The sequence below is a fragment of the Pangasianodon hypophthalmus genome, chromosome 2 (assembly GCF_027358585.1).
Source record: "Pangasianodon hypophthalmus isolate fPanHyp1 chromosome 2, fPanHyp1.pri, whole genome shotgun sequence".
Taxonomy (NCBI): domain Eukaryota; kingdom Metazoa; phylum Chordata; class Actinopteri; order Siluriformes; family Pangasiidae; genus Pangasianodon; species Pangasianodon hypophthalmus.
Genome location: NC_069711.1, coordinates 33,210,181 through 33,270,337, shown reverse-complemented (window position 1 = coordinate 33,270,337; position 60,157 = coordinate 33,210,181). Strand labels below are relative to the sequence as shown.

Sequence of the window (60,157 nt, the reverse complement as noted above, 5' to 3'; positions counted from 1 at the left end):
GTTTTTTTGGTGTTTTTTAAACATCCTCTTCTGTCAGCAAGGCAAATCATAAGCCCTCTATGAAACCATGTATGACGTGAGTGTCTCAGCCTCAGACGCTCCGCACACAAGCCACAGAGCTTCGGATATCTTTTTTACACTTTTCTGGCCCCAAGCTTCTGATATCTTGAAGATTCTGAATCTCTACTCTTCCATATATAATAAATTCTGTGCACTGATTTTCAATGGGAAAACACATTTTTGAACATAGTGACACTTAGCTTTTTGAATCAAGGTATAGTCACTGAAAAAAAGTTTTTTGTGTTCAAAATTATATTAAAGAGTTTTATCACAAGATAATATCACAAGTTTACTGTAGTTGGTTAGTCAAATAGCCTCTTCCTGTGAAGTAGGCAGTTCTTGGCAGCATTTATTTGACAAATTGTACCAGACTCCCTAAAGAATGCAAGACTATATTTAAAGGAAAAATGGCAAAGCTGAGCAGCTTTGTTTCAGCTGGAGGTGGAGTTAAATTATGGGCCAGAAAATGTGCACGAACTGGAGCTTTCTGAATCCAAGTAGACGAGTCTCTCTGGTGCGATTGGTAGGAAGTTTTTGATCAATATCATTTGCGTTTTTTCTCTTTTAGAGCCTGGGGCACAGCAGATACCCCAGTTTCTTCTCTGAGCTGCAAAAAAAGCTGCAGAATACAAGAACTTTTCCAAATATGACAAAAAAACAGATTTAACATGGAAATTACTGAGTCCACCTTTAAAACAAAAAAATAAAGAAGCACACTGTGTTAACTACGCTGGTGTTATTATACCCAGACTTCCTCCTGACGTGATCTCCTCCACATGACCTGCTGCACATCTTCACCTTATTGCTGACTGAAGCGTTCTCTGGATGCACGGATTATCCCTGGTCCTATTAATAGTTTAAGCACATGGACAAAAATAATCTTGCGTGACTGACACTGACACTTTGACTTAGGCTTGGAGAAATCTTCATCACCATCTTAACAAAATACGTAATCAGAGCTACAAGGCCATTTCCAAAAGCCACTTGCAAGCTGCATTCATATAACTGCACACCTACTGATGTTATGCATAATATATTGGAATATGGGATATTTATATAATAAATAAATAAATAGTTACAAGTTAAATGAACTAGAATGAATGAGACCATGTCCATGAATTGATTTTATTTTATTGCTACAGGGTATATGGGTGGAAAGTTCAGAAATAAGAAACAAAAAAACCCTCTGGCTTCAATAAATTTGAATAATATGCCTAATATTTTAGTTTGTAAAATTAGTCTGCACTGATAAAAGGGTCTCTGGCTGTAAAATTTTTAGAAACCCTGCCGTATATAGTGTACAGTATATATAGTATAGGATACTTAGGGTTAGGCTTAGGAGAACATTAACATAACACGAATGTCTCACTATGTGAAGCCTCGAAATATACAACAAAGATCATCAGTTCATCAGCGGTAATATGATTTCATCTTGTGTGAAATAGAACTGTCACAACACCTTGAACAAAATATTACATACTTCATGTAAATGTCCTTCTCCTAAATAGAGATCATTTCAAATGCCAGTACTAAACTCAACAGCTTATAAATTACAAAACGACATCTTATTTCAAATGATAAAAAAAAACAATAAAATAATTACTTAAAGTCTTATAATTAATAGTGGGTTAATATAGTCTATATATGTTATTATTATGTAAAATATTTTTAAAAATCATTTAAAAAAATTAATTAAAAGTGAATTTTGTTATTATGCATAAATGCTTATTAAAATTACAATTTTGTTATTATGCATGTTTTCGTATCCAAAGAAAAATTAGAAATGTATTGTTAATCTTGTCTAACAAGTGTACAGTATATTAGGAAACACAAATTTAAACTATACTATACTATATATACAGTATTTGTGTACTATACAAATCATATCAACAGATAATTGCTAGCATTTTAGATATATATATTAATTTGGTACATAAAAAGTACATAGTTTTGCTAGAAAATTCACAACATACTAAGAAGATTTTCAAATTGCACTGGTTTTAGACGTAGGCTTCGGAGATCTTATGACATGACTTAATTTTCACCTCGATGTCTCATTTTGTCTGACAGTATGAGGTGCTCGAGGTGCGAAATTAACAAACAAAATCAGGCTAAATTCACCAAGAAATACAAAATATTTAATATTGTTAAAACTAAAATTCCCCTAAACGTTTGTGTGGGACTCCTGGGATATAGAGCACATGATTTGTTTCTGTACGCTGGCTTTTGTTGCTACTGTTCTGCTTTCTTTCTTCACAAACACTTCAAAGCTATCTGAACAGTAAGCGGCACGTCCTAATGAGACACCTCCTTACATAATGAGACGTTTCTACAAAAGTGAGAGCAAGCGGCCGAAGGAATTTAAGTTATTCAACTCAGAAGCCACGTAAAAAGGCGGAATGAAATCAGGCAGCGATCCGGCGTGACTCCGCAGCCCTGTCTCTAATGAGAGACCTCCCGTCACTAACAAGCCCCCGCTAGCTAATGTTGCTAATGAGCATCTGATATGTATTCATATCATTACTTAAAGAGCCGGAGAAGCCAGGCTTTCACATAAGCTGCTTCCTGATACGGTTTCCTGTTTCCTGTCTCTTTATGTGCATTGAGTGGCTAAACCAGACCCAGATCTTTAGATTAGCCGTAGATTAGCAAGGAATCACCTACATCATGGAAAAATCACTATTTACATGAAATAAATGCTAAAGAGTGAAATAATAATTAATGAAATTAATCACAGTATTGGATGTAGTTCATATTGATATCTTAGTCATTTAAGTACCTGTTTTTTTTTGTTTTTTTTTAATAATAAAAATTTATGTATGTTGCTTCCAAGCATTTTTTTTTCTGGTTGAAAATGAAAATTGGGAGTCTAGCAGACAAATTTTGCCTGAAAACCTGTTAAAAATGAGCCAAAAATGAGCTAACGTTACTGATCCATTCAACCATCCATCCACATTACTTGAATTGCTAGCTAACATCTAGCTAACGTCAGCTAGCATAAAGTTTTCATCAACTGCACTCAATAAATTTTGGTTGGTTAAAATATTGCAAAGTGATTTTAAATCCTGTAGATTTTTTTCATCAGCCTCCTTTACGGTCACATTCTTGCTTTTTTTTTTTGTTTAAATGACCTAGTCATTCATATCAGCCATACATCAGGCACTAAAAACAAGTCGTCCTATAAACAGCATCAACTAATGCGTCCTGTCGATGGAAAGTTCAGGAAAGTTCTACGGCTCCGATAAACGACAGCCATTTTATTGTGCATGTTTGAATAATAAGCCTAATATTTGAATAGTTTGTCTAGTTTAAGTAAAAATGAATTGCTTGATTTCTGTATCCTCGGAGGATAGCGAGGAGACACTTCAAGAAAATTCCCACCAGAAACACTTGATATGAAGTTTTTGTTAATGAAACCAGGAGACGCCTTACATTTTATTTAATTTCGTAGTGTCTTGGCGGAGCTAAAAGTGCTCTTCCAACAGTCAAACAAGCGTTACAGACATCTAAAATCCTCTGATGGTGTACCGTATTCATGCTAGATGTGGACCGGACCTGTGTGTTCTTATCTGGGTCATAAAGCTGAAATCCAGCATTGATCCAGCGACATCCCTGACAATTTTGAAGGCATGTCCAAACTTTAACCCAAGTACGTTCAGCCAAATGGACCAGTTAACAGCCACAAGTGCAGGTTTTCTAGGAAAGGTCTCCTAAGATAAGGTCTGATGAGGTCACTGAGGGTCATCACTGAGGGTCATCACCTCATCACCACCACATCGTTTAAAGTTTGAATCTAATTTTAAAAGAGATGGAAATAAAAAACATTTTAGCGATTAATTATTTTACTTGTGTCCCACTTGTTAGCCATTATTAGACAAAATGTATTCGTTTGCTGGAACAGTCTCGAGAGTTCCCTGACAGTTTAAATCTCTGAACAGCACATTCTGTGCTGACCCACTGTAATAAACTGTGGCGTGTAACTGTTCTCCAAGTTACGTACATCCACACACGGATTAGCATTCTTTCTAGCATTAAGCAGACTAGCTTAGCTGTACATGATCTGATGAATCAGACCGACTCTCATCCACCCATCTGTTCAGCCGCACACACTGTTTATCCGACGGCTAATCTGGGATCTCAGGTTTGGGACACAGGGAAAGAAGGAAGGACAGGAATAGCATCGACTAGCCGACCTGCTAACTCCGCTAGCTTACTGATGAGGAAGGGTCATGGTAGTGAGTAGCTGAACTGCAGGGATTGTGGACGTGCCTGCGAGGGTCCAAGCGGCCACTGGACCATGTGCACGACCATCATGGTGCTCACCACAGTGGCCGTTATTCTGCGTCGACGCTTTTCCAACAGAGTCAAACCGTGAGTGGGCTACATTTCCATCCTTCTTTAGTTCTTACTTTTCTCTTTCTTTCACATGGGTTTAACAATGCCCATATATATATATATATATATATACATATAGCAAAAAAAAGATCAATTTAGTTGCAACTGACACTTTTCATCTTTCAGCTTTCCAATTTTTCATCTTATAAGAGACATTTTTTAGTTTGATGCTAGTTTTATTTTAAAAACTGACTACCATGCTATTTGGGGTGGAATTTTCTTTCTCAGTTTTCAAAACCATTAGCTTCACGGTTCCCAAATATGGCAAAAAAAGGCAAAAATAAATAAAGGTTATAAAGAATTGGCAGATTTGGGAGACTTAAAAATGAACCACGTAAAAAAAAAATCATGTGGAAAAATAAAAACACCGGGATCGTTAAGAAAATTAACATCAAAATAAATGAATTGTGAAAATATACATGTTGAACAATTAGATGTGAAAATAAATGAAGCGTGAAAAACAATCATGTGGAAAAATGAAAAAGTCTACGTGTGTGAAACATAATCCCAGATGATTATCATGTGTGATGTTTCTGTAAGAGAATATTATATTATATATATATTATATAATCTATGCTAATCTATGCTTTTTATGTAGAAAGGTGCTTTATCTCTGTCTACCGTCTGTGTTAAACGCCAGAGGTAAAGAGGCTCGTCATTGCCGGTCTCAGCGCCGAGACTCTGCTCAATGTTAAGGCGGTTCACGGCAGGCAGAGACTGAAGGATACGGTGAATATTCATGCTCACAGCGAGAGAGCTCGAGTTATCAACACAAATCAAGGTTACGCTTCAGATGCCTGCGTCTCTACATCCGTTAAAAAAAATTCTCCTCCTGCGAAGAGGGAGTAGAAAACACGCCGCTGGCATTTGCGATGGTATTTTGAGAATCTGCAAACAGTCGGCTGATGGATTAGCATCAAGGCTCGGGAAGCGATGCCAACGTGATAACATGCCAGTAAAGCACCTGTCTGTACCTGGAGCAGGCTCATGTGTGTTTTTCAGTTTTGCTCAAACACGTGAGCTGGTGGCAGGTCACGAGTCGGCATGAACTCATAAGGTCCAGGTTTGATCCTGGAATGCTGTTTAATTAAATGCTTATTAAAATTTCCTGTAGCTAAAAATGAAAAGAATCCACACAAAACCAGAACTCAGAATCATAATTTCATTCCTAGATGCAGTGTAATATTCGTAAAGTAACTTCATACAATACATTTTGAAAGTGTTAACCATATTAAAACCTTTCCTCACGTCCTAAAATGGACTCATATTATCACGTACTGTTTGCGGATCCATGTGCTGGTTGGTTATTAAGTGACAATCCAATACACAATCAAAAATCAAGGTCGTGAAAGGGCAAAACACAATCGAGCATGAAACACAAAAAATACAAAGAGTAATAAAAAAATAAAGCAAGGTCAAAACATCACTAGATACAAGACTTAGAACTTATGCAATGCTCAACTGTTGGCAAGACTTCGTAATGAATATTGAGTTTATTGAGCTCTCTTTATATACTGTGTAAAGAGGAAGTGATGCAAAGTAGTTTGGTACACAGGGGAGAAAGATCTCTGCTGGCATGGAAGTGTAATGTCCCAGGCTAATGTGATGTCATTTTGGTAAGCTAACAATTTAGTTAGCTTTTACAGGCGCAATGGAAGGCAACGTTTTCTTCAGATGTGTTGGTAAATAACTAATTTAGTACTATTGCCGTTTATTCAGTATTTAGCTAATTAACAGCTTGCTAATCGCGGTTAGCAATTTGCAGTTTTATTTAATGGAAACTTGAAAACAACAGCTATCACGACATCTTGAACAGGTTCTAGTGATTAGGATGTTTTTTTAAAGCTCCATTCTGTAATGTTCAAAAGGGCTTACAGATGTGTAATAATCACATAATTTCAAAGATACTTTAGAAAAATGGTCATTTGCAATATTGCCATGCTGGTGTATTGACGTAGTGCTCTATTTCCATTTTTCTGGTCCAGAAATTAGCCATATGTCACCAGAAGACTAATAATCATATAATTTAGAAAATCTATAATTCACAATATTGCCACAAAACAGATCATGCTAGTTTTGTAATGGTGTTTTTTTGTTGCTAGTTTGTTCCTTGCTAGTTTTATTGACATAATGTTCTGTTTACTTTTTTCTGGCCCAGAAATTAGCAAGACATTTCCAGATGCATAATAATCACATAATTTTAAAACTACTTGAAAAATTGTGATTCCCAATATTGCCAGGCAACAGATCCCAGATTTGTCATGTTAATTAACCACATTCCATTTTTCCGTTAAAAGCAAACTCTCTCATAAGAGAGTTTTTAACCAAGATCATGAATTTGGTTGGGAGGAAGGAAATGATTTAATTAAAATGTTTTCATTGCAAAGAAGTCTTGCATTTCACCTCACAGGCAACGGAAAGCTGTAGCACAAACATTAAAAATCGCCCGTTTAAAATGCCTGAAATTCCAGTAAGAATACAAACCAGTCATGAATTCCAGGATTTAGCAGTTAGAAATGGGTCCTAAAGTGACTAATAATAACGTAGAAGACGGTAACAACAAGGGGGTGTGGTCAGGGCGGAGCTAGAGCTGGAATAAAGCAAACACTGCTTTTCCAGCCCTTTGAGGTCTCAGTCTTTTAAAGTAATGTGATTATTTCAAACTAAAGTTTTCTGTCCAGTACCAAATTTACTCCGTCGTTTCCTGCAGTTTGTTATTTTTGACAATAAACTCAATGTAAATGTAAGAATCTGAGCTTCTCGCTATTCATTTAACCGAATAAGAGTGCGGTAAAGATGGCACACAGGCCCGCAGTACATCCTCCTCTTATCTCATTATGGTGTCAATATGCAGCTCTGGTCACTTCTGTACGTCAACACTTTCCCTGGAGCATTATTATTCTGCTGAAAAGAACGAAAAACTTCATTACAGCGAAGTACGGAGATGATGATAATGCTATTAAAGCCCCATTAGTTAGCAAAAAAAAGAAAAAATGCACTGATGATATGTTGCAATCGAAGTTTATTTTCAAGCAGTCTTATGAAGACGTATCCAGAGGGTCATTTCAGGGACGTAAAATGAAGAGAGAGGAAAACAGTGTGGCCCTGAGGTCCTGTTTTGGACGGTAAACGAGTGCTGAGGGCTAACTCATGTCAGTGCGGAACAAAAACGCATGGTGTAAGCGTTCATAATTCATGTTTATAGCAAGCTTTTGGGAAGCTTTCCAATTCTCAATTTTAAAAAAAAATGGTTATGGTGCTTTCCTGGGAGGTTGTTTCAGTTTGCAAGATTAATTCCACATGCCATCGTTGTGAAATATTTTTGTTGATATTAGCATGGATTAGCAATATTTTCACTCCACATTCAGGGAAGTTCTGTCCAGACCTAAAGCCAGGAGAGAGAAGAGCAGAAGAATCTGCAGGACATGTTCTCGATGAGACAGAAACACACACTCTCACACACACACACACACACACTTGACGTTCTGTGTTCTGTTCTGGTGCGAGTTTAACAAGACAGTCGTCTTCTCCAAGACACATTTCTGCGAATGACACCACAGCCTGTGCAGAGCCACAGAAACCTCCTCCGACCACACTGCTTATTAAATCCTCTCAAATTTAATCCTCTATTTCCACGATTTAATAACTGATCTCTACTTAATCAATTAGCGGAGACAAGTTTGTATTTCAGAAGGTTTTTATACCCAATTTTCGGTAAAATCGTTATCGTTTCTATAGTAACAGCTCATTCACAGGGTCTTGTACAGAAGACACTTCATATAAACAGAATAAAAACATGTGTAATCATTGATATGGTGAAGTTTTCTGTAAGGAGATGTTTATTTAACATTTTTGGAAGGAGTCTTCAGTGTCAGCACTTTGTAACTATCAGTGCTTAAGAACTGTAACTTTCAGTTTTCAGTATGAAATATGAAAAGTGTGTTGTGGAGACTGAACATTTGACATTTTTTGTGTCCCAAAAGTCTCCATATATATGGGGAAAATAACACCCTTTAACAAAATGTTTCCAATTTCCAAAATATTTCATACTTAGTTTACATTATATATTTTTTTCAGAGAGTCTTTAAGAATGCCTTTGACAAAAGAAGAACGTATTGAAATCATTCTCATGGCTGGATCAGGAAGCTGTCGCAAGGTTGCAGTGGTCTTTAACAGGAAACATGGCGAGCACATCACATGTGACACTGTAACCAAACTTATTACCAAATTCAAAAAGACTGGAAGCGTTGCAGACCAACCGAGAAGTGGATGTTCACGAACGTTCACTGACGAAGACACAACCGACGTGGTGCTGGCGAACATGGTCCCCTGTGTATGGAGAATTTGGCGACACCCTGTAGTACGTCTCATATGTTGTACATCTTCAAAACCTGATTATTCATTCAAATAAGGTGTGAACATCTTCCTTTTAAGGACAATAAGGACTATTTTTAGCAATATATATAGTTAATTTTTGGGGGACCTTTAAAGCTATTAATAGTGGAGAAAAGAAAAATGCAAAAAAAAATTAAAAAGGAAGAAAAACAAAAGGATGAGAAAATATAAAAGGAAGGAAATAAATATTACACACATGCACATGAACTCATCCACAAATCAAATACCATTTTGCAGCAAAACAGAAATAAATACATTCAATAAAAAGTAATACACAAACAAAAATAGAATAAAAAGAAAGCATGAAAATCATTCTACTTATCCAGGATTGTTTTTAAAAATCTGTTTGCTTTTTAAAGTGTGTTTTGTCAACCCAAAACAAGAGCTCCTCATAAAGAAGAAAAACGAGTGAACAGAGATCCCGAGCTCAATAAGCTCAATAATTAGATCAGCGCGTGTGTCTAAAGACTGGAAATATGAAAAATTGGAAATATATGAGGATTTCTTCATTTTCTCCAGCCTGTGTGTGCGTGTGTGTGTGTGTGTGTGTGTGTGTGTGTGTGTGTGTTATATAAACCAGGCTGATGAAAGCATCACGATGCTGGAATAATCCTCCCTCGGGCTGATAGAAGCCCCTCACAGACTCGAAACGAACGCTCACTCGGCTGTCAGTGTTGTTTCTCCTCTTCCTGACTAATTCATCCTGACATGCATCATATCATCGTGTCTCCGCTCTCCATCCCTTGTTCACTTCCCTGTCCCCTTCTGCCCCTCACCCAACCTCCCACCCCTCCTCCCCATCCCCAGGCTTCAGGAGGAGCTCTTTGAGAAGGACGTGGCGTACATGCGGAGCGACAGCACAAATGCGCACAAGTGATCGCCGCTTCTTCACGTACGGGGCTGCGTATCAGGTTAACACACTTCCTGTTTTACAGTTTATCAAACATCACACCAATACAACATCCCGTTCACTATATAGTGCACTACTCGAAGAGTTTTGCCATCTGAAAGCATAGTGTTGAACCCCCAGAATTACAATCCCACAATGCACTGCAGTAGGTTAGTATCCAAACTATATTAAGCTCTCAAGGTTATATAGCTAGGTTATATGTTTAGTGACCATTGTGATACGATCTCCGTGTATCACTGACTTATTTTACAACTTATTGTGTCAAGTGAGTGAATGAGTGATACTAGCTAGCAAACTACCAAATAAGCTAGCTGTTTAGCTATTTATCTTGAGCATTTTCATTGTGTAATGCTAGCATGCTGTTTAATAACTTTTTAATGGAGCTGTTGCTAGCTAGCTATTTATACCTAATAAACTCCAGTGACGGCCTCTCGTTGTAAAGCTAGATAGCTTATTCAGCAGTGAGCTAACTAGCTAGCAAGCAAAACCTAGCTACTCTTTGTTTTAACATTTAAATATTCATCTAGTTTATTTTAATTTGCCATAGGAGTAAGATGACCAAATATTATTAGAACTATTATTATAATATTATTATAATATTAAGCGGTAAATCCTGATGAGGAAATCTGAAATAGTTATATAGTTAATGTTATGCTCGTACAGATTATGGCATCGCAGCAGGACATCTCGTGATATTGTGACGTGCAACATAACGTGAGAGGCAGCATGTGTATTATCAGGCTGAAAATAATAATCGTAGCTGTAGTGCATGATTTACGTCAAAAAACTGGTAAACAATTACTTGTTTAAGTTGAAAAAAAACCTGTTTTTCACAGAAACATTAAAAGCAAGACTCAGAACTTAAGAAAACAACATGTATGATAAGACATCACAAAGAAACACAGGACTAACTGGGTAGAAAAAGGCAAACTAATTAAGGGTTAATACAAAACAGGTGAACACAACGTGATAACAAACCAATGACAGGACAGGGGTGGAGACAGAACCAAAACAAAAACAAAAGCACATATAGGACAAAGAACAAGTGCAAACGAGAGGGGAAATTCATTACAGTTTCTTAAAAACTTTTAAGATACACAATATAGATATATATAGATATACAGTGATATTTAGTTTTAAGAAGGTGACACCAGTCATGTTCTATTAGCTTTATTATGAAAAACTAGAATTTCAGAGATTCTTTGTTCAATATTTAACAGGAAAAGGGGGAAATGAATCATTTGGTCATTAGACTTTGACATCAATTCACTAACTTGATAGAAAATTCAGAGAAATCGGATTCGAAGAATCAGGGGAAACTGTATTTCAACATTGTTTTGATGAATTGCCATTGGCTAAAAGCTTTCTCTTAACACTAGTATTTTTCACACTGCTTCAGTTTATATAAATCAGATATGAAAGTATACACAAGATTAGAAATCTCAACCTCCACAATAACAGAAGATTATTCTCAAACTAGAGGTGATGGAGCTTCCATTAGGTCATCTGATGTCTGTTTGGATGATCCACTATGAGACAATTATCATATATCTCACGACTCAGACAGCCACCTTTTAAAAATATTAATATGTGTGGCTTGAAATCGCTTATTTAAAAGGACAAAGGACTGATTTGTGTTCTGAGAAACATCAGGAATTATTCTTATTACATAAAAACTAGCAAGAACACAGCACACGATGTATGAGAAGCATGCTGATTTTTCTGGATTTGCAAAAGAGTAGATAGACAGGCAGCGAGCTGGAGACAGATCCGTCTCTCCTCTCATCGGTCGAGTTGCCATGGTGATGTGTGAGCTCTGGCATGCGGTGTGTGTGTGTGTGTGTGTGTATCAAGAACAGGTGTATCCACAGCAGAGACTCGTGCTACTAGAACCCAGTGGTTTGCACCACTTAACCCTTCTTCACCCTCATGAACTAGTCAGGTCAAAACAATCTCCATTTTTATCAATAGTGTCCTTTTTTGTTCATAAATGAGAAAATAAAATATAGTTGTCAATATGTTCTTTGTGAAGAGAGGTTAAATCTATGACTGGACCACCATAGCATGATGGGATGCATTGAGGGATTATTGTAACCCAGATAAGGAGGGCATAATGAATCCAATTAAAGCAAGCTATGAATTATCTTCCCCCTCCAGGTTTACGGTCAGCAGCAAGTCGAGGGAACAGAAACACAACAACTGGGATGACAAGACAGCGATGGAAAAGCGCAGCACTATTTGACAAGGCAAAAGCATTTTTTTTTCATCTAGTTCTTCTAGTCTCTCAGCAAGTCATGCAGTGTTTAAGTATGTCATCTAATTCCACTTTTTCATAGCTTCTGACAAATGACAGGGTGTTGGTGGAAAGCAGGGTGTTGGTGGAAAGCAGGGTGTTGGGAGAAACAGGGTTTTGGCAGTAGCAGGGTTTTGGCAGAAGCAGAGTGTTGGGAGAAGCAGGGTTTTGGAGGAGGCAGGATGATGGGAGAAGCAAGGTGTTGGGAGAAGCAAGGTGTTGGCAGAAGCAGGGTTTTGGCAGAAGCAGAGTGTTGAGAGAAGCAGTGTTTTGGAGGAGGCAGGGTGATGGGAGAAGTAGAGCGTTGGACACAGTAAGGTGTTGGTGGAAAGTAGGGTGTTAGTGAAACACATGATGTTTGTGGCAGCAAGGTTCCCAGAGAAAGCAATGTTTCTGAGGCAGAAGGATGTTGGTACAAAGCAGGGTCTTGGAGGTAGCAGGGAGTCAGGGGCAGCAGGGTGTTGCTGGAACGCAGGAAGGCAGGAAGATCTTGGGGGAAGCAGGGAGTTGGTGGAAAGCAGTGTGTCGAAGGCAGCAGGGAATTGGGAAAAAGCATGGTGTTAAATGCAGCAGTGTGTTGGAGGCAGTACGGTGTTGAAGGAAAGCAGGTTGTTGAAGGCAGCAGAACGTTGAAGGAAAGCAGATTGTTGCTGGAAAGCAGGATGTCAGAGGAAAGCAAGGTGTTAGAATCACCAGGGTGTTGGAGGTAGCAGAGTGTTGTTGGAAAGCAAGGTGTTGGGAAATGCAGGGTGTCGGTGGAAAGCAGAGTGTCAGTTGCAGCAGTTTGTTGGTGGTAGCAGGCTGTTGGTGGAAATCAGGGTGTTTCAGCAGGATGTTGAAGGAAGGGAAGGCGCTGGTGGCAGCAGAGTGTTGGATGAAGGCAGGGTGTTGGAGGCAGTGAAAAAGTAAAAAAAAAAACATTTGACACTAAACATGTCATGATTGATTACATTTAGGGCAAATGGAAAAAGGTGTAAATGTGTCTGTGTGTCTTTTGATGATTCCTTGATGTTCACACTTCAATATATTTAACATGGAAACTTATTTCTTATCTTTTCATTCCATGCTACAATAAAATCTCAAAAGCAGCTTCAGCAGCTACTTAAATGTTAGCATGACACATCAGAGCCTGAGCCAAATGAAGTTTAGGTGCCTGCATTTGATTGCAACATCATTGATTAAAGGTCTAGTAGTTGCAAAATGTCCCTATGTGCACTATCTAGTGTTCCTAATTTAACACTGCCACTTTCAAACTAATGAAATGCTTTTTAATTAAACCTGAGAGTTTACCCAGGTGTGTTAGAGCTCAGCGCATGGGTGCTTAAAGATCAAGATTGGGCAACACTTGAGAAATTTTAATTTAACCAAGTGCTTCTTTTAAGCCTTTCAGAAATGCTGCCAAGCTTTTGGGGTTTTAATGAGTTCTGTGTTTAAGGTAGCGTAAAAGCCAATATTAAAATGTGACTTTTACAAAATTCATGTCCAGAATTATAGAGAGATTTATGTATTTAGTTAGTTAGTTAGTTATTCATTCATTCATTCATTCGTTCTTTGTTTTTGTTAAGGTTTTTCTTATGTATCCAAATTCATAATTTGCGTTTTATCTCTTCATATTGCTTATGCCACAAACAGCACGTGCACATCCATGTCCTCTCATGTCTACAGTTTATCACATATACACTAGTAACCTTATTTCACTCCTTGTGTTAGACCTGGGTCAGTTTTCTGTATTGAATTACTACACAAAAGGGACTGTGATCACCTCAGCTTCATGTGGTTTCAAGCCTTTAGTCATTACAGTGGCTCATCAATTCCAAACCAACAGTTTTTCAGACTTTAAACCAGGACCTAGCACAGGTTTTGAGATTTTGTGGTGGGAAAATGGCTTCACGAGACTCTTGGACTGTGGCAAAAGTTAGTCTACCACCACACTGGAGGGACGTGAGAGAGTGGAGTATAGAAAAAAGACAGAGCTACGCAGTAAGACATGCCTGTTATCCTGCTTTTCTTCAGTTAATAGTTTCAACGTGTTAATATAACGCTTTATACTTGTATATAAATGTGTGTAGTGATATGAGCCCCAACCTGTAGATAAGTGTCTGCTGAGGAAAGTCTCATGTTTTCTTATCTTGTTTGTGGACGAATTGAATTCTTTTTCCATGTACTGTATTTATAAAGATCTTGAGTGAGATAGATTTTTATTACTTATTAGCTCATAAGTCCAGTCCAGATATTTAAAGCCGTGTATAATTTTGCAATGGTGATTAAAATAATATAATAATAATCAGTGCTTCAGCCATGAATGCAGTTGAATTTTTTCGGATGTGGCTCCTCGGTTTGGTGGTCATAAATATTTTAAGTTGAGGGTTGAACTGAGTTGCAGGGAGGTGAGTGTGCATAAGTTAGATTAGAGAAAACAGCATGTGTAATGACTCTCACAGGGGGGCTGAAGATCCGTTTCCCTCTAAATGATTTATGTGCTTGTGTGTCTGTTTCAGTTACCCGAGTTACCTTTGTCTCCTTTCTCGCTCGCTTTCTCTGTTTTTTTTCCCTCTTTTTAAAATTCTTTCTTTCTCTTTCTATTGCTGCAGATGTGGGTGTTAGACGTAGAGAGCCTCCTCAACTCCATGGCGAGACAGCTGGTGAGTCAAATCGCTAACAGTCCATCAAATATGAGATGTCGAACTAATGAGAGCTGATGTAGGCGTCTGGTTCTGGTTCACGTTTATTCCTCATTGGACTGATTGGATTATCACTTTTTTTTTTTTTTTATAATTTGCTCATTAGATATGATTAGCTTATATGATTTGCTCATTAGGTATGTATAATTTTCTATTACTGGCCAACACAGCAAATCACATACAGGGGAAAATCTCTAATCACTGTAAAAATCATTAGCATTAAATGGCAAGGATTTAAAAATAATTAGACTTTTGCTTGAGCAGTGGTCTAATAACTTTCAACATCAGCATTTCCCTTTCGATAAACCTTCTTATGGACTGTTCCAATCCTTTAAGTGATGTTTTTAAGATGAATTTTTAAGTTTTTAATCATGTTACTCTGTTTGTTAAGTAGCAAGCTAGCTAGTTAACAAGCTATGACTCTGTTCAAAGAAATATACTGTGTGATGTAATTTCATTCATTTTTCAGTTAGCTTACAAGCTGAAATGTCTGTATATAGCTCAAAGACAATATGAACTCCATTTTTTAAAATACAAACTAGCTCAGGCTATTTCTTTTGAACAATACAGCTGTAACTAGCTAGTGAGTTAACAAGCCAATATGAGTATATAATAATAATAATAATAAAAAAAGAAATAGACTGTGCAGTATTTCATCATTACTCTATTCTGATATCTACAGTAATTAGTAATAAGTAACCGGTCAGCTAACTAGCTAGATAGTACGCTGATAAAATGCACCCTGGAGGGCACAGATTACCCACAATGCACTAGTTAGCAAACTGATATTACTCTGTTTATGGTGTAAATAAAACAGCTTGTACAGATTACCACAGAAATCAGTTCAGATGAACAAATCTGTGATGTTTCCTAGGCATGTCTCTGAGGGGGAGTTGACAGGGATGTGTTAAACACAGTTTATAATGCAGGATTGGTTCTGTTTAATCGACTGTAATTGACTCTTCTGCAGCATGATTCACTGGAGAAATACCCCAGACAGGAGCAAGATGACACATTCACATCCTCACAGACCAAACGCAGGCCTTCTCACCTCTCAGCTTCGACACAGTGATCTGCCAAATTCTACAAGGCCAGACGTTTGCTGTAAACTCCGGCTGATCCACCGCAATACCACCAACTTTTACTCCTGATAAAATGGCTAAGAATGTTTTGTTAAAGTGAAGTGTTTAGTCTGTGATTGGTGTAGAGAGATAAATATGGCCACAGTGCAGCATTATATCTTGCATTGTTTTTCCGCTTTGTCTTGAAAATAAAGACTGATGGGTGGAACTGATGGTGGGTTCATATATTTTCGGAAGTCATTAGAAGTTAAAGATGACTGCTATATAATCTCTAAGTACTGGTTATGTCACGGCTAATGAAAGAAAACAACTGAGAGCAAAGTAACCATTTAGTGAAAGCAAGCTAGCAAGTGAAAGAAAACTAGCGAGTTAAAACTAGCAAGTGAAATTCAACTAGCAAATAAAATCTAAATAAAAGTAAAGGCTCACTAGCAAGTGAAAGTTAACAAGTAAATGAGTGCAACCTAGTCAGCAGAAAGCAAACTAACAAGTGAAAGAAACCTAGTGAGTAAAAACTAGCAAGTGAAAGCAAACTAGCACATGAAAGCTAACTAGTGAGTGAATGCTATCTAGCAAATAAAAGCCAATTAGCAAATGAACATTAGGGGTAAGTGATAGCAAACTAGTCAACAGAAAAACTAGCATGTGAAAGCAAACTGGCAGATGTAACTAATCTAACTAGTGAGTGACAAAAACTAGCGAAGGAGGGCAAATTAGCAAGTGACAACAAACTAGCAAATGAAAGCAAAGGAAAACTAACTAGCGAATGAAAGCCCAACAGATTATAAGCATACTAGCAAGTAAAAGTAAACTAGCAAATTTAACTAGCGAGTGAAAGCAAACTAGTGGGTGAATACAAACTAGCAAATGTTAGTAAACTAGCAAATGAATTCTATTTAGCTAATGTAAACTTTGAAGTGTAGTACATATAATTTATTACTTCAGAGAACTATAAAAATTAGCCATTATCTATTCTATTCTTACTGCTAATTCCAGGTTATCTATCCTCAAAAAACAAACACACACACATTTAAGGAAAAGATTAGTTTCCTTCATTACATTGTCTGTATTTGGACTATTTGAAATACTAGGCTGGAATTTTGGCTGATATCATGGTGTTTTAATGATTTCTAGCTGTTTAGAGATCTTTTTTTAAATCCACTTTATAAACAAAAGGAAAGTGAGACAGAAAGAGAGAGAGAGTTTGAGTTTTTGTGGACTTCCTCAGCAACTTCCCTGCTCTGGCTGTTTTCACTGCGCCGCCAATGAGGCGACGCCTGATTAAATCGAGAAATGATCCGACGTCTGCGTCCCTCTGTCCCCTGTTGTTGTTTACCATATTGCCATGTCAAGTGATTGAATTAGCTTGTTTATTCCATCTGGGACATGGACAGAGGAAAGAAAAGGTAGCTACATCACCAGTGATGAGAATCAATTAGCATGAAACATGCTCAGGTTAGACATAGGAACAATCCATGATGTATTAGACGCTGGCCTCCAGAGCACATCGTACTCTCAGATAGTGCTGTTAGGAGTAATATAACGAAAGCGCCCTTTACCTGATAGGCAGGAAACGCGGGATGTGCGCTCCTTCAATCAGGCAGATAAAGAGCTGAAATGTCTGGAGTGGTGGAGAGAGCTCAGATGCAGCGCTTCTCGGATGTCGCAATGAAAGCCTTGTTTTGGTGAGTAAAACAGAGGCCTGGTCATTAGCGACGCTGCCTTCCTCATCTACCCCGAGGCCCTGCAGAGCGCTCGGCTAATTTAATGACACAGAAAAGCAGGGCGGTAATGACACAGAGAAAGAACGAGACAGAAAGCATGTCATGCTAACAAATGTAGATGGATTGAGCCTACATGCATAAACTAAACATCCTCTTCATTAACATGGCTCTTGCAGGTTTATATGAATGCGCTCTTTATTGTTTCTATAGTAACAGCTTACACAGGGACCAGTGTTGCAGACACTCAGAATAAAGGGATTAAAATAACATGTGAGGAGACTTTTATTTAACATTTATGGAAGGAGTCTCCAGTGTCAGTGCTTTGTAAGAGTCAGAGGTAAAGCTGTAACTGCAAGTTTTCCTTCACGGGATAGAAGAGTTTGCGTTTTGAAGTTTCTCAGTAACATGACAAGCTGCGTTGGGTTTTCTCCCCCATCATATTGACTTCAAGAGAAAGGAAAAAGAGGTGAGAAAAGGAACTCATTTGTTTCACTGATGTTCCCCAAGACAAAAGTACATCTTTAGTTTAAAAAAAAAAAAAAAAAGGATTGTGCAACATGTTCTAAGAAAGTGTGACATTACCAGAAATAACGTTCCTACAATGTTCTGACAACTTTTGCTGTAATAATTACAGCATTATTGAAATGTTCCAGCAATGTTGAAAAAACGATAATGAACGTTACATTAAAAACACGTCAGAACACCAAGCAAACCAATCCGAAAATTCTCAGATCTGTAATGTTCAAAAAGTGTAGTAAAATTCAGTATGCATTAGAGTATCAGTGTTGTGCATTAGCTGGTAAAAGGGAATGAATTCAGACATGCCAACTGGCTCTCCACTTTCCTTATAAGGTCAGTGTTTCCTGTTCTCTGTTGCCATGGTGATTAATTAGTCTCACCTGTTGCTTGTTACCCCTCATTAGCTCTCTGTTTCCCAGTGAGTTGGCGAAGTATCGCATTCTTAAAAGTCTTGCGTTCTTCTTCTTCTTCTTATTATTATTATTATTATTATTATTATTATTACTGGAACACATGGCACTGCTGTCTATCATACACTATTCTCCATATTTCCTACTGTCTCTGTCTCTCTGTCCTCGTCTCTCGTTCTTTCTCCACCCCACACCCTGTGATTAGGTTGTGAATAATTCAGCTGTGGCTTTTCATCTGTGAAGACGTGAGCAGGTAATTAAGTGTCCGGTTATGTGTTGAAACCTGAAGTCTGATCTCAGGACCTGACAGAAACCATCCCTAGCTAATCAGACATTCAGCACAATGAGACAATGAGAGGAGAGAAGACGAGAGGAGAGATGATGAGAGATGACGAGAAGATGAGAGGAGAGACAAGGAGAGGAGAGAAGACAAGAGGAGAGACGACGAGAGAAGATGAGAGGAGAGACAATGAAAGGAGAGAAGACTAGAGGAGAGACGAGGAGAGATGACAAGAGGAGGGAAGACAAGAGGAGAGATGGTGAGAGAAGACAAGAGGAGAGACGAGGAGAGTAAAGACACCGAGAGGAGAGAAGATGAGAGGAGAGACAGTGAGAGAAGGTGAGAACAGAGAAGACAAGAGGAGAGAGTGAGAGGAGAGAAGATGTGAGGAGAGATGAGGAGAGATGAGGAGAGGAGAGGAGAGACAATGAGATAAGATGAGAAGAGAGAAGACAAGAGGAGAGTAGACGAGAGGAGAGACGATGAGAGAAGAAGAGAGGAGAGATAATGTGTAGTGAGATGATGAGAGGAGAGACGACAAAAGGAGAAAAGATGAGAAGAGAGAAGATGTGAGAAGAGGACAGGAGAGATAATGAGAGCAGAGGAGATGAGTAGCAAGAAGAGGAACCTGAGAACCCAAAGGTGGACGCTAATCAGCTCCTTTCTTTCTTTCTTTCTTTCATCTATTCTTTGTAAAATGTTCTTTCCTTCTTTCTCGAGCTGAAAGGCCTTCGTGTAAGTATGAAAGGGTTAAAATAATCTCTATTACATTTTAAAATCATCACAAGAGAAACAGATCAGTTACTGATCAGAATCCATTAGATTTCTGTTAAGAGGAAAAGCTGAATGTTGGGATTTCATTGAGATGATGTCGCATTTTTCCTGAACGACTCCAACATGCTGACATGCAGCTGGATTTATTATACAGATGTGAACCCTGATGTTTGTGCTGCGTTCTGATTGCAAGGTTCCTGATGACTCACTTAACGAGGCGCCTAATGAAACAGAATGAACAGATTTCTTTAGATTTCTCTGGGAACCTCTGTGAGATGATAAAGCTGTAATAATGAATTTTCATTGCTTTTTCAGGACAAAGTGTTCTGGCTTCATGCCTCAACCCACAGAAGCATCGGGTTCAAACCCAGACACTGCTTCAGATTTGTTTCAAATCAGCGGCTGCCATCTAGTGGAGGAGTAATGCAACTACACGCGGAGTAAATCTCTACATCTGATGTATCTGATCAATCTGTAAATATTCCCCTCAAACCCACATCCTCAGTGATCTCTCTCTCTCTCACACACACACACACACATACACACACACACGTGTTTAGGACACAGTGGAAGTTCCTGTCATCTATAAACATGGGCTGAACTTCATGGAGCTGAATGATCTGAGTGTAGGAAGCTTTAAACTCATACTTATTTAAAAGTACTTTCATTACTTGTTATCTACATTAGCCTCCTAGCTCGCTTTCTCTAGATGAATGATGACTCGCTCGCAAACGAATCGGCTCATTGAGTCGGTTCTTTAGATTCACATTGAGAGCCGAATTTCTTTCTTTCTTTCATCAATATTTCTTTTTCTTTCTTTCTTTCTTTAGTCTATTCTTTGTTAATCTTTCTTTCATCAATATTTCTTTTTCTTTCTTTCTTACTGTGTTTTTTAACACACACACACACATATATACATATGTGTGTGTATATATATATGTATATAATATATTCTTTTTTTTTTTTTTTTAAAGATAACATGACCACTTTAGATCCATGAAGAGAGTAGAAAGATGAGAGAACAGATTTGCTTAAGGGCATTCATGTTGAATTTATTTCATTAATTCATTAATTGTTTTGTTTAATTTTTGCTCATTTCCTCATTTATATTTCTCTCCAGTCTCGGGCTACATTGATCTGCTTTGTTGGAGAAGTTTATTGGAAGGAGAATATATAGAAGAACAGTTTCAGCCTTTATGGACCAATTTATTTTGAATTATTCAAGAATCCAAGAATCAGGCTCTGCTACTTCTCTCTCTCATACACACACACACACACACACACACAGAGCGAGAGAGTGAGAGAGAGAGAGAGAGATCAGCTTGGATAAGGAGCAGCAGCTCCCACTGCTGTATATCGTAATCAGACGTGAGCGAGGCTCGTGCTCAGACTCCTGACCACTAAGTGAACTCGAGCGACGCTGCCCAGTGTGTAATGTGCAACAGTGAATGTGGAGATGAGAGAAAAACACACACACACACTCCAGTGCAGGCACTGAGACACAATCACTGACTCACAGTGCTGATTTAAAGAGTTGCACGTTGTTTGTTTGTTTGTTTGTTCATTGTCATGATCCTCAAAATCACATTTCTTACTTTTATTTCTGCTCTGTTGAGGAATCTACATCCACAGGGATAATAGCAACCTTTATTACAGAATAGAAGAAAACAGGAGCATTAGGAAATAAAGCACTCTATGTCATGCTGTTATAGGAAAATAATCAACATTTGTGTGGTGTGATGAAGTGAAGTCACTGTTACCGCTGTACACTTGATTATTTTCCTATAACAGCATGTCCTGAAGTGTTTCATTCCTCTTACACCACAGCAATTTGCCAATGATTTTTTTTTTTAATTTATGAAAGAATGACATATCGTACTTTTTAACCGTTTATAGTTACATTTAATGTAGTAGAACATCTGTGAAACAAGTTCTCACAAGTCGCTCCATCACCAGCCTCTCCTTTTTCTCTCTCTCTTGAAGTTAATAAGACAAAAAATAATAAAGTGCAGCTTGTCACCTTACAGAGAAACCAAAAAATCCAAAGTTACAGCTTTACCTCTGACTGTTACAAAGCGTTGACACTGGAGACTCCTTCCATAAATGTTAAACAAACATCTCCTTACAGAAAACTTCACCACATCAACAACTGTTATTAATCCGTTTTGATTTTTGAGGAGCATCCCGCTGACCAAATCCCTGTGAATGAGCTGTTACTATGGAAACGATAATGCATTAATATAAACCTGTGCTTTGTCTTTTATATGTAGTTGTCATGACTGAGCTTTAACACAACATCCTGGGTCACTTTTTGTTTTTTCAGAGAAAATTATATCACATTCAGAAAGGGAACAAACCCCATGAAACCAAACACACTAAATATCTTCTCTTTTTTTGTCTTCTCTAACTCTGAACATTTCCAGAACACGTCACTGTACCTTTAAATTACAGGACAAACATAACACCCAGATGTGAAATGGAATCTGAAACTGATATTTAATATATCTGATATTTTGAAATAAAGACGTCCAGCACTGTCTCTGATTGTACTTCTGTCTGTAACAGGAAGTCTGTGGATATTTCAGGTCGATGAGAGGAGCGCTGTGGAATCTCAGCCACAGGAAATCACCAAAAATTGGAAACATCTCCATCACCGCCTTTGGTCACATCACAGGCATTCCTAAGAGCCTGGAAGTGGCGTTTCATCTGTAAAGAGCTGAAGGAGGAGTTTATATATACAGTCAGGTCCATAAGTATTTGGACAGTGACCATTTTTTTTATTTTGCCGCCACAATGGATTTGAAATGAAGCAATCAGGTTGTGATTGAAGTGTAGACTTTCAGATTTAATTCAAGGGGTTTAACAAAAGTTTTGCATTAACTGTTTAGGAATTACAGCCATTTTTTTTTTTTTTTTTTTTGCAGAGGCTCAAATTTTCACAGGTTCAAAAGTAATTGGACAAACGAACATAATCAGAAATATTAGGATTATTTTTAATACTCAGATCCAAATCCTTTGCAGTCAGTGAGTGTCTGAAGTCTGGAATCCATGGACATCACCAAATGCTGAGTTTCCTCCTCTGAGATGCTTTGCCAGGCCTTTATTGCAGCTGTTTGCTTGTTTGTGGGTCTTTCTGTCTTCAGTTTTGTGAAGGCAGTGAAAAAAAAAAGTGAAACGCATGCTCAATTTGGTTGAGGTCATCTGACATTTAATTTCTTTGCCTTAAGAAGCTCTTGAGTTGCTTTGTGGTACGTTTCAGGTCATTATCCATCTGTACTGTGAAGCACCGTCCTATTAGTTTTGCAGCATTTGACTGAACCTAAGCAGAAAGTATAGCTCTGTACACTTCAGAATTCTTCCTGCTACTTCAATCAGCAGTCTCATCATCAGTAAACACCAGTGACCCAGTTCCATTGGCAGCCATACATGCTCATGCCATAACACTGCCTCCACATGTTTGACAGATGATGTGGTATACTTTGGATCATGAGCCCTTCCTTTCCTTCTCCATTCTCTTCTCTTCCCATCATTCTGGTACAAGTTAATCTTGCAAGGGAACTGGTCAGGCTTTTTTTTTTTTTTTAGAGTTTTTCTAGCAAAGTCTAATCTGGCCTTTCTGTTCTTGAGTGTGACCTGTGGTTTGTATCTTGAGGTAAAATGGCTGTATTTACATTCATGAAGGTGTCTCTTGATTGTAGACTTTGACAATGATACGCGAACCTTCTCCAGAATGTTCCTGACTTGGCTAGAAGGAAAGAATTCTGCCATCGTCCCCTTTAGTTGTTTTCTGTGGTCTTCCAGGTCTTTTGGTGTTCCTGAGCTCGCCAGTGCATTCCTTCTTTTTAAGAATGTACCAAATTGTTGATTTGGCCCTCCTAAAGTTTCTGCTATCTCTCTGATAGGTCTGTTTTTTTTTTTTTCAGCCTAATGATGGCCTCCTTCACTTGCATCAACACCTCTTTAGACCACATAGTGAGAGTTCCCATGAACAGCTACCAAATGCAAATTCAAAACTTGGAATCAACTCCAAACCTTTTATCTCATTATTTTGTCATGAAATAAGGAGGAAACAGGCCACAGCTGGCCATGAAACTCCTTATCAGTCAATTGTCCAATTACTTTTGAGCCTGTGAAATTGGAGGGACTCTGTAAAAATGGTTGTAATTCTTAAATGGTTAATGCAATATTTTTGTCAAACCTCTTGAATTAAAGCTGAAAATCTACACTTCAATCACATTTTGATTGCTTTGTGGTGGTGTACAGAGGCAAAATTATAATAATTGTGTCATTGTTCAAATTCTTACTGACCTGACTGTATATATGATTGAGTTTTATATATATATATATATATATATATATATATATATATATACACATACACACACATCAGTCAGGAAACAGGACAGGGACAAAAACACTCAATTATAATCATTAAATCAATTCTTCAATTGTCTGTAAAGTCTCCACTCTTTAGAACACTTAACGAGAAAGAAAGAAAGAAAGAAAGAAAAAAAAGAACACTTTTCAGAACATTTCAGGGTTCTTTGCTTGTCCCATAAAGGTTCTAGTAGAACCCTGCAGCAGTGTTTTACTATCAGAGAGGGTTCCATGTAGAATCTTTGTAGTATATTAAGAACCCGTAATTATCTTACAGACCCTTAAAATACCCATTTTTTCCAAGACTGTAACATCTGCATCAGGTCTTTCCCGTCCCTGTAACCGGAATAAATAAAAATAACCCCAGCGCTCTCTCTGGTCAGGAAGAGGAACCAGGCTGAGGTCTGTGTTGTGTCTCAGACAGCGTCTTCTTCTACCACACGGCTGAGACGAGGATGGAGGATGAACACGCCACATTTAGAAAGCCGACACTTTTGAGTGATGCATTTAAAGACGTGGAAATCATCCATCCTGAACAGGAAGTGGCTACGATCATCTCGACGTAAGAATCTGTTAAAATAAGGCACTGGCTTTGGGGAAAAAAACAACCACTGCATGTACTCTAGTGTTTCTGGAAATTACTACATCAAAGTATTTTACATGTACATCCATCACCGGCCACTTTAATAGGAACACCGGTACCCCTGCTCGTCATGTATTTATCCAATCAGCCAATCATGTGGCAGCATTTTAAAGTTTATACAGAATGGCGTGAAAAACAAAAACATCCAGTGAGCGTTAGTACTGTGGAAACTACATGGTGATGAGAAAGATCAGAACTCAGACTGGTTCAAGCTGACAGGAAGTCTATGGTAACCAAATAACCACCCTTTACAAACTGTGGTGAGCAGAAAAGCATCTCAGAACCTTGAGATGGATGGAGCTACAACATCAGGTTCCTCTCCAGTCAGCCAAGAACAGGAACCTCAGGATCACAGAAAAAGATCAGATGAGGTTTATTTTCAAATTGGACTGAACTGATGATGCAGTGGTAAGATGAGTTTCAAAAAAATTCCATGATGTGCTGCAGGTTTCCACACAAATGTTACACAAATGTCAACCAAAGTCACAAAAAAATGCAAATAGCTGTTTTTTCATTGGCTGCTGTTGTGCTGAAGTTTCTGAAGTAAAGCAGCAAGAAACACACTCGTTATTTATTCCCCAAAATCTTAGCACTTCTTCCCTTCATCTATTTCATGTCCGCTTTAACACTTCAGACTGTTGCTGTGTGTCACGGTATCGTGTGTCTCTGATGGAGGCTGCTGGACCACCAGATGAACGAATGTACATGTGAAAATACTTAAACACGCATACTTAAATACTTGTGGTCATTTTCCAAAAAAAAAAAAAAAAAAAATCTGCACTAGAGTACATGCAGTGGTTGTTTTTTTCCCCAAAGCCAGTGCCTTATTTTAACAAATTCTTACGTCGAGATGATCGTAGCCACTTCCTGTTCAGGATGGATGATTTCCACGTCTTTAAATGCATCACTCTAACGTGTCGGCTTTCTACATGTGGCGTGTTCATCCTCCATCCTCGTCTCCTCGTCTCAGCCGTGTGGTAGAAGAAGACGCTGTCTGAGACACAACACAGACCTCAGCCTGGTTCCTCTTCCTGACCAGAGAGAGCGCTGGAGTTATCCGTGTTGGTGTCAGACTCATAAACTGATGGGTTCATTTGGGATTCGACTCGGAGCTGAAAACAGGGACAGTGAGCCTGAATCTTATATAACACATAAGAATAATCAGAGAAAGGCAGAAGAGTAAAAAAAAGTTTTAAAAAGAAAGAATTGAGCAAGAAAGAAAGAAAGAAAGAAACTAACAAACTAAGAAGAAGAAATAATGACAGAAAAGCAAAAAAGGAAAGTAAAAATCAAAGAAAGAATGAAAGATTGACAGCTAATTGACAAAAGAAAGAAAGAAAGAAAGAAATAGCAAACAAAGGGAGCAACAAAAAAGTGGGCGCCAAGAAAAGTGAAAAATAAGGGAGCAACAATGAACAAGAAATAATGACAGAAAAGCAAACAAAAGTTTTTTTTAAAGGGGGGGGGGGGCAAAGAAAAGTGAAAAATCATGATATATAAGTGAAAGAAAGAAAAAAAAGAAAGAAATGGCAAAGAAGAAGACAGTGAAGAAATAATGACAGAAAAGCAAAAAAGGAAAGTAAAAATCAAAGAAAGAATGAAAGACTGACAGCTAATTGACTAAAGAAAGAAGCAAACAAAGGGAGCAACAAAAAAGTGGGGTCCAAGAAAAGTGAAAAATAAGGATATAAAAGTGAAAGAAAGAAAGAAAGAAAGAAAGAAAGAAAGAAAAAGAAAACAAATAAAAAAGAAGAAGCAATAGTGACAGAAAACCAAAAAACAAACAAAAAAGCAAAGAAAGAATGAAAGATTGATAGCTGTTTGACTAAAGAAAGAATGAATGAATGAATGAATTAATTAATGACAAATAAACCAACAATGGGAGCACAAAAGGAAAGAAAATAATGACAAAGGCGAAATAAAAGGAACGAAAGATAATGAATGAATGAATGAATGAATGAATGAAGGAAGGAATATTGTAAGATGAATAGAATAGAATAGAGGGATTAATGATTGTAAAAGAAAATACTTTGCTCTGGACTCTGTAGAAAGTGGTCTCTGTAACTCGGCCACTAGGAGGCGCAGTTGTTCTCTCTGCACATTAAAGTGACCTGTAGGTTAAACTCTGCGCGCGCGCGCACACACACACACACACACACACACTCAGTCTAAGCGGAGCTGTGTGCGGGACGGCCGTGTCCTCCAGCATGGACAGCGAGACACTGGAGCCGGACCCTGCGGCGGCTGCGCTCCCGATGCGCGGTGAGTTCTCGGGAGATGCGCGGGTCCGCTACGCGCTGGTTCTGACGGAGAGCGAGCTCACGGTGCAGAACCTCGGCACCGGGAGGCGGAAATCAGGAGCGGTAACCGTGCTGGACCTACAGGACTGTATAGGCTGCCGCGCGTACGGAGCGGAGGATGGAGCGGAGAATGGAGCGGACACGAGCGCGGGCTTCGCGGTGTACTTCTACCCGGTGAAGCGCCGCTGGGCTGGGCTGAGTTCAGCGCCGGGCCGCCGCAGAGTGGAGCGCCGCTTCCGGGTGGCAGTGAGCCCGGACCCGCGGACAAACCTGGAGGAGGCGCAGAGATGGGCCAGAGCTATCCGGCAGGGCTCCTTCCGCCGGTCAGGTGCGCTCCAGATAAACCTCCTGAGGGCCATGTTAGTGCACTCCACAGAGCAGCAAGAATGAGATCTCATCATATACAGTATACTTAGTTTTCTGAGTTTTTAAAATATATGAAGTTATGAGGGTAAAAAAGAAAGAATGAAAGAAAGAAAGATTGACAAAAATGGACTAAAGAAAGAAAGAAAGAATTATAGAAAGAACTGCTGAGTGATTGGGAAAGACTGCATGAAAGAAAGAATGAAAGAAAGACTGACAAAAATGGACTAAAGAAAGAAAGAATTATAGAAAGAACTGTTGACAAAGAATGCATGGAATAAGTAAAGACTGAGACAGACTGCATGAAAGAAAGAAAGATTGACAAAGAATGGGTAAAAGAACAAAAAGAATCAAAGAAAATAAGCAAGAATTATAGACAGAAATATTGACGAAGGATGAATGAAAATAATTTAAAAGAAAAGATTGGCAAAGAACAGATGAAAGAAAGAAAGAAAGAAAGAAATGAACAAACAAACAAACAAGCAAAAAACAAAAAGAAAGATAGATGAAGGAATGGTTGGTGGGACAAAAATAAAGAGAACAAGAAGAAAGAAAGAAGGAAAGAGTGAGTGAATGAATGAATGAATGAATGAAAGAAAAAAGAAAGCTTGACAGAGACTGTATGGAAGACAGAAAGAAAGACAGACAGACAGAATCTGTTTCTCAATCTGTTTGTGGTTAACTCTACGATTCTGCAAATGCTTTTCCTCGAACAGAGATCATTTCAGTTCTTCTACGTGCCACTGTTTTTATATTGATGATGATTTTTTTTTCATTGCACCTGTAGCACAAACTCTATGCTCAGTCCAGACCTCATTCAGTTCACACACTTACAGTCTTATTTATATGTCAGGCTACACAGATGCGCATTGTTCCAGTAATTCAACACTGTAAGAGTAGATTTGTCACTGCAGGGGTGAACTCAACACCGCCGGTTTTTCCTCTGTGCACTGTTTAAGAAACACCGTTTTGTGTCCCGCAGTGAAAGCAGTTGAAACCTCCAGTCTACACGCAGGAGCATTAAAAAATCATGAATCGTGTAACAGAACCTGCGTCACTCTCTGCAATCTAATCTGACAGTAAAATCTGTTAGCTTAGTCACCATGGACTCAAATGCTGCGGTCCACAAACACCTGCGCCAAAAAACGAACACTGTAAAATGGGTAGAAGTAATGAGTAGAAGTAACCTGATGGAGAAACTCACAGGATGGCTATAAATGCGCTACTGGCTACAACGAGACGTAAACAAAACATGCTAATGGACCATTTTTGTTCGTCGTAGGGCTATCATTGGTGGATCTTCTTCGCATCTTCTGTCGTATCTCCAGTCTATCATGGAGAAAGCACATGATCACGCTGAAACAAGTGGCGCAACAGAAAACGTTCGTTCTGTCATTAGGAGATTGTGAGTTTAAATCCTGCCGTCTATGTCGATGGTGCACATTTATGGGCTCATGTATGCGGAAGAGGGCAGATAGCACTGTATATGTATGTGTAAGAGGGCAGATAGCACTGTATATGTATGTGTAAGAAGGCAGATAGCACTGTGTATGTATCTGTGAGCTTGTGTATGAGGAAGAGGGCAGATAGCACTGTCTGTGTATGAGGAAGAGGGCAGATAGCACTGTGTATGTATCTGTCGGCTCGTGTATGCAAAAGAGGGCAGATAGCATTGTGTATGTACCTGTGGGCTCATGTACGCGGAAGAGGGCAGATAGCACTGTGTATGTATGCGGAAGAGGGCAGATAGCACTGTGTATGTATGTGGAAGAGGGCAGATAGAGTGTGTTATGCTGCAGTTTGGAAAAAGATGCAGTTGGCTGGCTTCACGTGTCTTGTAGAAAGCACATGTTAGTAGAATTGGATGATATAATATTAACATCATGATTATGTCACAATACACTTTTCTGAGATATTGTGATATCTTTATTATAACAAGAAGGTTTCAGTTTTCTACTAAACTTTTAACATTTTACAGATTTCAAATAATTTGTTTTTTTAAAGGTTCATTTTTAAATGCCGCACTGCCGTTTTGCTGATAGTTTGTTAAGAAACCTATATATCATGATGCATATCGTATATCATAGAAGGATATTTTTAGCATATCACCCAATCCTGGAGGTGTTAGCCTTCACCATGCTAGCTGTCATATGTCGTACATAACGTGTTCTCCTCGTGTCTTGTGGGGTTCCTCTGGGTTCTCCAGTTTCCTCCCACCTCCCAAAACATGCATGGATTTGCTATGCTGAATTACCCACATGTGAATGTGTGTGTGTGTGTGTGTGTGTGCGCGCACACGTTGTATGGCATCCCATTCAGGGTGTGTTTCCATTTCAAGACCAGTGTTCCTTGAACATACCCCGGATTCACTGCGAGCCTTGCCAGGATAAGTTACTTACGATAAATGATCTAATAAGTTACTTATAATAAGAAGTACACAAAGTTTCCAGAGAAACAGGATGTTTTGGACAGAACTCCTTCATCAGCTGTGTAAGCTGGTAGCAAACTGTGTAGCTTACAGGAGTCTCCTCACAGAAACACATTTTTAAGCTATTTAAAACTAACTGAAATTATTGGATGACTGCTGGCTATCAGCCGAGCTCTACTTTTCATATCATATTGTAATTTTTGTAAAGAATGAGATTGCTGAAGCTTTTATCTCATATATATATATATATATATATATATATATATATATATATATATATATATATATATATATATATATATATGTGTGTGTGTATATATATATATATATATATATATATATATATATATATATATATATATATATATATATACACACCTTGTAGACTTTTGTTTACTGGTCACAGTGAAAGTGAACTCACCAGTACCAAGACATTATACACAATTCTTTCTTTCTTTCTTTCTTTCTTTCTTGAGAATAAACTAACTAACTCTGCCCACAAACCTTTCCATGATGCTTCACAAGTGACACAGTGCTGCTGGGTTTCAGTGCTGAGGTCACTGTGACACGTCGATGTGTGGCTTGTGGTTTGCTGCTCACGACGATTCTCAGTGCTTCAGCGGAAATGCACCAAAATGAACTATGCTAATTTCGGTCATGGATGGTGTTGCTGGAGGAGTGAGTTTCAGAAACACTTCAACACAAAATGTACACTTAGAACTCTGAACCGTAAAACATAAAATTGTACAAGGGATGAACACAGTATGTTAGCTAGCGAGCTCATTACAAGGCCTCAAAAATAGTTGCTAACATAAACGTAATCCAATCTTAATGTATGATGATCTGGCTAGATTCTGATTGGTCAGAATTTTTCGTAACTTTGACAGTAGTGCAATACGTTATCTCATAGCTTTCTATAGTAACAGGGCCTTGTACTTGTACGGATACTCCACATAAACAGATCGAATAAATTGCTGATATCGTGATGTTTTCTGTAAGGAGATGTTTATTTAACATTTATGGAAGGAGTCTCCAGTGTCAGGGTTTTGTACCATTAGCTGTAACATTAAGGTTGTTTTTTGTTTTTTGTTGTTTTTCCCGATCCAACCCTCAAACAAGAATTCCTGAACATGCATACCGAGCAGATGAGCTTAAGCAAGCTTTTAGTAGAAACATGCCACAGTTTAGTAGCGTTTCACTCCACACTGATGTGTAATCTATCCCCAGCTTGTAAGGCGGAACAGGAACATCTGAGCGCAGCAGTGGAAAAAAGAGCGGTGTGGTTTTATCTTCGGGTTAGAGTTTCCTGAATGAAATGCCGCAGTGTTGGAAAAGATAAAAAATACCGCGCAGTTTAGTGAGGATGAAAATATCTTGGCTCGTTTACATCCGTCTCTCTCTCCATGGGCACTTTGATACAGATCCAGCCTCGGCACCAGACTGCTCCAGACTCACACTGACTGCACAGCCTTCATCTGTGTTACAGCGTATCGCAGTGTTCAGCGTGTGCAGTGCTGATATCATGGACATGTCACTCATTCAGAGGACAGCAGAAGGACAAAACATTTCTATTTCAGGGAGGAGGTTTCTTATTTAGGACACATCCATAGGACGGACCTGTCTGAGAAAATATTCTGTAATTCTGCTGCAGACAGAACTGTTGCTTCACTAATGCACGTCTAATAAAAATCATCATCATCATCATCATCACCTTTCATACATTAAAATGCAGCTTTACAAAGAGAACAAGAACTTAGTGACTAAACAGAAAATAGAGAAAATAAAAATGTAATATAAATTCTAAAAATAAATAAATAAATAAAAAGTAGTTATAACAAATTGGGTACAGGGAATTGTAGCTCAGGAAGAAAATTAAATTAAATGTTTAATAGAATTTCATTTTTTATTTTCTGCACCATGTAATGTGAAAGTTTGAAAAACATGGCAGTCAGAGCCATCGGTATAATAATGCATGAGTTTTTATTATTAATAATAATAATAATAATAATAATAATAACATTTCATCCAGCTTTACAAAGAGAAAAAGAAATCCAATAAAAACAGCATTAGGGAATAAGCAGAAAATAGAGAAACTAACGATATAATAGAAATTCTAAAAAATAAACAATTCTAAAAATAAAATAATAGTTTAAAGTAAATAAATCTTAAAAATATAATATAATTGTCTCAGTTGGGTATTATAATTATTATAATAAGTTGGGTAAAGCAGGGAATTGTAGCACAGAAGAAAACAGTTTAAAATCTATAATATACATTTAATAGAAATAAAATGATTAAAAATGATAAATGTTTTTAAAGATTTTTCTCAAGTATCATGATGATCTCATAAACAATAATAACTATAGTAATATAAACATATAATAATGCCATGTGCTATGTATGGCACTACAGTATGATAACAGGAATATGTTTCGTGGACATTGCTCAACACTAAATGTAACTATAAATGGGTAATAAGTACAACTTGCTCTTTAATAAGTTAAAAAAATCGTAATTGTTGCCCAATTGCTGTGGTATAAGAGGAATAAAACACTTTAGGACATGCTGTTATAGGAAAGTAATCAATATCAGCGGATGTAACAGTAACTCCTCTTCATGAGTGTTTTATTTCTTCCGTATATTTCTGTACCACAATCTCACTAACAGCTGCGTTGTTTCTCAATGTCCAGCCTCGAGGTTCTAAACTGTGAAGCACACACTGTTTTTACAATAAACAAGTGAATCGTGTACATGAAAAACACATACAGTTTGTGTGGGGGTCGTTTTTGATGGATCTTCGTTTGTTTTTTTGCTTGTTATCCATAAAATCCACTGAGTCGTTGATGTGAGATCGCTTGAAAAAGAAAAAAAATGTAGAAATGTTATTCACGTAATCCATATTTGGACAAAGAAATGCTAGATTGTGTCTAGCTGTAAGGAATCAAACACTCAGTGTCATGCTACAATGGGAAAATAATCAACAATGGTGTGATGTGATGAAGCGGAGTTACTGTTACCAACCTGAAGTTGATCATTTTCTCATAAGAGCATGTCCTGAAGTGTTTTATTCCTCTTATACCACAGCAGTTTATCAGCGATGACAATCCTTTCATTATAGAAGAACTATAGGTTGTACTTTTTATCTATTACTAGTTACATTTAATGTTGTGGAACGATCACAAAACGAGATATCTCTTACGTTATTAGAGCTGTAAACAGTCACTTCCGTGAAACTCGTCTGTCCTGAAGATGCTGGAAAACCACTGATACTGGAGACTCCTTCCATAAATGTTACATTAATGTCTAATTACAGATAACAACACTTATTTTACACTGTAACCCCTCAGACGTGAACTCCCACTGACAGTGTATGGATTGTAAAGCTCTGTGATGAATTGATAACCACGGTTAACTTCTCTTTCATCTTTCTCATCATCAGTCAAAAGCTGAACTTTTTAAATGGATCACAGTGTCATTTTTATGCGTCGGCATGAGTTCAGACTGAAATCAGTGGCAACGGATGTGTTTGATGATGAATAACAGAAAGTTCCAGAGCGCAGTGTTACCGTAGCCAGTCATTTGATATGTTGTTCTTTTTCCGGGTAACTAATTTGCATAAAATTGAGAAATCCTCCGTTCAGATCCTCCGTCACTCGTTATTACTGATCATCTGTCGCTTTTTCTCTTGCTAGTGAATTACAGCTTCATCTCAACATCGACTCTAGGAAAAGTGTTGAAAAATCTTATATTGTATCTTATTCAAACTATGTGATGCTCGTAGAAATACTTCTTGTGCATCAGTGACTTTGCTGCTAAATACCCTAGCTATTTTACGTGTGCTTATCACGGTAAAACTTGATTCCTTTAAGGTAAAGTGTTTCCAGATGGTGGAGACTCACAGCTTCAAGCAGAGCTGAGAAACTTTTTGAAGTTTGATGGCTCTTTGTATATGTGTGTGTGTATGTGTGTGTGTGTGTGTGTGTGTGGGCAAATTCCTGTGTATATGAGAATGCTAATCCAGTTGAATGAAACAAATGAATCTAGTGACTCACTCACATTAACTGAAGAACATGATATTCCACATACTTAGTAGTTTGTGGAGCTTGGTATTCAGTGTGTGTGTGTGTGTGTGTGTGTGTGTGTGTGTGTGGTGCATTCCTGTGTATATTAGTTCACCTGGAATGAATCTGTGATTTCGGTAAATCGTTTGAAACCCTGCGTGGTGTTTTTGTATAAAATCAGAAGGTCTCACTGTGATGCGAGTGCATTATGGGTTATGGTGTGTGTGTGTGTGTGTGTGTGTGTGTGTGTGTCTGTCGTTGTGCAGACCACAGGCAAATGTGGCTAAAACTCTCAATTTAACAGCCACTTTTGGGCGCGTAATCTGCCAAAAAAATGTCTTGTGTTTTGCCCGTGTTGCCATGAGAACATGAGTCACCTCCTGAATTTCTGATTGGCTGTCTGCTCACAACTAGCCAATCATAGCGCAAGAAGTGGAATTAGTCAAAAATACAGATGGGTATCTATCTACCTATCTGCTTGTGTTTGCAGTTGTACTAATCTGCAAGCATGCTATGATTTTAGTATGCAAATGCATTACTATACAAGTATGCTAGTAATCTAGTGTGCAAGCATGCTAGTGTGCAAGTATGTGAGGCATGATGGTAATCTAGTGTGAAAGTATTTAAGTATGCTAGTAATGTGTGCAAGTATGCTACTGTGTAAGTATGCAAGTATGCTACTAATCTAGTGTGCAAGCATGCTAATGTGCAAGTATGTGAGGCATGATGGAAATCTAGTGTGAAAGTATTTAAGTATGCTAGTAATCTAGTGTGCAAGTATGACAGTAATCTAGCGTGCAAGTGTGCTAGTAATCTAGTGTGCAAGTATGACAGTAATCTAGCATGCAAGTATGCTAGTGTGTAAGTAAGTGAGGCATGATGGTAATCTAGTGTGAAAGTATTTAAGTATGCTAGTAATCTAGTGTGCAAGTATGCTAGTGTGTAAGTATGCAAGTATGCTAGTAATCTAGTGTGCAAGTATGCTAGTGTGTAAGTATGCAAGTATGGTAGTGTGTAAGTATGCAAGTATGCTAGTAATCTAGTGTGCAAGTATGCTAGTGTGTAAGTATGCAAGTATGCTAGTGTGTAAGTATGCAAGTATGCTAGTAATCTAGTGTGCAAGTATGCTAGTGTGTAAGTATGCAAGTATGCTAGTGTGTAAGTATGCAAGTATGCTAGTAATCTAGTGTGCAAGTATGCTAGTGTGTAAGTATGCAAGTCTGCTAGTGTGTAAGTATGCAAGTATGCTAGTAATCTAGTGTGCAAGTATGCTTGTATGCAAGTGTTCTAGTATGTTATTTTTCGAGTATTCTAGTATCCAGGTGATCTTGTAGCAGGTATAATTAAAATAAATAAAACATAAACAATTAAATAAATTGCTACCTTAATTAAGCTAACCAAAACCATATTAAAATATATTATAAACATGAAAGTAAAGTATTTTAAAGTATTTTAAAATGCAAACAAGCAAATGATTATGATATAATTGTTAAAAAACCAAGTCATATTTCAAAATTCCAAATGCATTTTTTTTAATATTTCATATAAAAATTTAAAATATACAGTATACTGTATAAATTTATAAATTTACTGCTGCAACCTCAGCAGTGTTTTATAAGACCTCAGTACATTACAGCCTGACACCACACACACACACCCACACACACACACCCACACACACACACACAGAGTGTAAACGTCTGCTCTGATGAAGGAAGTGTTTTTACATCATTACTCATAGTGAAATTGTTTTAAAGATGTTATCATCATTTTCAGGAATAATGTTAAAAAAGAATATTTTTTAATGTGACTGGATGGCATGTGAGTTTGCATGTTTGTGTGTGTGTGTTTGTGTGTGTGTGTGTGTGTGTGTGTTTGTGTGTGTGTGTTTTATATCCTTAAGCTGTTACATTCTTTCTGATCTTGTATAATGATTTAACTCCAGTTCTGAGTAAGTTGAGCTTCTGAGTTGAAGCTGAGCGCTGAACAGCGAGAGGAACCAGTTTAACAGGTCTCTCTCTCTCACACATTCACACATACACACACACACACACACACACACACACACACATACACACACACACAGTGTATGGTTTCAGTATAAACTGATCATTAAGACCAAGACCTGAACTGATTTTATTTCATCTGTTATTTAAAATTAATACTATTTCTGATCATTTATATTTTTCAAATAAGATTCCACCATTACATTTTAAAGTAAGTGCAAAAATGTGATCAATATCAAGGTGAAGCACAAAATAAAATGAAAAACTAAGCACTGAATCAAGTTGAAAATTGATTCGATTGGTTTAGTTTAGTACAGAGATTCCTTAAACTGCCAACAAAAAAAAACTCTCAAGGAGTAGATTCGGTTTTAAATCATGTACTTTGAACAATAATAATAATAATAATAATAATAATAATAATGAAATGGGATTTAGTATAATCCCATGCTGTGATAAATTATGAAACTGCAATACCAGCACATGCTTAATGTTGTAATATTGTTCCCTTAAGCTGTCTTTGTATAGTTAAGTGTTTTTCGCTTCCTGAATAGGAACCCATAACTATCTATGGTCATAGATTTACATTTAAGTGTATCATCTTTGTGTGAAAAAGGTAACTGTTTTGTGATTATTTTTTTTTTCACATAAATATCATTTTTTTCAAATCTCATCGTCATTTCGTGATCTACATGGAATTTCATGTTTTGTAACAGAAACTGCTTCTGGTAAAATGTCCAGTGTTGCATTAATTCCTAGAACAGTGTTACTCAGAAACACGCACACACACACTCTCACACACACACACACTTCCCAGTATTAATGGTTGTTAATTAATGCTATTTTAGATTAATCTTAACCTTAACTTCAGTAACCAGCAGGAAGTGTTTTAGCTTTTCACATAAAACACTTTGTCAGGACCGGGTGATTATGGGGACATGTGACATGTGTAATCCTATCATTGTGGGGACTTTTTGGTTTTTGGACTTTTTGTTTTTGGGCCTCGTAGAGGGATAAATATGTGCATAAACACACACGTTTAACTCTTCATTTCCTGAATTATGTTAAAGATCTTAGAAAAGTAACACTGGTGTAGAATTAACCGTGATTTTATTCTATTTGTCCTGATTTAAAATGTTAAAATAGACGAGTTAAATTAGATAAATTATAGTTTATCATTGAGTTTTGTCATTTGTATTTGGATTTACGCTTTGAGGTGTAAAGGGTGGACGTAATTCCAAACAGCAGTGAAATAAAATACAAATCAAATGAAATAAATCACTAAATGAACAAAACAATAAAACTTTTTTTGACTATACGTTACAATTTTATCTAGAAATATCGCAAAAAGAATGAATTACTTGTAATTGAAAAGTATTTAATTGATTATTTAACAAGGTGTAAGTGTTAAAATGAGAGAAAATACATGCTAGCATAGATGTTGTCATGACTAACAAATTGAACGTCCTCACTAATGACAATAAATTTACACGATACGTAACCACTAGGTATGCTAATGTTTTATGCTAGCACACAATTTATTAATCAGAGTTAAAGACATTTGTTATGACACCCATGATGCTCTGCGAGAAATGTATTTGCTGTCTAATTATTGCAGTTTCGAAACACCCAACACTTGGATTAAGATCAAATGAAACACCGGTTTTCTGTTTTTTCTGTTTTCCATGGTTGAGTAATCAGTGTGTGAAAGCGAAATACACACCCTACAGGAAGTGAGGAAAAAAGTGTGAACTGTCACTAGTCTGTGTGTCCGGTGCTCTCATTCAGAGAACTGTGTGTGTGTGTGTGTGTGTGTGTGAAACACACTGCGCGGGAAACAGTTACACACACCGCAGCTTCTGGTATCATCTGCAGCCATGACTTTCCAGAACAGAGTGTTTAGCTGAACAGAGTGCATTGTGGGAGTGAAAACAATGGCGGACGTGGAAAGAATGAGGTTCTAGAGAAACACGTTGGGTTTAGTTTTATTTCTGCGCTGGATTTGAGGATATGAATGACTTTTTGCTGACGAGGAAAGACAATAAAAACGATTACTGACTCAAAAAGTGTGTGTTACAGTAGAGGTCACGATATGAACAAAACCATACGTGAAGACATTTTTATGACACAGTATGTATCACGATATTTAAAATTACTAGCAAAATATTTGCTTTTTTTTTTTTTAAAAAAAATGATGAAAAACTGGGTTTCATGATGCTTTTATTTAAGGTCTAGAGAAAATAAATGACTTTTTTTATTCTAATAAATTAAAAGAAAAACTACATTGCATAATCTTAATGATAGTTTTAATGTCAAATTAGCGGCTTCCAGAGTTTCAGAGTTTGTAATTGGTTTTTTTTTTTTTTTTTGCTTTGTTTTTTTAGAAAAATCTATCAGGATACCTGTGATATCTCAGAAAAGTGTATCATTACGTAATTTATTACAGTATTGATATTATATCCTTATTATCTCCCAGCCCAGCCCTAGTTTAAAGGTTCAAAGATCAGGTTTCAGGGGTTTTTTTTAAAATTTTTTTTTTAGTATTTAAAATCATAATTAAATGTTCTATAAACCTATTGTTCTATTGTTGTACGGTGTTGTGCTGTATGGCAACATACCTCAAATTAACGCTGGGCGATATGACGATATAATATTGATATCGGGATAAATTAGGTCACTTTTCTGAGATATCGCTCATATTGTGATATCTTTTTATTAAATAAAAAATACAAACTGAATGGAAGCAGCTGATTTGATGTTAAATTAGTAAATGTTAAAATCTTTTTTCCCTTTTTCATTGTTAATTTTTTAAAATTTATTTTCTATTTTTAAAAATATACATAAATAATTATTACAGTAACTATTAAAGACATGAAATAAATCATTGAACCTTTTTTTTTAAATGGAATATTGTATTGCTGTCAGTTTGTAAGTAAACCGATATATCGAGATACGTATCGTGTATCGTAGAAACGCCTTCTACGTGATAGGAACGTGAAAGACAGTGTTTTAAAATTAAGATGAAGTGATCAAAAACAGTGTATATTTTTCCAGCAAGAGTTTTATTAAAAATTACACAGGGATGATAAAGTAGGTGTGTATTAACTGAGTCATGATCAAACATTAATCATTAAGAGACATAAGGATGATTAATGTTCAGTGTTAGGCGTGTACATGTGTAATTATTCACAGGATTTCTTAATAAAACACAGGAGTTGCCCATTTATGAAATACTGGACAGGTGTGTGCCTGATAAACGGAAAAAATTTCCTATCACGATAATTCCCTAACCTTCTTATCATGTTTCACGGTACTGTATAAAAATATAATACATACACATTTTGATACAGGAATAAAACACTCCCTGGCATGCCGTTATAGGAAAATAATCAGTGACAGGATGGTGTGATGAAGCAGAGTTCCTGTCACCACGCCGAGGTTCATTATTTTCTATAACAGCACATCCTGAAGTGTTTTATTCCTCTTACGCCACTCAATTTGCCAAAAAAAGACATGCTTTTTATCCATTTATGGTCGTGGAACAAGTTCTCACTTACGTTAAAGCAGCTATAAACAGTCGTTCTTTCACCAGCCTCTCTTTTTCTCTCTTTCTTTATAAGACAAAAAAAAAATACAGTTAACAAGAAACAATAAAAAACTTACAGGTTTGTCTCTGACACTGGAGACTCCTTCCATAAATGTTAAATAAACGTTTCCTTACAGAAAACTTTACACAATATCAACAATTTTTTTATCTGTTTTATGTGGAGTGTCCGCCTCATTCAAGTCCCTGTGAATGAGCTGTTACTATAGAAACGATAACGTATTAATATAAACCTGTAAGATAAACCTTCTGACCAATCAGAATCCAGAATTCAACCACTCCTTGGTATCACTGTTAGATTCACATTTTTGACATTATTTGTACTTGTTTTTTTTTTTTGTTTTTTTTTAGAACAATTTGAAAAACACAAAGTGGTTTTATATAAAACATAGCGAGCATTAAATGGTTAAAACAATTAAAACAATTTCCTTACACAGTTCTTAGCATTAGCCCCAGACTTCTGGACTCCACATTGATGGAAGCTTCTCAGATAATCCCTGTTCCCTTACAAATCAACCCGGTTTTGTTTAACGACTTCCCCAGACATCATTACTGAACAATCTTTCACCGGTTCTGTTAAAAATCACACACCGGGAGGCTGAAGTTTTAACGAGGAGGCGTTTGCCATCCACCAAAGACCTCATTCATGGTTTCAGAGGTCTCGCTGTTGCTCCGGGGCAACCAGACCTGATGATTAGCGCTTACTTCACAAGAACTGACGCGTCCGTGGAGCGCGACGTGATCCGGTTCCTCCCAGATCTCTGTGTGTGTGGAATGTCGTGGTTCCGTCGGTGGAGCTGGTTCTCACGCTGGGATTTGATACCTGCTCGCTTCACAGCATCAAACCGCCTCATGTAGTCACTTTGAATGTTGAGTTATGTCGCTAGTTTCCTTAGGTTCCCCCGTAAATATTGGCGCCCTATTATTGCCTTTATCTCACACTGAATATATGAGAGAAATATGACATTCAATTTAATACATAATTAATTCTAAGAAAATAAAGCACACTTATTTTTAAAAAAAAATGGCATGTTATCCACATGGTTAGTTGGCATTACCCTAATAATAATATTATAATAATAATAACAATAATAAACTTTATTCATATAGCACCTGCCAAATATTTAAACTGTAGCTCAACATGTTTTACACTGTGATGTAAAAACAGAAATAAAGAAAAAATAAATAATTTTTTGTAAAAGAAGAAAAATATTAATGTAACGGCATGTAAAAATAGAGTAAATTAATTTATATAATATTAAAATAATGTAAAGTTAATGTAGGGAAAAAGTAAAGTGAAAAAATATAGATTTTTAGCAGTTTTTTGTAATCCGTGTGTTTTAAAATCAGTGATAGATACAATTATTGTTGTGTCTAATTGTAGATTTGGAGACTTGGTGACACAAATGCTTACATCTTCTGTGATCTGTGGTCCTTGGAGAACCTGGTTTTCCTCAAAATACTTCCTTAGATCTTACATAAACTCCTACCATATTTTTTTTGCCAAAAAAACACTTGATTCTTCTTCCTAGGCAGATTCATTACAACTCTTTTTTTTTTTTAAAACTTCTTAATTATTGTCTAAGCAGAGGAAATTTTAAGATAGCTATTTTTATAGCCATTGCCTGTTTTACGGAAGTCATTATGCACTTGTGTCTGATTTCGTTTGTGGATTCTCTAATGTTTCCTGTGTTGTTCAAGGAGATTGCCCTCTGTGTCACGTCATATTTATACCCCAGTGAAACAGAGAGTCATAGATGACAGCTTAAGTGTTCCTCAAGGGAACGTAAAAAAGTAAAATATAAATGGAGATGTACTTCATTTAGGCTGAATATTGTTCTTAAGAATTTCTAGGGGTGCCAATAATTGTGAGACGTGTTTTTTATAAGCAGTTAGTCAGAAACAAATGAACAAAATTATGAGAAATCGAGACTATTTAGTGACGATGTGATGATGATTTTGTGCTGTTGAACACTTTTGACAGGGAAACAGCATGATCATTTTTTTATTTGTTAGCTTAATTATTCCTCAAGTGAACGTAAAAAAGTAAAATATAAATGGGGATGTACTTCACTTAGGCTAGATATTGCTCATAAGAATTTCTAGGGGTGCCAATAATTGTGAGACGTGTTTTTTATAAGCAGTTACTCAGAAACGAATGAACTAAATTATGATGATTTTTGACAGGGAAACAGCGTGATCATTTTTTTACTTGTTAGCTGCATACCTAAGAATGATGGAATAATACTGTGCCGATTATCACAACATATCATCTAACTGATTATGAGCACACGCCTTTTTTCCGCGTTTACTGATCTTATCCGACAAAATCCAAGGTGACGATATCAAGAAGATATTCCAAATATTCCTGCTCATGCCAGCGCATTCTTTTCTGAATGTTTTCTGAGCGTTTCAGTATCAGTTTGCGGGTTTCAGCATGTCGTTGGCGCTCTAGGAATGACACTGTACCTGTCTCTCTCTCTCTGTCGCTCTGTCTGTCTGTCTGTCTGTCTGTCAGGTGGTGTGTGTGCAGAGGTGAGGAGGCCCAGGAGGTTCCTGGTCCTGATAAATCCTCAAAGCGGTAAAGGTCAGGCCCAGGCTCTCTTCAACACCCACGTGCAGCACATGCTACAGGAAGCCGACATCACATACACACTTCAGATTACAGGTGAGAACACACACTGGGGTGCATGTAAATATGTGAAGACATGATCTTCTTTGTATCATGACATTTGTTTACTCGTGGATGCTAACTAGCTGGTTTAATTAGCATTGGTATTAGTATTTTAGTATTAGCATTTAGTTTATAAAGCGTATAGGTAAATATAATTTTTAAATATTTTAGTATTTCATACAACATCACCATTCCCTCGACATGTGAAACAATCAGAAGCTGACTCCTTTTAGATTGAATCTTACTTGATAACCGATAACAACGCCGGAAATGAATGAATTTGTTCGTAAATCATTCGCAGAAGAAATGCAAATGAACTCATTTGGGGAAAAAATTTTCCTATCCTGTCTTTCACTCCTGAGTATTGTGTAAATTTAGGTATATAGTGTGAAGTTCAGCTCCAAATCGTATAATTGTCATTGAGCTACTGCGATTTTATATACGGATTACACTGTCAAGTTTAAATCGCTTATTTATTTCAATTACACACCAATTTAATGGACATTTTGTGAAATTTCATTTTAATCACTTGAAAGAAAGTGATCGAAAAACCACATCCATAAATTAAGACCAATAAATCAATAGTAGTCATTCAATTAGAGCAAAAGTAACAGCACCCTATAAAAGGGGGAGGAGTTAGAGTGTGTTTATGTTAGTTGATGCTGATGCAATAGCTGAGCTGCCTTACTGGAAGATTTAGCACATGCCATGCTTAGGAGGCGCTCTTTCACCGTTTAGTCGCATTTTGTTTTTGTTGAGTTTTCATGGCGCTTTGTGGGCGTGGCTAAATATAAATGAGTCTTGAACATGCTTGGGAATTTACAGGTGATTGATGTTTACAGGTGATTGACATGCGAGTACAAAGAAAATCAGCAAAACTTTAAGCCTGGCAGAAATTTTTAGTTCTGTTTGGCCAAAAATATTTACATACAAGATTGCAGAATGATGCTTTTGTTTGTTTTTTTTTAAACACAGGCTAATTGTAGTTGTATTTCAGCATACTGTATTTGCTAGTCTGTAACAGAGTTAGATTTTTTTCATTGTGCTCAGTTGGTTTTACATTGCAAACATTTTCATGAGTACCAAATTTGTTTACGTCCCTGGCTGTTCCATGATTGGTCAGGAATTTGTTTTCTGTTGTTTTTCCTGAAGGGTGTTTTACCTTTTGCAGGTCATTCAGGTGCATTTTTACTAGAGAACGGAAAAACCCTCAGTAGTACACATAGATTAAAGTTAATTTAGTTATTTTACACTGAAATATTCCATAAATTGCATTCAGTCCATTTGTATCTCAGAGCACAGGGAGTGGTGGTCTTTATTTTTCAGAGTTGTGAAAGCAGCCTTAAAATAAATCAGCGGCAGTTAATGGGAGCAAATTGGAGTTTGGATTTCCTTCTCATACACACTCATACACAAGTACACAGAGAACACGTTGACACTGAAACGAGAATGATTTTGATCAGCTGTTGCTCGGTCCTGTCTGTTTTTGAGACAGAGCCACACTGACAGTTCGAGACTGGCCTCGCTCTCTTACACAACACCGAACAGTGACTCAGTAACACTGACCTGAGCTCTGCAGCCTAGTAAAGCACGTCTTTGTCTAATCCAGGCTTTGTGTGTGTGTGTGTGTGTGTGTGTGTGTGATGAGAGGTTAATCCTAAGTCATTCTGCAGGGTAACTGAGTCCAAACAAGTCTCGTTTTACTCTGAATAGCAAATTACCCCTTTTATTTCTGCTATTTCTCTCCATCCATCTCTCTCTCTCTCTCACACACACACACACACACACACACACTCAGTCAGAGGAGATGGGAGGATGGCCAGGCAGCATGAAGATTTAGAGTTAATGGCAGACAGAGATGGATAAAGAGAAGGAAAACAAGGCAAATCTAGAACCCTTAATGGTTCTGTGGTTGTGCCTCTGGGGGAACCCATAAAGGTACTATGTGGAACCCTAGAATGGTTCCCTATCAGAAAGGTTTCCCAACTAGATTCCTTGGTTGGTTGGTTGGTTGGTTGTTTCTCCAGAGAAACTATATAAATTAAATCGACGTAAATATATAAACTGTACACTAAATTGAAAGCAAACTTAGTATGTAAATCAATCAGATAAATCAATCAATCAAGTGGCAAATAAATAAATAAATAAATACATGACTGAAAAACAAATTATAAGTCAGAGAGAGAGAGAGAGAGAGAGAGAAGAGAGATATGCAAAAACACTGAGCACGAGAATAAGAAAGAATGAGGGAGAATAAAAGACCAGAAAGGGAGAAAGAGAGGGAGAAATGGAAGAAAGAAAAAGAGAAAGAGATGCAGATTAAAAAAAAAACATAATGAGAGGAGAGAAGAAAGAGAGAGAGAGAGAGAGAGAAAGATAAAGTGATGAGAGAAAGAATGAGTGAGTAGGAGAGGAAGAGAGAAACAGAGAGAGAGAGAGATAAAAACACAAAGATAGAAAGAGAGAAAGAAAAGAAAAGAAGAGGAAGATAGAAAAAGATGGTTAGAGAGAGATGCAGAATGTTATGGTTTATTTAGTACGGTTATTTTATTTTAGTAGAAATAATCTTCGCTGCTTTTCCTTTAACTTTGTTGTGTATCTTTGTTGATTAATGAATTATTATTATTATTATTATTATTATTATTATTATTATTATTATTATGTGTGTACACTCTGTTTTCTGTTACACTCAGCATTGTTTTGGCAGCGCTAGTACAATGACAATCACACCATTTAAGCATGATAAATGAGGGCATGAGAGAGGAAAGAGTGAGTGGGAGGAATAATGTGAGAAAAAGATATAAGAAAGAAAGCAATGAGAGAGAAAAAGTTAGAGAATGTTTATCTGAGTGAATAAGAGAGATAAAGAGAAAGAGAGACAATGAGAGAAAAGAAAAAGGTGGAGCGAGACAGACAGAAATACAAAAGACTTAAACAACGCTTATGTACAGTATTTACATTCTGGCTTTGTGTCAGCTCTGTGTAAACGGGTGGATTTAGCTCGCCACACCTTCACTTACAACACCGATAGCGTTGGCTAACAAGCTACTGTAAATACACAGTTATCTAAGCTACATGATACGCTACAAGCTGAGCTACAAGTCATTTTAAAATATGCAGTTTTTTAGCAAAGCTACAAGTTACTATACAAGTCATACTACAAATATGTAGGTTTTTAGCGAAGCTACATCTCACACTAAAATATAAACTTCTTTCGCAACGCTACAAATTACACTCGAAATACAAAGCTTCTTTGCAAAACTGCAAGTTATTTTATCGATAAATTGTTTGTTGTCAAAGCTACAAGTTGCTCTATAAATATGTAGTTTATTAATAAAGCCTGAGTTATTTTATAAATATATTTTGTTAGCAAAGCTACAACCTATTTAATAAATTTATAATTTGTTAACAAAGCTACAAGTTACACTTCAAATATGTAGTTTTTAGCAAAGCTACAAGTTACTCCACAAGTATTGTGTTTGTTTGCAAAGCTACAAGTTACACTGCAAGTGCGTAAATTCTTAGGAAGTTATTTTATAAATGTGCAGTTTGTTAGTAAAGCTACAAGTTGTTCTATAAATATATTTTGTTAGCAAAGCAACAACATGTTTAATAAATATATAGTTTGTTAGCAAAGCTACAAGATACACCACAGACATTTTGTTTGTTAGTAAAGCTACAAGTTACACTATATATATGTAGTTTTGTTAGCAAAGCTTGAAGCCACTATACGAAGCTAGAAGTTTGTATAAAAATATATTTTATTAGCAAAGCTACACTTTACGCTACAGATAAGGATACATCTATGGTTGATATAAAAAAAACATAACAGAAGTAAGTCATACGAAACAATTTATTGGCTGATTTAAGGATTGCCAAACATACAAAACATTACTATTAACATAAATTGGCCCATTTTTGTCTCTCAGCATAAAACACAGCCAAACGGGAATTAGCCCAATGGTTAAATGGTTTCCATTAACCATTTTACAACCAGTTTCATTGTATGTACAACCAACTGACAGGAAAAAGACAACTTAATGGATTAAAAATAAAATAGTTTAACTCCTTACATGCTATTTCTCTTAAAAGTAACTATGCTACCATCTCGCTAATGGGAAATGATCAGATGGCAGCCACTGATCATATAGTTTTTAACACAAACTCAAGGTTATGTAATGGTTTACTAGCCCTCGATAGCGATGCCAGTATTAGCAGTTTGAGTTCTTTAGGCTCATTCATCAGAATCTGAAACTCTCAGCACACTGAAGGCTGATTCAGTGCTCGCTAGCAAACACAGACTCTGAGGTAAAACTGTGACATTTTTCATGGTCAGTGAGAGTGTTATTTTTTCACCTGGCTCCAGATTAGCAACACTTTCCATTCCCTCTGAGAACTGCAGGCTCACTGTGAGACATATCAGCTAACAGTAGGGAAAAAAATCATCATTCTTCAATGTGATCCATTCACATAACTAGCATACAGCTAGCTAGTTAACTAAATAAATAGATCACCAATAATCCACAGCACTACTATATAGCTAGTGGGCCAGCTGTAAATGTTTATCACCACACAAAGCTAGTCAGCTATTGAAGGAGAAAATCATCACCCACATAACTAGCATATATCTAGCTAGATAGTTATCATTGCACTTAAGGTACCACAGCAATATTAGCTAATTAGCTAGCTGTAAATATTTATCGACAAACAAAGCTCATCAGCTAATGGTAGTTAAAATAAACAGCTAGCTATATGCTAGTTAACTGCTACTGAAACCTGAGGAAAGAAAAGTAAAAATAAAAAGACAGTTCCTTACAGATGAGATAAATTTACATTTATTTTAAAAAACATTGTACTAGCTTAAATCACCACAATATTAGCAATATTAGCTATCTAGTCAGCTAGCTGTTACTGTTTATCAAAAAAACCAGTCTAGTCAGCTAGCAAGGGAAAAAATTCATTATTTTGGATGTAATATATTTGTATAACTGGCTAGCTAAATATGATTAAGTGTTTAATGGGAGCACAGTGGTTACTCTTTATAGCAGTGAGTCCTTTAATGCTGTGTTTAGTGTTGAAATATTAATTATTTGCAATTTTACAGCCAGCAAATTAGACAGTTGGGGATATTGATTATTTCAGACCAGACAGAACATTCAATGCCTAAAAAACATTTCTGCTGACTGTCCTTGTACACATTAGCACTGCTTTTCAAAAGATCATTTTCCCAAAAGCATGCTAGCACAAATATCTCCACAGAAGAACACACATTTGGGAATTTTTATTTCCAAACCACATTCTGAACATAGCATAGAGCATGGCATAGCTTAGCATAGACCTGATACCAGCCAACAGGACTTCTGTGAAGATGTCTGGATCTGCTCCTTATTAGTTCTATGTCCAACACCAGGCAGCTTTTAGCTGCAGAGTACTGTTTGCATGTCCCTTGGGTACTTGCTAAATAGCATTAGCTATTAGGATTGTTGTCTTACAAATCGTTGTGGCAAAATCACAGAACCTGGGGAAATGAGGCCTTTAGCCAAGGAGCCACTGTTGGTTCTTTAAGCAAAAGTCTCGACCTCTGCTTGCTTTTATTGGAGTGGTGTTTCTAAACTTTTGGCACCCCTTCTTCTGAATTTTGTTCAGTGGGTGGAGCTTATGGGCTGAAGGAGACTGAGAGACAAAGTGTACTGCTTAGTGATGTCCCACTGTTGTCAAGCTTTAACCTTTTTTGAAAGAACGGTAGTCATTTTGACAAGCTAGACTTTTTCTTTTCTTGTGCAACTGGCTACCACTTTTCATTTTGTTCTGAGGCTAACTTGATGGATGCAGTATTATAGACTACATCAACTTTGATGAGGTCTCATCCATGGTTGGTTTTCTTGCCCTTTAGAAATAAAGAATGTCACAAGAAATTTGTGTTTTTTGCATGCCCCAGGTCCTTAGGAAGCTAGGGTCAGAGTACAGGGTCATCCATTATATGACCCCCCTGGAGGGTTCAGGGCCTTGCTCAAGGGCCTGAACGTGCTGGAGCTTGATCTTCAAACCTTCTGATAAGTAGACCAGAGCCTTAAATACCAAGCCCCTACTTTAGCTTTGCCTTGGATGAAAGCATATCCAAAACAAATAAGCGTAGTAATTGTAGTAATTTCTGTGACATTCGCATTCGGGACTTGCAAACAATCCCTCAACCCTAAGAAGTGCAGGAAGTGAATCCAGGTAATGGGATTCCCTCGAAACCGATACTAAGGTGAACACAATGACTGCATACAGGGAGGAACTTTTTAAAGATACTTCTCCACTGCATGACCCACTTTCAGTAGCCTGGATTCATTTTCCTGTTACCCAGGCGCTTTCTCATCTTCTTCCTGCTTGAGTTTCCCACTGCCTCATGTCTAGGCAGAGGCTCTGTATAAGGAAATGTGATGTGACTAGACTGATAAAGGCCATATCGATTCCCCGCCTGCCTTCACAGGGACATGATGACGGAAAGGGAGGAGAATCTGATGCCTCCCTCAGGGGCCCGGTGTTACATTGCAGCTAGCGGAAGAAAACATAATCTTCCTCATCAGTGAACCTCACTCTCTGAGATATAACAAGCTGAAAAAGATCAAGGCTTGGTATTTGATGTTTTGGAACAAATGAGGGGCATTTGTGAGATAAGAGAAAGCACTACAGAAAGCTGGCCCAGATCTGCGAGATGATAACTGAGATGATGTGCATGCATTGCTAACAAATTATGTAATGCATTGTAGGAAGGCATGTTGGCAAAATGAGGTCAAATTCTATTTCTATTATCTGAAGATGTTTAGCCATTTTAACCTTTTTTTAACATTTTAGCCATTTTAACTCTAGCTACATTTGAAAAGTCACATGGGGACGAAATACTTCTGAAAAATGTCCCTTGTGGAAACTACATCACTAAGCATTAACTATAGTCGCTACATCTCTCCCACACTCCAGCACTAAATGCTAGATTTAAACATGTTAAATGAGTTTGTCCAAAAAGGCTAGTGGGGCTTTAGCAAACATTAGACATCAGATAACACCCCCTTGCGGGTGAGTTTGTTTCTGAGTCCCATTTTTCCCCAAATCTAACAAATCCACATTGTAAAAAATCCTCTTAAAAATCAGATTGGCCTGAACTCCCAAATTAGCAATAGATTAAAAAGGTGTTTTTAATGAATTAAGAAATTCATGACCTTTCAAAATACTAGTCATTTATGTAAACTTTCCACATTCTAAACTTTCCGCATTTCTCTTTTTACACCAGAGCCTTTTCTGTGAATTATGGCTTTACATGTGGAGTTTTTAGATCCCTGAAGCTCAAGCAAAGAACTCAAAACACCTGACGACTAACAACTTTCACGCCACCTTTCTCATTTGTTTGCAGAGCGTCAGAACCACGCCCGCGAGCTGGTACGAGAAGCGGACCTGTCTCAGTGGGATGCCGTGGTCATCATGTCCGGAGACGGGCTGCTGTTTGAGGTCAGATCACTGTCAGCGCATTCCTCAGTCCATAGCGACTCTAGACACTCGCCAAGTAAACCTCAGCAAACAGACACGTCCTGTGCCCAGAGGCTGGTTTAGGAATGTGCAGAAACTGACAGGTTTAGATGGACATCATGTGAGGAAAAAATTCAGGACTGCTTTTCCATAAAAAAAAAACCAACAGCAGGACTGTGAATAACACATAATGTTGAATGACCTTCACAGAATTGGCAATCTTCTTGTTTTCTAACTCTTAACTCGTAATTTAACTCACTTTCCAAAACTTAACTTCAGTTTCCAAAAAGCATAGATTTTTAAATATTGCTATACTTGTAATTTACATTGTAATATATGTCACATCTTAGCATCTCTGGATGCTAGCATGCATTTCGGTGAATCTGTCCTGATATTTTAGGATATGTTGTGAATTTATGGTTGTGATATCATAAGGCATACACATGACACACTCTCTCTAAGTGGTTAAAGTAGACGAAACACTATTATGAGGCATCTTGGGTAATATGGAAGTTGTTGTGACACAATACTGAAATTTCCCAATATGACGGAAGCCATGGAAGGTCACATTACAGTCGCTGTTAAGTGTAATTTCAGTGCAATTTTAGTTCTCTTTTCTTAGTAGTTGTCCAGTGACGTTCATGCTTCCCAGCAGTATGGTCATATCTCATTAAATACTTTTCTTCCCATGTTGAAACCATGTAGAGGTCTATGCTCACTTTTTTGCCCCTTTGTTCATATCTAAGATTTGTGGTGCTTTTTTCTTTTTAAAACACAGATAGTGCTGTTGTAGTTTTAAGTGTATCAGGTGATTGTATAAAAAGCTAAATCAAGTTTTTAAAAAAGAAAAGAAATTTATAGTACAATTAACTTCCATTTTAAAAATGGAACAGCGAATAGATAAAAATACAATGTCCTCAAGGCGCTTGTTTATAATCCAGACGAAATTAAAAAAATGGCTTTTGTTATTGCCCGTCCGTGACAAGACGGATTTTAAAGTGCAACAATTAATTTGTAAGTCAATGAGTAATATGTAAAGTATTGTAAAGTACTGAGCAATGTGTAAGATCTTTCACGTAGTGGGCAACGTTGCCAACACTCTGCACTAAGAGCAATTCCGAAAATCCGACTTCTTCTGAAGTCAGGAATACTATAAAGTGGGCAGTTCATATGGAATCTTTTCAACACTGTTGGAATGCATGTTAGCAGGTTTGGTCTTGTTTAATCTTAACGCATACAGCATGTCTTCTGTATATCCGCAGGTCGTGAACGGGCTCATGGAGAGGGAGGACTGGGAGAAAGCCATTCAGATGCCTCTCGGCGTGCTGCCTGGAGGTTCGGGGAATGCACTAGCTGCCTCGATACACTACTACTCTGGGTAAGACTCACACTCGATTTAAGAGCTATGGGAGGATGTGCTGGCTCAGTGAGAAAAAAATATTACACACTTGGGACTGCCTGATCAATAAGATCTACAAATTGTAATATTTGATTTATGTAATAATCACATAATGCTAATATATTACAAAACTCTGCATCAATGTTGGCAATATATCAATTCCTATATTGGAAACATCTGTAGCTTTGCTGTACTCTTTGTCCAACCCACCAAAAGAAAGAAAGTACCACTCCTACTCCTCCAGTAATGATCTCCAGCAAATGATCCATGCTGGAATTGGGCATAAGTGTTTTTTTATATAAAGAACAAACATAACAAGAGCTCATTATGATTCCTGATATTGCTTCAGATGCATTTAATGCCTTTTAAAGACTTACCTGTCAACCATTCCTGCTCCATGTTTATTTACAAAAAAGAAATTCCATAAGGGAATACATTATAAATCAATCCATAACTCTTTGCCATTGGCATTACTCAAAAATGCCAAAAAGGAATGAATGCAACTATACTAAATGGTCAGATCCATTATTTAGTAGCCATACAAGGTACAGAACATTAAATAATAAAGCCGGCACTGCATGGGAGCTTAAATAAAACAGCTGACGACATTGCGAAGACAGTCTGAGTGGAACCCCAAGGAGACTGATCTAATTGCCCCTGAGGCAGACTGTTGGCTTGATGGACAAATAAGGGGGTAGTTCCTCCACATGGGCGGAGTCTCTTTGTTCTCAGGCTGTTCGCTGAATCTGGGTTGGCCTGGGTTGTGTTTTTAGCAGGTATTGGATGATAAAGAATGGGATCTTGCTTGAACAGGAAAAACCTGGGACTTCATTTAGGAGAAGGAAAAACAGATTAGAAAACAAACGCAGTTTTAATTATTAAAATTAATAAAGCAATATAATACATACTGAAGTCAGGGGTGTCAAATATATGGCCAGTGGGCCGGGACCTGCCCGATAAATTCTAATCTGTCGAAAAAAGATTCGAAAGAAATACTCAAGAAAAGAGCCAATCTCTGTTTTCCACTAGGGGCCATAATAGAGCAATAAACTCAAGGCCATAAACTCAGCTACTGACGGAGTGTGGTAATGAGGTAATCCTTCATTAGCAAGGTAAACAATTTTACACTTTATCCAGAAAAACTAATTTAGAGGTTTCACATCAATGGGGTGAATATTTATTCAATATTTATTCAATCAAATTTTTGCGTTTTTATTTGTAAGTAATTTTGCAAACTATACTGATTTTTCCCCATGCTAAGTGTACACAAAATGAGTTTAACACCCCAGATCGGAAGATTTTCATTAATTATATTAAACCATGCATTAATTTCTTCTTTCTCAGGTCACAGTCGGTGTCCGGTGAGGAGTTGCTAGTGAGTTGTGGTTTCATGTTATGTAAAGGCCTGGTGTCGCATATGGACCTCACCTCAGTCTGCATGGCATCCAGCCCGCGCCTGTTCTCCTTCCTGTCCCTCGCCTGGGGCTTTGTGGCTGATGTGGACATCGAGAGCGAGAAGTACCGCCATGTCGGAGCAGCTCGCTTCACCATGGGTACTCTAGTGCGCCTCGCCTCATTGAGGGTGTACAAAGGAAAGCTAGCGTACCTTCCTGCCGAGGAATCTCAATCCACTCCGAGCCAAGCTCAGTCAACAGTGTCCTTCACTGATGGTTCCAACTCATCCTCCGTTCATTCCCACATGTCAAGGAATTTGAATTGTCAGAATCACCTCTTGCACAATTCATGCAACTCCAACAATGCCCACAAACCCAACTGGACCGGTGAGTCACCAGTGACCACACGAGGCCCCACCGATTCCCTCCTTGTACCCTTGGACCAGCCTGTGCCAGCACACTGGACCGTGGTCAAGGAGGAGGATTTTGTTCTGGTGATGGCGGTGTACCAGTCCCACCTTGCCGAAGACTTGATAGCTGCCCCTGCATCTAGACTCAAGGACGGAATTATACACCTGATCTACGTAAAAGCAGGAATCTCACGTCGAGCCCTCTTGCGCCTCTTCTTGGCCATGGAGAAAGGTGCCCACTTGAGTACCAACTGCCCCTTTGTGGTGTACGTTAAAGTGCGAGCACTACGACTAGAGCCCTTTTCACCCAAAGGGACCATCACAGTCGATGGTGAGGTGGTTGAATACGGGCCAGTGCAAGCGCAGATCTACGGCAGTCTTGCCAGGATTATAGCCGGATAGAATTGCACATAGAAGGCCAGAAATGCACGTAGAAGGCAAAAACTGCTTACAGTGAATCAAAGATTGCAGAGTCAATTAGCAATAAAACAAAATGATTGCTAGCTCTTTATTTATTGTTAGTATCAAAGGAGTGGACAAGTTCTTGCTAGGATAGAGCTTGCTTTATTTAAAGGAATGCTTCACTTGAAAATGCTAGCTTTGCTAATAATGAAAAGCTAGAGTGGGCATTAAAAGAAATCTTATTTTCATAGCATTCAGTCCCCACAAGCTTTGACTTGTTATTAGCATCACGTCTTAGCATTTGCAGGATTGTCTACGAAGCGAGGTACCATAGTTTTTGAAAGCAATGACTTCTACTGTGTGATTGATGTCTGCTGCTGTTTTCAAGGTGCTACTGATTGTAGTGACAAATCATGCAAAAGATTGAAGAGAAATTTATTTATTTTTATACTGCTGTTTTGTACACGCCATAGACATCTCCACATATCTCGCGTTTATGTGAGAAGCAGTATATAACCGGGAGATCATGATTCAGCTGGACGGGTTTGGGTATGATGCTTTCATCTGTTTTTCATTTCAAAATGATTTTTTTTTCTTGGCTCATACAGAAATAGAAATTTAATTCATTTGTTAATAAAATTATTAAAGTATTGACTAAAACTCAAATATCCTAAACTCAAAGGAATCCTAATATGAAAAAAATTATATATCCTGGTTATCTACGACTGTTACTGGGTAACTAGTATCAAAAACAGGGTAGATTAAAGATTGACATTAGCACCTGATATCCTGCTAATGTGCTTTTTAAAAAGTAACTATAAAGTGAAAGTAAAAGAGGGCAACATGAGGAATAAAAAAAAAATCATTAGGATTTTCCAGCTGCTGCAAGTTAATCAATTTAAGTGCAGTTGTTAAAAGATTTATGATGTTAGCTGACGTTATTGTATTTCAATTAACGTGGGTTGGTAACATCAGCTAAATAGCTAATTGGCTCACTTCCAACAGGTCTCCAGTCAAAATTTGTCGACTACCTTCACAGGAATTTTTTGGATTCAAATTTGGATTCATGAATGTGACTTTGTATTAGACTTTGCATAATATGCGCCAAGAAAAAAACAAAAATGAAATAAAATGCTATTTCTTGTTTTCCCATTTTCATTTGAAAACAGATGAGCGCAACGTACACGGATCGACAGGTTGCACCAGATTTAATGGAGCTCTTACAGTTTAATCATTATTAAATACACCTTGCTCTGTTATTCATATTTTTTGTTGGTCTAGCCTCAGGGTTGAGATAAAGTTACCACCATTTACAACAGCTTAAGAAAGCTCTGTTTGCTGTATCAGTGAGCTCTGTTTGGGCAATATCGGTTACTATGGGTGGTGTCTGTAATGGAATATTTGCGCCGCTTCTTTGGATTAAAGCTCATGTGTTCGGATGGTTTTGAACCTGGCAATATGATCCCATTATTGAATGTGTTTATTTATAGAACACTGTAATGATGATATTATATCCAGTGCAGAAATAACGTGAGGATTTATCCCTGTTGTGGTCGGTGTAACAGTCCATTACAGGATCATTTACTGTTTTATGGGGACGAAACAAAAAGCTGTATTTAGGAAGGACTCCATCATCCAATTATCATTTGGTAATTTCGGAAATTAATGAAAAATTTTGGGCTACACATAGAAAGGCTACTATGTAGCCGAGTTTCGAAAAAAAACGTTTTCCAGTGTTAAACAAAATCAAAGGCAATGATCACGATTTGGACGAGACTGAAATTGGGGTGTTAATTTTGGGTTGGAATTTTACACCCCCAAAAAAATTCCACTAGGGGTAGATTGGGGAAAAAGACATTTCCGATCAAGACATAAATAAAATCACAGACTATGACCTATAAACGATGGAATTATCCAAGTTCCTAAAGTGTAACTGATTCCATCCGAATAGGGCTACAGATACTGTGCTAATCAAAGATACGATACTGTTTGACGATACACTGTGGCTACGTTTTCTTCTTAAGAAATCTTTCTAAACAAAATAGGCAAAAGGATCACGTAATTAAAATACACTGAAACACACAAATCCAAACTATAATTTAAACAATTCATGCATCATTATTAGTTCCAAAAGCTATGTACTGTATGCATTTTAATTGAATATTTCTAAAGATAAAGAGCTAAAGATTAAGGCGAATTTTCAGCTAGCTAACTAGAACATAGCTGATAGGTTTTATACATGTGACAGTTTAAGCAGGACAAAACGGTCAAAATTTCTGTCAGAATGACTAAAGACAGACTAAAATCACACTGCAGTTACACTCAGCATCCACCGCAAACCAGACTTCCATGGGTGTAAAATGGGGTTGTTTTATTTCCTTCATTGTTTCTCCTAAGTTCAACAGTAGTTTGTGTATCTGCAGGTGTGTATGTAGAAACAAAAGTAGACTATGCCGCCTTAACACAGCTCAAGAGCATTTATCTCTACTGGTCTGTGAATAAATCATGAATGAATGATCAAAAAAAGAGATAATTTGCACCTTTTGCACTTTTGCACCTTTAAGAGACGTACTGTATTTGCTGTAGAGTTATATAATTATTGTTTGCATTGTGATGTTATTGTTTTATTGTTAGCCAATTTTAATGAAAATGTATAAGTGGTTAATTCAGGTCTTTTTATTTGTATAATAAAGCTCAGATTAAATATTTATAGAAGTGTTATTCACAATGTATTAGTCTATACAAATCATTAATACATTCTAGAAGTGTCTAATTTAACTGTAACAAATAACAAGATCTTAATTAACCCCTTATACAGTATATGTTTCTTAATAACAAAGTCTTGCTTGCTTTAACGTTCTTCTGAGAGCATGAGCAGGAACCGTAACACAACCTCCATCTCTCAGTGCCGGTTAATGATTAGCCTCACATCCGTCATCACCAGGGCAGTGAATGTTGTCCCATAATCATCTCCTTTAGAAAGTCAGTTTCGATTGGCCGGACAAGGCTGCTAGCACGTTGTAAAGTCACTGGAGATAAACATGACCACACTTCTCACTGATTCCACACATTCTTACAATTTTACTCAGAAAACTAGCTGATGAGGTCATGCAGGGCGTGCCTGAAAGCGTGATTTAGGGTACTGGCATTGATTTGAAGGCTTTGCACTGCAGTGGTCCGCTTCCAACACAACACCCCTTCCTCCTTCTCCAAAACACACACACACACACACACACACACACACAACCCCACCCTGTGTGAAGACCCAGCTGGTTTGCGCTGATTACAACCCCCCTTATCTACACATCAATCCCAACGTGCACCTTCTGTTTATGACTGCACCAAGATGAGATGTTGTATTTACTATACAACTATACTATATATATATATATATCTATATTCGAATTTTGAATATGATAAATAGTATGTAATAATGTACTAATGCTATAAAAAGTTGTTCTGGGTGGAGTGACACATGAAACACAATACAGCAAATCAAATCGGAGGTGCTGGTCATCTGCCAGGAAAGGGGGAGGGCGGGGTTACTGACTCGCCTAAAGCTACGTTAAATAACCGGCACATCCACATTTCATTTGAACGCTGGTGTAGAATTAACACGGCTTGTTGAGGAAGGTGTTGTTAAACAACCACTGTAACAGTAGCTTGCTAAATCAACATACACAAAGATGGACGCTAAACAAACATAACTTAAGTGTTACCTAACTTTACACTTTATTTATTTCATTACACAGTTATTTTTTTAGTGTTAAACCTGGCATGTGCTTGCAGTGCATCATGGGTAATATCTGCGGTCACTCAGCCGCTGAGTACAATCAATGCAAATTCTGGCATTAAATTATTCAAATGTCTGACGTTACAGTAAGAACACTAGCTAGACGTGACATGTAGAATTTATGACTTTATTGCCGTGCACTTCACTGTGGGATCGACCAGAGGTCATGACCTCGGCTGTTTCCTCTGGGAATTATCCGAACCTTTCAAGCGTGAGTGAGGATCTCTTTCATTGAATTTTTGATTCGGTTCTAGATTTCTATTTCTAGCCTTTGCTGTGTTAATTTTTTTTTATATGGAAATATGGTCACAGTTGAAATGGTTTAAAATCAGAAACATTGTTGCTAGGCAACTGGGAAGTAAGGTCACGAAGCGTAAACTAGTTCAGGCGTGGTCAGACTGGTGGACGGTGTTCCAGATGCGTAGCCAGCGATGTACCAAAATGAGTACTTGGGGAAAAAAAATACTGAACCAGACCGAATAAACGTATGAACGAAATTGGCTGGAGTTCAGCGACTCTAAACTTTAACTGTCATGGCTGGACTGATTAGCTAACTGATGATATGTTTTTGTTTTTAAAAAATTACGATGAAAACAGAAGCAGTATGCATTAAATCTCAGCATTAAGTTCAAAAAGACGTTTCGTTTATTCATGATGTTAGTCCAAAGTGGTTACATGAAGCATCACTACGCAACAAAACAACAGTTTCAAATAATCAAATTTATATCCATAAACTAATCATTAATTATTAAACATTAAACGATAACCGATGTCAACATTCAGTCGTGTTAGTCACATACCTTTATAAACAAGGAATTTTATGTAACTGGACTTTAAACATTTTAATTGAATATTTCTTAGCTAGCTAATGATTAAGGCGAATTTTCAGCTAGCTAACTAGAACATAGCTGAAAAGTTTTATACAGTTTAAACAAGACAAAACAGTCAACATTTCTATCAGAATTACTAAAGAAAGACTAAAATCACACTGCAGTTACACTCAGCATCCACCACAAACCAAACTTCCAAGAGTTTTATCGTGCTAAGCATCAGTGTTGCGTCACAATCCTTGAATTTGTAAAATTTCGATTCTAAAGTGGTGAAAATGAAAGAGTGGGTTGATTGTATAAAATCTTCACTCTAATTAAACATAGTGATCCCCCACGTCATTCTGCTCCTGGTTTGTGGTAAACTAAAGTTTTAGGATGTTTTAAATCCATGCAATCCACAGTAGCCTTGGGATATCACGTCACCTTACGCCTTACGAAGCCCAGAATGCAAAATGGGGTTGTTGTTTTTTTTTTCCTTCATTGTTTCTCCTAAGTTCAACAGCAGTTTGTGTATATGTATGTGTGTATGTAGAAACAAATGTAGACTGTATCGCCTTAAAACGGCTCACGAGCATTTATCTCTACTGGTCTGTGAATAAATCATGAATGAATGAATGACCAAAAAATGAGATAATTTGCACTTTTTGCACTTTTGCACCTTTAACAGATGTATTGTTGTATATGTGATGTGCTGTATAATATGAGTTATATAATTATTGTTTGCTTTGTGATTTTAATGTAGTTAATCTGAAGTATTTTCTTTTAGTGTTTTTTCTTAATGATTTTCTCTTGATTTGGACTGCTAAGGTACACACGGCGCATGGTTTCACAAAGAGATGTGGAAATGACGCCATTTTGGATTTCAGCTTGATGTTAGCTAAACATTCCATATATGAAGATATACATCAGTGTCAGGCTTGATCATCATCACTGTGACTGTTATACATTTTTATCCAGCGCTAGAGAGCAATTTTGGTGAAAAATCAAATTTATACACTTCAGAAAAGACGTGTTTAGTGTCCGATGTTTGCTAACAGACTTCTATTACATGTTAGTGACATTAGACTCTTCAGCCTCAGTGCAGAATTAAAGCTGATTGACTATTGGCTCATGATGTCAATAAACCCAGACTCACTCATGATCATGCACCACCATTACTTTAATAATTAATTTACCCAGAATTCAGTGCTGTGTTTGCTTTCTTTTTAGCTCTCTATTGCTCCAATTTTATGTTAAAAAAAAAACAAAAAACTATGCAAACATGTGTACACATCATGTATCACAATCAATGCTGTTACAGTGTGTGTTTTGTAAACGTACTGCAATGGCTATAATTAAAGAAATCTATTATACTGTTGAACAAAATCTAATTAAGCCTAATTATTTTTCTCTCCTTTTGTAAATCGAGTCTCTTTAGCTTGGAGGAGAAGCAGAAAGCCAGTTAAAGGAGGTGCTTCCCATTAACCAACAATTTATATGCAAATGAGATATTACATTACATACTTTTAGTGTGTATATTTATAGCTTTGCAAAATAATTTATATGATTAGACCTTAAGGAGCACTGATACACAATTAAAGCTTTACTCTAAAGCTAATTTAAGATCCAGCACGTGCACCTGAGTTTAAAAAAAGGAGCTCTGCTGCCCCCAAGTGTTCATAAAAGGAAGTACACCAAAACAATCTGATTCAAAATCAGATGAATACACATTATTACATTTAATACACATTTCACAGCATGGGGGACTCTAAAAAATTATATCTTTGACCACAAACAAGTACATAAGAAGGAGATACATTAATGTTGCCATGTGCCCCTGAGGCTGGCTGTCTAAAAAAAACTAAAAGAGAGATAAACTGTATTAAAAGCACTCAGTTAAATATATTACTATTGCTGCTACAGAGTCTGTTGTTTTCACACTGTTGTTTTCAAAGTCAGATGCTTTTAACCCTTGCATAAATTATTACAATATCCAGGTTTTAGATGGTTTTATTAAATAAAAATATCATGCCAGTTCAAATTAATAATAAAAAATCACTTGTATTAAAAAAATAACTGAAAGCATCATGTAGAAGCAAAATAAGATAGGATCATTACGGCTGAAAAATAGTTGCAATGTGAAAAGTTATTCATTAATATTTTAGGTCTAAAATATTAAAGAACATTTTTTAAACTTTAATGTCCAAAAATATAGAAGGTATAATATGTGCACCCTGACCATCACACACACATGTGGTTCTTCCCCAAACTGTTGCCACAAAGTTTGATGCACACACTTGTATATAGTGTCACTGTGTGCTGTAGCATTACAATTTCCCTTCACTGGAACTAAGAGACTCAAACCTGTTCCAGCATGACAATGCCCCTGTGCACAAAGCGAGCTCCATGAAGACATGGTGTGTGAAGGTTGGAGTGGAAGAACTTGAGTGTCCTGCACAGAGCCCTGA

At 37.3% G+C, this 60,157-nt stretch overlaps 1 protein-coding gene and 1 long non-coding RNA gene across 2 annotated transcripts; both read left to right on the top strand.

Annotated features, from left to right (window-relative positions):
- Positions 1 to 4,045: 4,045 nt before the first annotated feature.
- On the top strand, positions 4,046 to 12,009 carry LOC128317913 (uncharacterized). The gene is made up of 3 exons (XR_008301327.1): positions 4,046 to 4,431; positions 9,658 to 9,761; positions 11,918 to 12,009. It is a non-coding gene; the product is annotated as an uncharacterized LOC128317913 (long non-coding RNA).
- A 14,616-nt stretch (positions 12,010 to 26,625) lies between these two features.
- On the top strand, positions 26,626 to 59,173 carry LOC113538397 (sphingosine kinase 1). Its single transcript, XM_026933433.3, has 5 exons — positions 26,626 to 27,171; positions 41,821 to 41,970; positions 49,370 to 49,464; positions 50,745 to 50,860; positions 52,226 to 59,173. The coding sequence occupies exons 1-5, from the start codon at positions 26,751 to 26,753 to the stop codon at positions 53,085 to 53,087; spliced, it is 1,644 nt and encodes a 547-aa protein (XP_026789234.3). The 5' UTR covers positions 26,626 to 26,750; the 3' UTR covers positions 53,088 to 59,173.
- The last annotated feature ends 984 nt before the right edge of the window (positions 59,174 to 60,157 follow it).

Coding starts and splice junctions, on each gene's coding strand:
- LOC113538397 (XM_026933433.3), top strand. CDS start 26,751: ATGGACAGCGAGACACTGGAGCCGGACCCTGCGGCGGCTGCGCTCCCG. Junction 27,172..41,820: donor GGGCTCCTTCCGCCGGTCAG/GTGCGCTCCAGA, acceptor TCTGTCTGTCAG/GTGGTGTGTGTGCAGAGGTG. Junction 50,861..52,225: donor TCGATACACTACTACTCTGG/GTAAGACTCACA, acceptor CTTCTTTCTCAG/GTCACAGTCGGTGTCCGGTG.